This window comes from Populus nigra, chromosome 11 (genome assembly GCF_951802175.1).
Source record: "Populus nigra chromosome 11, ddPopNigr1.1, whole genome shotgun sequence".
NCBI lineage: Eukaryota > Viridiplantae > Streptophyta > Magnoliopsida > Malpighiales > Salicaceae > Populus > Populus nigra.
In genome coordinates, this window is record NC_084862.1 from 8,196,271 (window position 1) to 8,268,359 (window position 72,089).

General features: G+C 34.9%; 2 protein-coding genes across 5 annotated transcripts; one reads left to right on the top strand and one right to left on the bottom strand.

The window, feature by feature from the left end:
• Positions 1 to 2,071: 2,071 nt before the first annotated feature.
• Positions 2,072 to 3,304, bottom strand: LOC133667915 (inositol-tetrakisphosphate 1-kinase 1-like). The gene has a single exon (XM_062087627.1). The coding sequence runs from the start codon at positions 3,228 to 3,230 to the stop codon at positions 2,238 to 2,240; it is 993 nt and encodes a 330-aa protein (XP_061943611.1). The 5' UTR covers positions 3,231 to 3,304; the 3' UTR covers positions 2,072 to 2,237.
• A 19,812-nt stretch (positions 3,305 to 23,116) lies between these two features.
• Positions 23,117 to 31,065, top strand: LOC133668635 (protein TORMOZ EMBRYO DEFECTIVE-like). Of its 4 annotated transcripts, none has more exons than XR_009833765.1 (14): positions 23,117 to 23,583; positions 23,710 to 23,892; positions 24,892 to 25,041; positions 25,225 to 25,442; positions 25,588 to 25,873; positions 26,295 to 26,429; positions 26,625 to 26,743; positions 27,423 to 27,579; positions 27,664 to 27,910; positions 27,988 to 28,064; positions 29,184 to 29,303; positions 29,517 to 29,647; positions 29,729 to 29,900; positions 30,354 to 31,065. XR_009833765.1 is itself a non-coding variant. In XM_062088586.1 (14 exons), exons 1-13 carry the CDS (start codon positions 23,284 to 23,286, stop codon positions 29,763 to 29,765), a joined length of 2,160 nt encoding a protein of 719 aa, XP_061944570.1. In that variant the 5' UTR covers positions 23,117 to 23,283; the 3' UTR covers positions 29,766 to 29,808; positions 30,354 to 31,065. The 4 variants fall into 4 exon arrangements, 1 of the variants encoding a protein (XP_061944570.1); XM_062088586.1 differs by having other exon boundaries at positions 29,729 to 29,808; XR_009833766.1 differs by lacking the exons at positions 29,729 to 29,900; positions 30,354 to 31,065 and adding an exon at positions 28,375 to 28,436 and having other exon boundaries at positions 29,517 to 29,534.
• The last annotated feature ends 41,024 nt before the right edge of the window (positions 31,066 to 72,089 follow it).

Genomic DNA, 72,089 nt, shown 5'->3' on the forward strand with positions numbered 1-72,089 from the left:
TCTGTTACACATCAGCGAGTTAATGTTTCTGGTTTTTTTATCAAACAGTAATTCATATTGAGTTCTTCATGCATTAATGATAATAATTAATGAATTCATTTGCACATAATACCAGATAATTAATTTTCTACCTCATGTCTTGACCTTATCTTACTAAGTGGGAATTCCAAGTGCCTAGCTACCACTCCAATACAGCTCTTCTGGCTAAGGAACAATGGTTTATGTTTTGTTGTAAGGCAACAAAATCTATATAAAAAAAGAGAAATTCATGTACATGGCTCAAAAAAAATAAGAAAAACAACTCAAAAAAACAAAACAAAACAAATTTCATATATATATATATATATATACATGAACATAAATACTGAAAAATCCGAAACAAAATCAAAGCACAAAAACAACAAAAAACCTCTGTATATATGTAAGACTAGAAGAGCTGCAAGTGCATTAGCAGAGATCAACATGGACGTTTTTACTTTCATGACCAGAGCAAGTAACAGAATATATGGAAGGTGACAATTTGCATCAATTCTGCACACATTGACAAAGGCTTGTTTAGTACGGCAGCACATTCTGAAACCAAATATTCAAAAGTACCTCCATTTGCAGGTTTGCATTTATACAAAGCAAGCACAAATTTCAATGAAGACATTCCTCCAAAGATTGACAGTTGAACCAAACACTGCCAGTATTTGTCTCAAAACATTGAAACAATTCATCAAGAAAACTTGATAGTCCTTCCACCTTTCCCCACAAATATCGCTACCCTACTCGATGTTCCTGGGACTCATTTCTCAATTCTCCTTTCCCACAGCCTCTAATAACAAACCGTCTACGTCGACTCATAATTCAGCATCTTCTCATATCCCGAGAAAATTATTTATATTAATATACCTATTTGCACCTCTAGCAACATAAAAGTTAAACAATGGCCACAGAGAGAAAAGGAAACCGATGTAAATTAAATTAGTAAACAACACACCCTCTTAAAGAGATTCCAGATAATATATATGGTGATTTTGAATAACTTTTGAGCAAAAAGGTATTGGCTAAAGTTAAACTTCATGATCTCAAAAAAACATTTTTGTACCATTGTTTGGCATTAGGTGGCTTTTGCAACTGCGGTTTCAAAAAATAGATTGTAGCTTTTTTTAATCAAGGTTTTTTTAGGATCTGTTTGTTTACGCGGCTGCGGCTACGTTTTAATTAAAACGCAGCATGCAGCTGTTTGGTTAAAGAAAAGAAGAGGAGCCGTTTGATTAAAGAAAAGAAGAGGATACTGTTCACTGGGTCCCACCTATTTCTTTCAACGCAGCAATTAAAAAATAAGAATTCGTTGCTTTTTAATTGTACTGTTCAATGAACAGTGCAATTAACATGAATAGTGCATAGTGGTGCACTGTTCATGTGAACAGAGAATTGCACTGTTCACTTAAAAATAATGAACAGTGCAATTATCTTTCACTGTTCACTTGCACTGCGTGAGGGTTTTTTTTTAATTTTTTAACATTTAAAAAAATAGTTTAGAGTGAATTTTATACATGATAATATTTTATCTAATTTTATTATATGCTAAAAAAATTATAGAAACTATAGTTTTTGTCGGATATATTTCGTATGTAATAAAATTGTAGATGGTTTCATAGAATAATAAAAAAATATTTTATATAAAGTATGTTTTATTCCATGATGTAATTGCAATAGTTAAATCCACAATATTTAAATTTAAAATCATCAATATATATATATATATATATATATATATATATATATATATTAAATTATTTTTTATAACTTCAATTTTAAAAGCATTTTTAACCAAACACACTAAATTATTTTTTTTCAACCTCAATTTCAATCACAGTTTTAACCAAACACCTATTTTTTCAAACCAATCTCAATTAAAAGTATTTTTTATAAAACAATTTTTTTCAAACCACAACCACAATAGTTACCGCAATACCAAACGGGTATTGATTAACAAAACACTTCAAATCTATGGTTGAGGCAAAACGCATACCAAAACAAACAGACATACAAGTTTATCTAACTGGATATAAACGATGTGGCATATTTGCATTGTTTCTTGCATAATTGCAAGGCTTTTTATTATACTGAAACACCAAGTATTTGATAAAAAGTAGCTACATTTGGCAGGAGATAAAACAAAGTAAGCATGAAATCGCGAAGAAGAAGAAACGGACATACATCTGCTTACTTATAACGGTCCCATTAAGTCAATCATCATCATGCTCCCTCACCATGCTGACATCTCCGCTCTTGTTCTTTTCCATGGAATTTAATAAAAAATCTGTCAACACAGACTCATAATTGGGTATCTTCTCATACCCAGGAAAATAATTTATATCAATAATAAGATACCTATTAGCATCTCTAGCATCCCTAATCACGTCAAAGTTCAACAAACTGATCCCAGTTTCTTCCTTCATTGCCTTGGCTACTTCCTCAACAAAATCCACTGGCGGCATTTCCACTCTGTCAAACTCCCCACCACCACCACCACAATCAGTCTTCTCCTCCAGATTGGATATTTGCGAAAACGGCAGCAGACCCTTCAAAGTAACCAATCTGTCCTCTTTAATATCGGGCAACGATTTCCTCTTGACACATTTCACAAAATCACCAACCACATAGACTTTAAAAATAACCCCACCATGATTAACAAATTCTTGCATTATAATCATCCGTGACTCTAACTTGTCTAATCCTTCCTTATCAAAAACTAAATACATTTTATGAGAGGTCTCACTCCCATCAGCCATTAACGGTTTGGCGATCAGCGGAAACCCTAATTTCTCAATTAAATCATCGGAATTCTTCATCATGGTTTCTGAATCAGAAAAATAATGTTGTCGAGGCACATCTAAAACTTGATTTCTTTCAGAAATTTTTAAATTACTTACAACTTGAAGCATCGAAATCCGATCGTGGAGTCTCTGGATGGAATCAAGAGGATCAATGATGGGAGCATCAGGGTTCAGAGAGGAGAAGTGCAGGAGCTGGGACATCCAATCTGGGCCGTAGAGTTTATGGATGACGCAATCCAAGGGTCCTTGTTCGATAAGAGGTCTTGAAGGATCGATTGGGATGAGATCAATGTTGTGTTGGTCTGCGTGGTGGATGAAGGAGGGTTGGATGAAGGTTTGGGTTTTTTTGGGTGGCAGTGCGTAGCCTACGCGGTGGCGTTTTGAGTGGGTCAACGATGACATGGGTGTTGGGGGGGTGGTGGTGGTGGTGGTTAAGCCTTCAGTGTTGGGTTGTAATTCAAATACTAATAGAAAGACAAGGTGTGTGTGTGTATATATACTGAAATATGAAATTGAAAGAAGAGCAATGAGAATCAGATACTCCTCCATAATTGTAACGCGCCGCATGATTTTTTTGTATTTTAAAAATATTTTTAGAGATTTAATTTATTTTTTTAAATTAATTTTTTAGTATTTTTATATCATTTTGATATACTAATGTCAAAAAATTAAAAATATTATTTTAATATATTTTTAATTAAAAAAAATTTTAAAAAATAATCATTATTATAATATCAAATAAATTCTAATTTTTTTAACATAAAAAACATCTTGATGTTGCTAAAGTTTTTCTAGTAGGAAAAAAACATGATGTTACTTGTGTTAGAACATCTCTAATGAAAAATGTTATTTTAAAGAGCTAAATTGATAAAATAGCATTTTAAATAGTATAAATATAGCTTTTTTTATCATATCTACTCCAATAGAAAAAAAAAAAAAAAGGCTATTTGAAGAGCCAATTATATTGGAGTGAAAGAAACAAATGTTCTATTATTTGTTAATAAGTTTGATGTTATTTTTTTTCCGCTGGCTAGATTTAATTGGTTTATTTTTTTAGTGGCCCCACTTTGTTGGTTTTGGCTTTTTTGAGAGATATGTAGGAATAGCATTTGTGGGAGAAAAAAGACATTTTATCATTTTATTTAGCACTTCCTTTGGAGTGTGCAAAATAAACAAAAAGGAACCAAAATAATATTTTTTTTAATATTTAGCTTTCCATTTAGCACACTTGTTGGAGATACTCTTAATGTATATACTATATAGTCAAAATATTGTTTCTAAAATATTCCTAGTCTCTGTTAAAATTAGTTATTAATTAGAGTTGTTGATACTGATACATATTATGTTGAATTGATAATAAATTAATTTATCTAATTTATCTAATCCTATTTTATTTAAAATTATGATTTATATTTGAGCCAACTATTAGGAAACCTAATGAATCATACACATAAGAATCATTAAAATAAGTTGATTAATCTAGTATGACTTGATTTTAAATAAGTTTTAGAAATTAAGGACTAGAGTGTAAATTATACAATGAATTACAATTTTAGAACTAGAAAAATCGAGTAGTGACTTGGTTGAATAAATTTTTAAAAGTAGCCTAAAATAATATATGTGATATTATTTTAAGGGACAAATTGATATTTTACCATTTATAGGGTTTTTAAATTTCCCTACTAATAGAATATTATGCCTCTTATTTCTTGCGAGATTTAAGATGAGATAAGTACAATACAAAAATATCTAAACACAAATGAAAAGAGTTAAACATTATAAGGTATAACAATCCCTTTCTTTTAAAAGGATTTAGAAGATTTTTCACTAGTGGTTCGTGTAGATTATCATTAGAAATTGAACAATTAGATGGGTTGTGGTTTGCGATAACTCATCCTTTAAGCATATATTCAAAGCTGAAAAGAAGTTCAGATTTTCAAGTAATCTTCGCATAAACTCTAAACAATTCTAAATCTATACGGGATCCATGAGTCCCTGAAAATTTTTAAATTTATCGTTTCTGTTTCCGTTGCATACATGTGTTTCAGGAAACTCAACAACTTGGTCTCCTTGACAAATCTAAAAATAACTCGAATGACCAATAGAAATATAATTTGACTTAAAATAAATATTTAAAATGAGATTTTTTTAATAAAAATTAGGGCGATAATATACTAGATCGATTTAGGTCAACCCAAATTAACTTGTCAATATGCATATCAAGTCATGAAATTATGATAATCTCATAGAAAACAAATTACACAGCTCAATTTTCAATAAACCTAAAATTGAATGATGAAATTGAAAAACAAAATCAATAAATCCAAGTCAGATCGGGTTAACCTGATTAACTCGCAACCTAGATCATGAGATAAGGATAACTTAATATAAAATAAATCAAAACAAGTTATGAAGTTCCATTCTTAATCAACCTAATGTTAAATGATGAAATTGAAAAAATAATATAAAAAATGATTTGAATAATTAGGGTTAACTCGCTAAACTTGTAACTCAAGTAATGAGATATGGATAACCTCATAGAAAGCAGACAAAAATAAATCACAAAGTATAATTCTCTATTAAATCAATTTTTAAAGATGAAATTGAGAGAAAAATCAATTAGTAAAAGAAAAAACAAATTTGAATCAACTAAGTTAACTCATCAAAATTGCAGTCTAAATTATGAATTTATAACAACCTTATAAAATCTCTAATAAATCTAATAATAAAGTATGAAATTGAAATTATATATATATATATATATATATATATATATATTAGAAAAAACAAAAAAAATTACAATTTAATTAAATAGAAAAAAGACAATAAAACACGACATTTATCTTATCTTTTTCAGCTTACTTTTCTAAAGCATAATTGTTTATGATTTTTCAACCAACCTTTTAAAAGCAGGCTAAGAGCTCAATTGGTATTCTTATAGCAATTAATTTTTAAAGTTTTTTTTATTTATAAATATATTAAAAAAAAATTTAAAAAAATTTAAAATTTATTTTTAACATTAAAACATCAAGATAATAAAAAAATTATTTTAAAATAAAAATATAAAAAACTTTCAATTTTTTTTAAAATATTTTTAAAATATAAAAACAAACTACATATTACCTTAAAATAATCATGGATATATCAGACAGCCGCCGACACACCCCACACCCCAACAAACACATTTTGATATTACATACAAAGCTTTTTTTTTATATAAAGGTGTGTTGATTACATTTACAAGCTCCGAACACGTTTCATCCAATGATCTGTGGCTGTTTGAACTTTGAACCGCACAACATGTTTTAGAACATTACTTTCTTGAATGGTAATGGAACATCTGATCTGATGGAATCATTCCTTGCAAATTGCAAGATGCTGCCGGCAACCACTGTAAACTAACGCCACTCTCTCTGTTACTTTTTTTTTTTTATTATTATTATTTTATTAACATGAATATTCAGATTAATTTATATGTATCTCGACTAATTTTATAATTTTTAAAATTAACAACTATGTAAGCCTTTAGTGGCTATAAGGTCTATGAAACTCAAACTAATAATCTCTAAAAAATAAATTTAAAACCTGACTAATTAAATAATTTCTTATAAAAAAATTATTATGAACTTCTTATAATTTATAATTTAGTTGTTTTTTCATATTGCCTTTATTTATATATTATTTTGCATCTCGGAATTAATAAGTTAATAACACTTTTACATAATAAAAAAATCAATAAAAAAAATTAAATTATTTAATAGATTATTATTATATTTTATATAGTGACTAAAAAATCATTATATTAAATATTATAATTTTTCATTGACTTAAAAAATAAAAAAACATATATAGCCACTACCGTCCAAATCTAAACTTAGATCTCAAAAAACAAATATCCCGGATTAAATTTCTATCGAATCATGATCTCTCCACCGTTTATTTAAGAAAAAAATACAATGACTTTCCATCCATTTTAACTCTAAAACAGATACTCGCTCTAGCCCACAAAAGTAATATTATTCCTCATCTCGATCTTCACTTGGGGTTTAAGAAACCGTTTGGTTAATTTTTTAAAAAAATTTAATATGATTTATATGTTTTGAATTGTTTTGATATGTTAATATTAAAAATAACTTTTAAAAAATAAAAAAATATCATTGACATGCATTTCAGCATGAAAAATTATTTAAAAAATAATCGCTACCATCCTGTAAACATATTCAAAGCTTCTACATCAGTTCTTTGAGCTCAACATCCATTCACCTCTTTTCAACTTTATTTTACTTCAAAAATCTTTTGAATTTTTTAAAATATTTTTTGTTTAAAAATATATTAAAAAATTATTTTATACATAAATACATAAAAAATAAAAAAATAATAATTTAAAGTAAAAAAAAATAGTTTTTAAAATACAAAAACAGGACAAAATCTGTCTAAATCTTTCATCCAATTTATTCTCTCTCAGTTCAACAGGTTGATGCGTCTCAAATTTTTTTATGGCATTGACAATTCTTAAGCATGAGGTGGATACCTATCTAGGTTTTTCAATTCTCAGATTTAAACCTTACAAAACAGCTCACATCACTTAGCAAATCCCTATGAAGTTGGGGTTGAAGAAATAAACCCATTCAGAGCTCTTAATACAGGATTTGAAACAACCTCTCAAGATTATTAGCAATTCCTTTTTTTATTATGGATATTCAAAGAAAAACATAAGATCCATGTCCAAGACAAACTTCAACTGCCCAAGAATCAGAGGTGAAGGTTTCCCTAAAGAAGATTGCTTTTAGCGAAGGGTTAACAAGGGTTTCCTTCAAAGTCTTATATTTTATGGGAAGGAGGCTTCCAATGACTACAATTTTGGGTCTGCAACATGGTTTGATGGTCGACATTCTATCTGTCTATCATTTGCAGTAACGGTAGAAAAACACAACGTACTTATATTGAGCATATATAGGTACCATTCAATTTGAAGTTAACAAGCACATTGAGCAACGGCGGTTAGTTTTTGGGGAGCCTTAGGGTTTTCAAATCACACACTGATCAATGCACTGCGTTGGGAAGCAACACTAATTATAGAAAAGTTGAAAAACCACGACCACTCAATTATTTTTTTTTAATTATTATTATTAATATGGGTGTCTGAGTCAGTTTACGCGTATTTTGATTAATCTCATGAACCCTGAAATTAACAACCATGCATGTAAGCCTCTAATAACCTTGAGGTTTGTGGAACTCGAACTGATGATCTATAGAGAACAAACCTAGAGTCTAATCAATTGAGTTATACCCCCTCAAAGTTACACCCACCCACTTATTATTTTTTTTATTAATTTGGGTGTCCGGGCCAGCTTACGCGCACCTCGACTAATCACACGGGTCCTGAAGTTAACGATCATGTAAGTCTCCAGTGGCTCTGAGGTTTGTGAAACTCAAACTGGTGACTTCTAAGAAGCAAACTCAAAATCTGACCAGTTAAGCTACACACCTCAAGATTGCACCCACCCAATTATTCATCCTTATTCAAGATTGCATTAAAATCCATTTCGATTGCCCAAGGCTAGAAAATGACTTGGAAAGTTTGATAAGGACATCCCACAAAAATTGCGATATATCAGGGGCTTTTGGACCAGCATAAACCATAGTAGAAGTGAAGGACTTCTCTATAAAGAAAAACTTAATGTGCATGTATTCTCTATAATTCTCTAACACAAAAACAACCATGCAATCTTCATTTAAAAAAAAAAACACATGCCACCCGAAGATACTCAATGCCTTAATGCGATGAGACCTTAATAACATCAGAAGGTTGGACAACACTATATGGGCTATGCTAAAACAAGAGCAGTATGCTCATAAGAAAAAAAAAAGAAAAAATTACACGAGGTTAAGAAGAGCTTATAGCCAACTCCCTCGCAATTCCAAAGCATTATACTCATTACACTACCAGAAATTTGCTTAATACCAACAACCTTACCGACAGAATACTTCTGTAGGTAATTTGAGGTCGCCATTACCAACAGAATTTTATCCGTCCGTAATTCCATCGGTATATACCGACGAAAACATTCAGTATATACCGACGGAATTATGGATGGAATGTTCAGAATTTAAAAAAAAAGATGGTTCACTAATATGGAGGTTTTTGCGGGTGATTTTTACCGATGGAATCATCGAGGGATTCAAAACGACAACTCTGTACGGTGACGTGACCGATTCATCGACAGAATCACCGACAGAATCACCGAGGGATTCAAAACGACAACTCCGTACGGAGACGTAACCTGTTTACCGTCAGAATAGCCAACGGAATCACAGACGAAATAATTCTGTTGGTGAAGCCGTCGATAAAAGTTAATATATACCCACTCTGCTGACCCTCTCCTCCCCTATTTCACCTTCTTCTTCCCCATCCCAACTCTCCCCAACTGCAAACAACCAGCCCTCCCAAAAAAAAATCTCCCTCTTCTCAACACAACAAGTCATATTTCTTGAAGTTTTGTGGTCACAACATCCATGTTCTGATTTACCGACGGATTTTATCAGTTTTTGTAAGTAATTCTATCTTTTTAAATTTTAACATTTAAATGTCAATTTTATTGTTTTTTTAGCATATGTATTTTGTTAGTAGATGTACATGTTTTATTGTTATTTCTCAAACAAACTTGTAGTATATGAATGTATAATTTTATACTTGTTATGGTTTGTTTTGGATTTTGTAAGATTGTATTTGTTTGTAAATTGTTGAAACTTTATTGAATTACCGAATTACACTCTGTTTTAATTTTTATCAATGGTATTGCGGAGTTGTAATTTTCGTATATTTATATGTATTAATTTGTATGGACGTTGATAATTGATAATGAATGTTTAATATTTATGAGAAGTTGTAATTGGTTTGTTGGATAATCTCGAGGTAAACCAATATTTTTGCAAATTTATTTACCTAACATAGTTAATTAATACATATTGTCATCATAATTTTATAGAGGTTCGATAGAAGTCATGGATGATCGTTCATGGATGTATCGAGATTCACCCCAAAGATTACGAAGGATGGATTATTGTAACGAGTTCAGGGTTTTATTAATTTCGCAACGTCTAGTCCTAGAAATTTTACTGGATGCGGTATTAGGTGTCCATGCAGGAAGTGTCAAAATAAAAAGTATTTGCATCCAGATGTTGTAATGATGCATCTTCTACACAAAGAGTTTATGGAGAATTACCAGTGTTGGTATGCATACGGAGAAGTATTTGTTAGTAGGAGAATGAGAGAAAAGGTCGTTGGGTCACCTTCTAGTGCAAACAACATGCATGAAGCGACAAATAACAACACTAATCCTTACAGGAATATGGTTATGGATGCTATGAGAATGAATCAAGGTAATGTCAGTCAATATCCAATTGTAGAAGAAGAACCTAATACAGATACCGCTAGGTTTTTTTATTTGTTGAAAGATTCTGACAAACCATTATGGGATGGCTGCACGAACCACAGTAAATTATCGGTCGTAGCACAGGTTTTCACCATCAAGTTAGATCACGAGTTGAGTGAGGCCGGTATGACAAGATTATTGAATGAGCGAGAAGCATTTTACCTGAAGGAAACAAGCTGAAAGAGAACTTCTATGCTGTGAAGTCCATGATGAAACCCCTCGGTTTAGGATACCAAAAAATTGACATGGCCCTAACTTCTGCATGTTATACTACCTTGAAAATGCTGAGATGACCGAGTGCATGACATGCGGGCATTCCCGTTACAAACCCAGAACTGGTAGGGGAAAGACTCTAGTGGCATATAAAAAACTTAGATACTTCCCAATCACGCCTAGACTGCAGAGGTTATTCATGTCACGAAGAACTGCTGAGCACATAACATGGCACCAATCACATGATGCGATTGATGGAGTGATGATGCATCCTTTTGACGGCGAAGCGTGGAAACACTTTAACGGTGTGCATCATCACTTTTCAGCTGAATCAAGGAACATGCGTCTTGGGTTATGTATAGACGGATTCAACCCATTCGGGTCATTTGTTGGTCCTTATTTTTGTTAGCCGGTCATACTCACGGTTTATAACTTGCCACCAGGAATGTGTATGAGGCTGGAGTTCATGTTTTTATCTACTATCATACCTGGTCCAAGCAGTTCGGGCCGGAATATAGATGTTTGTCCTTGACTGTTGATTGATGAGTTGGCGCAGTTGTGGTCCTCTGGAGCTTTGACTTACGATATATCGAGGAAACAAAATTTCCTTATGAGGGTGGCTTTGATGTGGACTATCAATGATTTTCAGTTTATGGAATGCTTTCTGGTTGGAGCACGCATGGGAAACTAGCATGTCCATAATGCATCAAAAATAATAAGGCATTCACGCTAACATTCTGGTGAAGAATTACATGATGTTGTATCAGAGTACGGTGACATTGTGTTTGGTCTCCAATCAGGTAAGCAGAAGTTTTCTGGTTTTGGTTTGACCCATAATTGGGTAAAGTGAAGTATTTTTTGGGAGCTTTCTTATTGTAAGACCAATCTTCTCCGCCATAACTTTGACGTCATACACATTGAGAAGAACATGTTTGAGAACATTTTCAACACCGTCATAGATGTGAAGAGGAAGACAAAGGACAATATCAAGGCTAGATTGGATGTAGCTTTGTTCTGTAACCGTAAAAATATGGAGTTGATTTGTGATGAGTCACGGGTCGCAAAACCAAGAGCAAGCTTCGTGTTAGAGAAAAATACACAATTACTAGTCTATAAATGGCTTAAGAGTCTGCATTTTTTGGATGGACATGCCTCAAACATATCAAGGCTGGTTAATATGGAGGAATGCATATTGTATGGAATGAAGAGTCATAACTGTCACGTGTTTATGCAAACACTCATCCCATTAGTTTTTCGTGATTTGTTGCCAAAGGGGATATGGAATGCACTCACGGAGATCAGTCATTTCTTTAGAGATATATGCTCTAGCAAGTTGAATGTTGATCACATTGAGAGGCTTGAAACGAATATCGTCGAGACACTATGCAAACTTGAGATGATATTCCCTCCATCATTTTTTGACTCAATGGAGCATCTCCCCATACATCTACCGTTCGAGGTAAAAGTTGGAGGACCAGTCCAGTATAGATGGATGTACCCATTCAAATGGTTAGATATTACAGTTGCAATGTAATTCATATATAAAAGTATTTTCTTTGTTTTTCTTAATTGAAAATATTTGATTAATTCAATGCATGTACTTATTCAATCTCAAGAAAAAGGTTAAGAACAAGGCACATATTGAGAAGATCTCAACATTTATCTTGTACTATTTTGAACCTCATCTGAAAATGAAAATCAATTGCGTTCCACGGCATGATGATGGCGGTGAAGTGCCTTCCATGGGAACTTGTCAATATTCTCCAATTCTGGATGACCCACACCTAAAAATGTCGTAAGAGGAAGATATTTGTCGAAAATAGAGTTCAAACAAGCACACAATTATATTCTATTTAACTGTGATGAGTTGAGACCTTTTATTCAGTAAGTATATATATGTGCAATACTAATTAAACTTTATCAATAATATATTGTTAATTATGCATTGTAATATCATACACTCATTATCATATGCAGGCAACATCGATAATATTTGTTGTCCCATAACTCACAGCTGATCGAATCCCAGATCTTTCAATTACAAGATGAACAATTTACCACATGGTTCAGAACACATGTAAGCACTATCACAAACTCATTCTCACTTGTAAAATTATTATATGCATGTCACTATGCAATTCTCGTTTACTGTTCATTGATGTACATTACATACAAGGTTTATCAAATGAGAAGAAGTGTTGCTAAGTCATTGTCTTCACTAAGCTTGGGCCCTGAAAGAAAAGTTAAGTGCTACAACGGGTATTTTGTCAATGAATATGTTTTCCATACTGAAAAATACGGGCATGGAAGAAAGACATATAACAGCGGTGTCTGTGTCAAGGGATCGACTAATAGTGAGTTGGAAGTTGACTACTATGGTATATTAGAAGAGGTCGTCGAACTGCAATATCATAGCGAGAAGAATAGAGTGTTTTTATTCAAATGCTATTGGTATGACACAACTGGTAGAGGAATCAGAGTTGATCTGCATTATGGTCTGGTCGAAATCAACTCAAAAGCTAGACTCCGCAACATAAACGATGTCTTTGTTTTAGCAAAGCAATGTCAACAAGTTTATTACACATACACCCCTTCATTTAGAAAGGATCGATCAAGAGTGGATTGGTTGTCCGTTTTAAAAACGAAACCCAGGGGTCGTGTCGAGCTTGTACAGGATGAAAACGAAGACACAAGTGTGCGAGATGAAGTCTTTCAAGTTAGTGAGTTAGTTGAACCATATCGAGTTGCTCCTTCGATTGACTTAGAAGAAAATTCAAATTTTCATGTTTTCGATGATAATCTTGTTGATGTTGACGTAGAGAAGTTAAATGTTGTTTTGAGCATTATCACCGACGTCCATACAGACGGATTAAGGTCCATTGACATTTCACAGAGAGTTGAAAAATAATTACTTGAAATGTCACTATTACCGATGACTTTGCCGACGGACGGCAGTTCGTCAGCATTTCACAGAGAATTGAAAAATAATCACCGCAAATGCCACACTTACCGACAAATTTGCAAACGGATTCCAATCCGTCGGTATGTTGTCGGCGGGTCAATATTACCGACACAATCATCAACGGACTGTGCGAATTCCAAAGGGCGGTGCATTAAATGCATCTCTGACCGTGTCAGGTGCCGACGGAATTACTGACGGACTGCGAAAAATATGGAGGGTAATTAAAAACGTTGGTGCGAAATTCAAAAATTACCGATGGATTTTCGTCACTCCACCGACGGAATAAATTAAAATAATATTATTTTTTATTTTTGTCGGTGAATTCGTCGGTAAAACTGTGCTATAAATCTCAGCGACCGCCCCTTCAGTTCATTTTTTCATATGCTCTGTTCTTCACCTTTCAGTTTTGATTTTTTTCCTCTCATTTCTTCAAGACTTTTACCTGCAATCTCTAACTAGTTTTCTTCTGAATCTTCACCAAATTAAAAGGTATGTGTTTCCTCTATTTCATTTTACTTTAAGGATTTTTATTTTTGTTTTAGCTATTTTTATTTTTGTTATGTTTTTTGTTTTGGTGTATTTTTATAATGTAGATAAAGTCTTGAAATAAACACATTATTAAGGTAAGCATATTTCATTCCTAAAGTCTATAGTTTTTTTTTAATTTATTGAATATATTTTATTGTTGTATTGGCATAATAATTGAGTAATTTGTTGAATTGTAATTGTTAATGTTGAATTTACCTTAGAATTAGTAATTGGATATGTTGGAATAATTAGTAATTTTAATCTATTCTTGCATGATTTGTGTTTAATTATTTCCATTAATTTTAATTGTTAGTCTAGAGTTTTTTTTGAATTTATTGAATATATTTTATTGTTTGTATTTACATAATGATTGAATAATTTGTTGAATTATAATTGTTAATGTTGAATTTACCTTGTAATTAGTAATTGAATATGTTGGAATAATTAGTAATTTTAATCTATTCTTGCATGATTTGTGTTTAATTATTTCCATTGATTTTAATTGTTAGTCTAGAGTTTTTTTTAATTTATTGAATATATTTTATTGTTTGTATTACCATAATAATTGAATAATTTGTTGAATTGTAATTGTTAATATTGAATTTACCTTGTAATTAGTATGAATGTTATTTGTATAGATGTTATGTTATATACAATATTAGTATAGATGGGGTCAATTGGTTGTGGCTATTGTCAATATTTGCAAATTTGTGGATTTGGGTAGTATCCAGTATAGGAGAGGTGCTGTCAATTTTTTTTTAACATTCAAATTTAATTATATAATTATTCGTATAAAATTGTGTAGATGCATAGAACGAAATCCACAGCTCATCGCTCACGTATGGTCGCAGCTAGTTCTTCTAGCAGCAAGAATGATATATCCTTAGGTGTCTCTCAAGAAGAGGCAAATACGCCACCTGCACCATCAACCGATGCTCCCTCTTCCAGCACGGTTTCACAGAGCAGAGACGGCGTGCCTTCGCAGCGGAATCAATTCACCCACAAGTACAAGGCACAATGGAAGGATGACCTTTCAATGTAAGTTTGTTAAGGTTTTAGTTTTTTTAAAAAAAACATTATAACATAATTTATTAACAACTAATCAATATTTTATTAATTTAATTTATTTTCAGGTTCACAAACATTGAGCCGCCCGAGTAATATCATCGGCGTTTAAATCATCGATGAAGATTCTATTATTTCAATAGAGTCAGGTATCTAGACATCCTGAATAGATACCTCAAATCGATGCAAGATTTGACAGATTTGAGGTAGGTGTTAATTTCTAATTTCCAGCTTATTTCTAATAATTTATTAATATAATTACAAATAAATTATTATTTTTATTTACCTAATTATTTATACACAGGACAAATTCGCCTAGGACAATGCGTATGACAAAGTTGTGAGGAGGGTGTGGGAAAATCACGCAGCAACTAGGTAACATAAAAAACAATACAAGATTTTTTTAGAAAAATATTTATGTTTCAAAATCTAATTTCTGGCTATGGAAGTAGGTCGCGTAATTTTTGGTATGAAGTGCAAAAAAAGGCAAGAAAACCCGCGAGAGATAAGAGTCTCCAAGGCTGGAACGACGTGGCGATTTGGAGCGATTTCAAATCGATATACATCTCGGCAGATATATGGCCGCTCTATCTTAAGCATGTGATGTCTGAGCGGTTCACACGACGCTCACAATCCGGTGCTGGCAACCGGAATCGGCCAATTCATGGCTCGGTGACAACGCATATCAGCGGCTCCGTTCTGTTTGCTGCACATGCGAAACGGATGGTAAGATTAATTTAAATGAAATATATCGTTAAATTAATTTGTTGTTAATTAATTTTTTTAATTATAGGCTATGTCTTTTAGACGTGAGCCAAGCCTGATGGAGCTGTTTGTTGAGATGCACGTGTGGCGTCAAGACCGCCAAAAGGGGGCACAACAATTCGTTGACAACTGTGCTCAACACTTTGTGGTATGTGTGTTCAACCATTTTATTTTGTAAGTTATTATTTTTATTGAATTGAATATGATGATTACTTTTTTCATTTTCAAGAGACCTATAATAGCCGGTTGAGGGAGAGATATGGGGACGATCCTTTGACCCATCCGGAATTCAATCTGGAGTTGTGGATGGAGGTTGGATCGTCCGGTGGACCCGATAAAAATCAGATTTACGGGCTCTCCAATATTACGGTCGATAACTTGCAGGCGGCCCATAGTGTCTCAACCGTTGAGAGCTCCCAATCAGTATCGAGCACCCAACTAAGGAGTTTGTGGCCTTGAAGCAACACACGGCTCGGCTCACCGAAAAATACAACCATCTATCTGTGGAGCATACAGAACTCAAAGCGAATCATGAACAGCTTCGTCAAATAGTCATGAACATGGCATCACAGAGTGGTGATCCATGTGCGCCTCCTTTTTGGTCGTATAACAATCAGCCTCCTCCTCCTCCTCCAGCTCCACCATTATGTTAATTTGTAATGAATATTATTTAATTTAACATTTTTTTAAAAACACATTCAATTTGTAATGAATATTATTTAACTTCATTTTTTTTTTGTTTTTGATGTTTAATAAAAAATTTATTTGCACAATTGGTTTTTTTACTATTAATTTATATAATTTTTATATTATTTATTCTAAATAACTTTTTTAAAAAATATTTAAACATACTCACCGAGGGTTTTCAATTAATCCGTCGGCATTTAACAGAGAGCGGGGAAATTTCAATTTTAGCGACGACTTTACAGATGGAATTAATCCGTCGGCATTTGACAGAGAGTGGGGAAATTTCAATTTTAGCGACGACTTTACAGACGGAATTAATCCGTCGGCATTTCACAGTGTCTTGGTGCAAATTTCACAATCACCGACGATCTTACCGACGGAAATAATATGTCGGTATTTCACACACTCACTGACGGAATAAATCCGTCAGTATATTTCTAGCAGGAATTTTTTTTTACACGCAATTTCTGTCTATAAAACCATCGATAATTTTTTTTTACCAACTGATTTAGCGACGGAATGAGGTATTACCAACTAAAGGAACGCCGACGGAAGTTTTTTGTCGGTGATGTCGTCGGTAAAAATATTACCGACGAACTCTGAATCACAAATCGACGAAATATTTCCCTCAGTAAAACTATGAAATCTTGGTGTTAAAAATAAGGAGCTAAACAAGGGATTAGGGACGTATTAATTTAACATTAGTTACCAGTGGTAATATTATCGATATTAGTACTCTCCAAGTCATCAAAAATTCCATTTTCATCAATAATCTTGCTATCAGGATTTACCCGAGCATTTTTTAGATGACATAACAATGTCAGAAGGGATTTGATCATCCTTCTCTAAATTAAACCCCATTTTCATGAAGACATCATCTGCTTCACTTAAGTCGTTGAGAGACCCCATGTTAGCATTAACTTGAGCCTGAGAGGGAAGCTTTCCTTCCTCAATAATCACAACAATCTGCTTCTTATTAGTGGGGGACGATGATGTAGCATCCAAGGATGATTTAGAAGAACTAGGTTTTAAATCGGAAAACAGTAGAGGGTTTAGGTTGGTTTGTGGTTGGACTAGCACCAAGCACCATGGGCTTTTTTAGTCGGGGGTTTATTGGGTTTCACCCCATGTATCATATTTTAACGCGACATAATTATCACTGTTAATAAACGCTCTGTAACATGTCCGGTCCGTAATTTAAAGCAAAATGTTGCCATCCAAGTAAAAAAATTCGATATTAGAGGGTTAATTATCTTGTACATCCTATTGTATTTTCTATATGTTTAAAAGGTTTTTCTTTTCTATTTTTTCTGTTTTAATATCATCTTTATATATTATATTTTCAATATTTTTACACACATGCCTACATCAATTGGTGTTACTAATGCCATTAATAACTTACAAGTATTGTTTGCTCACGTCATGAAATTTTTCAATAATATATATTTTAGTCTCTAAATTTATTTGAAAATTTTATTTTTGTCCTTATATTTTATTTTTATTAAAAATAAGCCTATTCAAAGTTATTTTTTCCATCATAATTTACAATAAATAGGATTTTGCACTTGAATGAATTTTATTTTATCATAAATTCGATCAAAATTAATTAAATAATTTAAATGAGTGAATAAGTAAGGTAAAAGTTAATTAGAAAAACTGGAATATACTGAGGATAATGTATCAGCAAGGTGAACATAAAAAAGTTCTATATTATGGTCAAATTTTTTTATTTTTTTAAATATTTTTCTAATAAAAAAATGAGATAAAAAAAGAGAACAGTAATCAAATTCTCATAATACATATCATGTTATAGAAGAAATATATAAATCTATGATAATATGGCTAAATAAAAACAAAATCAAATAAAAACAATTCAATAATCTTATAAAAACAACAACAACGTGCTGCGCGCTTTTTTTCAAAGAATTAGAAAAATAAATTAAGAAAACAAAAAAAATAAATTTTAATAATAAATATATAATATTACAAAAAAACAATAGTATTTTTTTAGAAGCGTAGTTAACTCTTAGTAACTTTCATATAAACCCATTTAAATTATTTATCTAATATTGACCAACTTTAGGATTTAACATGTAGGGAATTTATTTTTAAAAACACCCCAATCTAGGGACTAAATTGCATTTAATATAATATGTGATGACCAAAAAAAATTTTATATTTATAGGTCAGCATTATAAGAGCCTATAGAAGATCCTAACATTGTCATAATTGGTCATTTATAAGATAAAAAAGAATGAATGAATCTTGTAGAATTTCTAATAAATTATTCGATTTCTTTCAAAAACATATGATTATTAATCTTCTTTATATCATTTTAAAATATCAAAAAATATCTAGAAAAATATTTAGAAAATCAGTCTGATTTTATTTTTGTTTGTTCTGTTTAAAGAAAGGAAGGATTCACGTAATCTTAAGAAGTTATAAAATAATAAAAGAAAAACAGTGTTAAATATAAAATAAAGAATACAAAAACATACAAAAGTAACTTTTCCACCCGTGGAGGGCATTGAATATAACAATGTGAAGATTCTCAAAAAATTCAAAATCTCTATTGTTTATAATTAACTTCGGATGATCAATAAACAAATTATAGAAGAAACTTCGTATGGATTAACAAGGACTAGTGAGTAACTTTCTTTACCATTTCTAAACAATATAGTTAAATATAACTTCATTATTGTAGTTTATCAAAAATAATTAATTAGTAATCATGATCTTAGAAATTAAATATGCTTTCTTGTAAATTTATAACTTAATTAATTTCACCCTCTTTATTTTTTTTATTTTTTAAATAAGCAGATTTTTTTGGAGCTATATATAATAGCAAAACACTAAAAACTATGACTCATTATCTCAGAAATTAAATATGTTTTCATGTAAATTTATAACTTAATCAATTTTATTTTTTTTATTTTTTTTATTTTTTAAAAATAAATAGATCATTTTTTCGAGCCTATATTAGCAAAATAATAAAAAGTATGATTAATTTGGAATAGTGTTTTTTTCACCATTCAAACACTCATTCTTCTTCTTCTTCTTTATTCTTTTTAATATTATATTATTTTGAGAGTTATGCTTCATAATATTTTTTATTTTCTTTGTATTAGATTGTATATCAGTCTCATGGATTTTTTTTATATATTTTAACCTACAACATTAGATTTGTTAGAAAAGAGCTTCATAATTTTTTAATTTGTTTTTTTATGAATTTGTCATGATTTTATTATCTAGATCACAGGTTTAGCAAGTTAACCTAAATTGACTCAAGTCGTCTTTTTTTACTACCTTTTCTAGTTGATTTTTTTTATTTCATTCTTTAACATTGATTTGGTTGGAAATGTGCTGCATAATTGTTTTTTATTTGCTTTCTATGAGGTTATCATAATCTCATGATCCAAGTCTCGAGTTTGATAGGTTGATCCAGGTTGACTTGATTTATTTTTTTGGATTCTTTTTTAATTGAATAATTGTTTTCCTCAATTTCACCCTCTAACAACTCATATTTTTTCAGTTTTTTTTAATTTCATCCTTCAATATTATGATATTTAAGAATTGAAATTCATGATTTTTCTTCAATTTTCTTTTTGTATAGTTATCCCAATCTCATAGGTTTATTTTTTTCTTTTTAATTCTAACCTTCCGTACTAGATATGTTGGAAATGGAACTTTGTAAATTGTTTTATTTGCTTTCGATGAAGTTATCTTAGTCTCATAACTCATTTCGTGAGTTTAACAGGTTAACCTAAATTGATTCAAATTATTTTTTTAAATTGATTTTTTTTTCAATTTCATCATTCAGCATGAGTTGATTGGAAACTAAGCTTTATATTTTTTTTAATTTTTTTTCTTTAGGATTATCCAAATCTCATGACCCAGGTCATGGATTTGGCAGATTGACTTGTGTTTACTCTGTTTATTTTTTATATCTTTCTAATTAAAAAAAATTTTGGGCTTCATAATTGTTTTTTTATTTGTATCTATAGATCCAAGTCACAAGTTTTGTAGGTTGGTCCGGGTTGACTTGATTTATTTTTCAGATATTTTTTTAATTAAATATATATATTTTTAATTTCACCCTTCAGCAACTTAATCTTTTATTTGAAGTTTTTTTTTTAATTTTATCTTTCAATATTAGGTTATTTAATAATTGAGCTTCATTATTTTTTTCAATTTACTTTTTGTGGAATTATCCTAGCCTCATGGAATTTTTTTTCCTTTTTAATTTCAATCTTAAATATTGGATATGTTGAAAATGGAGCATTGTAATTTTTTTATTTACTTTTTATGAAATTATCTCGGTCTCAAGACCCAACTCATAAGTTTAACAGCTTAACCCAAATTGACTTGGGTCATTTTTTGTTGCTTTTTCTAATTGTTTTTTTTTTCAATTTCATCATTCAATATGGGTTGGTTGGAAAATGAGCTTCATCATATTTTCTGATTTGCTTTTCATAAGGTTATTCTGATCTCATAACTCAGGTTGTAGGTTTGACAGGTTGACCTGAGTTTATTCCGTTCAATTTTTATACCTTTTTTTAATTGAATATTTTTTAATTGGATTTCATAATTTTTTTATTTGATTTTTATGAGGTTATCCTGATCTTATGACCTAGACGCAGGGTTAGTACATTGGTTTGGGCTGACTTTGTTTATTTTTTGGGCCCTTTTTAATTGAATATTCTTTTTTTCAATTTCATCATTCAATATTAGGTTGTTTGGGAATTAAGCTTCATAATTATTTTCAAATTTCTTTCTATAGAGTTATTCCGGTCTCATGGATTTAGTTATTTTTCTTGATTTTAACTTTCAACACTAGATTTGTTGGAAATGGAGCTTCATGATTTTATAATATGTTTTTTCATGAGTTTAATAGGTTAGTCAAGTTGACTTGTTTTTTTTCATCCTTTAAAGGGTTGATTGAAAATTGAGTTTTGTGATTTTTTTATTTGCTTTTTATGTAATTATCCCGATTTCATGACTCAGGTTGCAAGTTTGGTAAGTAAACTCAAGCTGACTTGAGCATGTGAACCTCATGGATATAAAGATCTAGAGATTCACAAGCAAGATTGACACAATCCTAGAAAGCTAAAAATCAATTTTAATAAAAGAGTGTGACACAACAATTACCTTTTACTGATGCGCCAACATTATTGGAATATGAACCCCCATCCAATAATTAGCAAAACACCAGAAAATCAGTTATACTTTGATAAGTTCGATTGTTCTTTGTTTAGATAAAGAAAAAAACGTGTTGCTCCAAGAAAAACACTAATTTTATTCATTAATCCATGGCTGAAAAGGCAAATCTAAATACACGCTAAATAATCCTATTTATACGAGATATAAACATCATAAACAAGTATGGAAAATAATAAAACAATACTAAGCCAAATAGAAAAAGAATCTTAAATCAATTAGTAAAAAGAATCCTAAATTGAAAAAAAATGCAATTTTCAAATCATATCATCTAGACCTTATTGCAAGGCCTTTACCATGTCTTATTGATCTGAATGTTTTACTTAATATAAAACAAGATCTCTAAAAACTTACGGTAAAATTTTAGCCCGATCGAATGGTTGGATAAAAAATTATGCTTATTAGCGTAAAACTATGCAATAAAAAAAATCAACCTAAAACCGATTTTAACTCTCCTAAATAAGCATGAAAATCCTTGTAATAGTTGCTGCCCGTTAGTTTCCTTGTAGAAGATGCAAGCTCTCAAAACATTTTACAATTAAATACCATTAACCCTTATTTTCTTGTCTACTAGGATAAATAAAGAATCATTTTAAAAAATAATTTTGAAACATTAAAGGAATCCTTAACACATCCGGTAATTAAATTGTTGCCCATCAAAAAATACCTATAGAACTAGAAAGCTCCAAAAAAATAAGCTGTTGAATATGTATCATTGGAAAAAAAATCTTTTCAAAATAAGAAGTTCACAAATAAAACAACAACATATAACAAAAATTCATACAACACCTTCTAAGTTGTATTGTGATGCTTTTCTAAATTCCGATTGACCTAAGATTTTAATCCAATATAAAACAATACTTATGGACGTTTTTGGTAAAATTTTTAGCTCAATCTAATAGTCAAATTAAGAGTTATGTTTGTTAGTATAAAACTAGACAATAGATAACATTACGCTAAACTTTGAACTCGATTTAAATGCTTGCATGAATCGTGTCACTCGAGTAGGTTTTTTTGTCCTTTGATTTAATATTTTTTTAATTTTATTTTTCAACATTGAGTTAATTAAAAATTCACCTTTATAATTTATTTTGATTTGCTTTTCATAGAGTTATTATGATCTCATAATTTAAATTGCTAATTTAATAGGTTATTTATTTAAAAAAAACATCATCTAATATATATCATTTGAGTTTATAAATTGACAACTCTTAAATATTTTTTTATATTAAAAAAATAATTATATCGGCAGCTGAGGGCGTTTCTATTAAATTGAGTATGATGAACACTAGTCAAGGGCCTATATAATTAATATTTGATATTATAGGGATTAATTTATTTATTGTGATAAACTACAGGAACTAAGTTATAAGTACCTCATGAAAATGGAAAATAGTTTTTGTGGGACCAACCAGACATGCAACTGCTCCTTAAACCCTAATCACCTCTCCTTGCTTTTACCATTACAAAACCTGCCCTCCCATTCTCCTTCACCAAAAAATTTCTCTTCCAATCTTTGTTTCTTTTATTTAACATTAAACCATCAATCTAATTCTGCTTGCTTTGAACTTAACAACTCCCCATGTCCTCCTTACAGATAAAGAAAAACTACAGGTGCGTCCCTTCGCTGCAGCAGTTCTACGGCGGGGGCCCTTTTGCTGTCTCATCTGACGGTTCCTTCATTGCTTGCTCAAACGGGGACGCCATCAAGATTGTGGATTCACCAAACGCATCGATAAAAGCCAGCATAGAGGTCGATACAGATGCGGGTGTCACCGCCTTAGCTCTTAGCCCCGATGATAAATTTCTTTTTTCTGCTGGCCATAGCAGGCTTATAAGGGTCTGGGACTTGTCCACTTTCAAATGCGTCCGCTCTTGGAAGGCATGTTCGAATTCTTCATTTTTATTTTAACTGAAGTTAGAAATTGAGTTTTCTTCGATTAATGAGAGATTAGTGGCTTTCTTTTGGTTGTTTTGTTTGGTTTGATGTTTTGTTGCAATTTGGCAGGGCCATGATGGTCCTGTGATGGCCATGGCTTGCCATGCTTCTGGAGGATTGCTTGCAACTGCAGGAGCTGATAGGAAAGTACTTGTTTGGGATGTTGATGGTGGCTTCTGTACTCATTACTTTAAAGGGCATAAAGATGTCGTAACTACTCTCATGTTCCATCCTGATACCAATAAAACTCTGGTAAGTTCCATGCAAGTTATGACAACACTTCTTACCCGGTTGTTTTTGTTTAGCTTTATTCTTGCAGATTTTTCACTTGTCCCAAGTCTGATGTTGATTTTGGAATAATTGGACAACATATAGATGGAATATAGGAGGTAATTAAAGACTAGAATTTATAGTTGATTTCAACCACTGCACAATACTTTTTTTTCTTTTATTGCTAACCTTAAAGCAAAGGGATTTTTCACGGAAATTAGATTCAGGGAATGTAGAGAAGCCATATGAGACTGTATAATTGTGTGTGCAGTAACTTGGTAGAGAAAGGGGACTGAAAGAATGAGGATTTACCAAAAATTATCTTGAAGCAGGGAGGTTTGCTGAAAGAGCCAGCTATGCTATTAAAAAACTCGCTACAAAACCCTATGAAAGAGGTTGGAGAGTTTAAGTTATATAAGCAATGCAAACTGGGTTATTGTGTCATGCCACTGTTAATTATAGGGATGTTTGTCATGAACCAAAAACAACAGAGCAAAGACCACAGAAAAGATAGGGATGTAACAATTCCTTGCTTGAAATCTTTACGAATGCCTACATCTTTTGACCAATTAATATACAAGTGTGAAGCGGAATTAGTTGGCTCCTGAGTAGAGTAATGTGATATTCTACCCTAATTAAATTGAATTTCTTTTCAGATTCTCCATAAGATTTATCTGGGCCTTTTTATTAAATTGGCTGGGCTGTATGTGTTTCAGTGGTTCTTGAATCCAAATTCTGGATGACCACAATATGAATGTGTCCTCTCAGCAATTTGCTGGCTAAAATAGTCTACACTTTTTCTTATATATATATTTTTAACATCAAATAGTCTATATAGTTGGAGCTTGAAATGGTTTATATTACTGAGTGATTTAATCTTTATGAAGAAAACATGATTTTCATCAACTCCTATGCCCTTAGTTATTGAGTCTATTTCTTACCTGTTGTATTAGCCGTTCTTTTTTGGCTGTTTTCTTACAGCTTTTCTCTGGAAGTGCTGATGCAACTGTAAGAGTTTGGGATCTTTTAGCAAAGAAGTGTTTCGCCACATTGGAAAGACATTTCTCATCCCTGACCTCTATGGCAGTGTCTGAAGATGGATGGACATTGCTTACTGCTGGAAGAGATAAGGTACAACTCAACTAATCTTGATAACATCATCTGAAACATGTAAAATTACTTAAGTGCTGGATGTGCTCTAGTTTGCATCATGTTGAATTAGGTTTGCTTATTATGTTGTAGAGGTCCCTACTTGCATGTGGCATTATTGGCATATGCAAGCCGTTAACCAAAAACCTGTCTTTGTGGCTTTAGGTTGTAAACCTGTGGGATCTTCATGACTATGTCTTCAAGATGACAGTACCAACTTATGAAGTGCTGGAAGGTTTGTGTGTAGTTAAATCTGGGACCGAGTTAGCTTCATTTCTGGGTTCATGCAATCTGCAAAGTGGGAAGAGGAGAGACAGATCATCATCAATTTATTTTATCACAGTTGGTGAACGTGGAATTGTGCGAATGTGGGATTCTGAACGGTAATATAGGAATGCTTTTTAGTTAATTTATGTAAAATCAATCTACTGGGTGCTTTAGGCGCCTTGCATAAATTCTCTTTAATTGTGCTTTTGAGATTGAAGTGCATGAATTTAATTCATTTTTGTTATTTGTTTGATTTGACAGTGCAGTTTGCTTGTATGAGCAAAAGTCCTCGGATGTTACTGTCTCCTCTGACACAGATGATTCACCGAGAGGCTTCACTGCTGCTGTTATCCTTCCCTTAGATCAAGGGTTGCTTTGTGTGACTGTTGATCATCAGTTTCTGTTCTACTCACTAGTTGTACACCTGGAAGAGAAATTCAAGTTAATGCTGAGCAAGAGGCTTGTTGGGTATAACGAAGAGATTCTTGACATGAGGTTTCTGGGCGAGGAGGAAAAGTTTCTCGCTGTTGCTACAAATCTTGAACAGGTAAGTTGCTAGTTAATTTCTGTTACCTGATCATTTTATGTGCTGATATCCAGAGACTAGCAATTAATGTAGTTTACTTGGGAGTATGGTTTGGTTAGTTCGAGTAGTATATAACATTTTGTAGTTAACAGCTACTGTATGCAGATGCTAAATACCTAGGATGATCACTGGATAAGTTATTGGCCAGAAAGAAATAGATGTTTCTTGATACATTGATCTTGTAAGTATCTCTTGTATATTTCTCGTCCCACCCTCTCCTTTCCTTTAACATTCCCATGTCCATGAATCTGTCTGGTTTTTGATATTCTATGCATACTAAACTTGGTTAAATTAGAGTGCTTGTTTGTCTATAATGCTGTCAATTCGAAATTCTATTTTGAAGTGTTGGCTCCTAATATGTGTCTCAATTTGCACAATGCAGGTTCAAGTGTATGAATTGGAATCCATGTCATGCTCCTATGTACTGGCAGGCCATACTGAAATTGTTTTGTGCCTCGACACCTGTGTATCAAGCTCAGGAAGGCCACTTCTTGTAACTGGAAGCAAGGATAACAGTGTAAGTTTCTTACCCCTCAACAAAATGTTGTTGTAGATGACATGTTTGTAGTTTTCCCTTCGCTTTGATTCATTAAAATAGTTGATAGGTATCTATTTAGGTGGTTGATCTTAACAACATGCTAGCTAGTTATTAGGTGTAGTCTCTATTTTCATTTGAATTTAGGCTAAATCTCTGATTCTGTTCTTTAAATAGGTAAGATTGTGGAATTCAGAGAGCATAAATTGCATTGGTGTTGGCATGGGACACATGGGAGGTGTTGGAGCTGTTGCTTTTTCAAAGAAGTGGAAGAATTTCTTTGTTAGTGGTAGTAGGTTAGCTCTTACCCAGGCCATTCTATTGATTCAATATTTGGATTTCACATGATGATGCACCAGTTCCACAATGAACCACTCTGTGCTGGCCACATCGGAGAATGAGAAACTGTTATTGTTGAGAAATCATGTTACCCTATTTGATATGTATCTTTTTGTCTGAGAAATCAATCTCGTGTAATGATAGAGGTCTTGAGCCTCAGCCACATGTCACAACAGTCAGGCTTGAGTTTAAGGAACAGCCATTTCATATAAAAATACTGAAGGGTAGGGCTGTCTCCAACAGATCACCATTTCATTGGGACTTAAATGGATACTGGCCTTTTTTTCTTTCCTTAGACTGATGCACATAGGAGTTTGGTTTGGTTCTCAATGTTGGCATATTTGTCATGTTTCTTGTTTTCTTCCTTGCCTAAATTTCTCCATCTTCTTATTGTTTTACAGGCACTGTTTGATTTAAACCAATCTGAGATTTTTCTTTTTTAAAACACTCATGCTGACATTTAGATTAACTCATAAATGACTGAATGTGACAACAACTCTATATGCTTTTCTGTTATTTTTTTTGGTTAGTATGAAACTAGTTTCATTATAGAATTGGATAATATCTCTCTTTTTCTTAGACCTGATAATATCTCTTATTTTGGATGTCATGAAATATCCCTATACCTTTGGTTAGCGATCGTACCATCAAGGTGTGGAGTACAGATGGTCTCTCAGATGATGCTGACCAGCCTATAAATTTGAAAGCAAAAGCTGTGGTGGCAGCCCATGACAAGGATATAAATTCTCTGGCTATTGCACCAAATGATACTCTAGTTTGTAGCGGTTCACAGGTTAGGAACCTTCAAACCATTGCTTCTCTACACAGTTTATATAACTTATTTCTGGTTAAATGATGAGTGGTGATTTGTTTTCAGGACCGGACAGCTTGTGTATGGAGGCTGCCAGATCTGGTATCTGTAGTTATACTTAAAGGGCATAAAAGAGGAATATGGTCAGTAGAGTTTTCACCAGTTGATCAGTGTGTCATAACAGCATCTGGTGATAAAACAATAAAGATGTGGGCTATAGCTAATGGTTCATGCTTGAAAACATTTGAAGGACACACATCAAGTGTGTTAAGAGCATCATTTCTTACTCGTGGCACTCAATTTGTTTCGTGTGGTATGAGATTTATCCTGCTTTAGGGTGTTGTTTTTTTTTTTATCTTATTTTTAATCGGCTTGAATACATATTATTAGGTGCTGATGGTTTGGTAAAGCTGTGGACAGTCAAAACAAATGAATGCATTGTTACATATGATCAACATGAGGACAAGGTAATGGATCAGTTTTTATTTTTTTGAACCAGTTGTCTCTCACTGAAGTTCTTTGTGGCTACATTTATGATTCTGGATATTGATGTGCAAAGAAACTGAAATATTATAGCTTAGATTTTTCTAGAATTTTACAACAGCACAACTGTTAAAAAATTCTTGTGTTGGCTATCTGCATGCAAGTGGGAAGTAAGTTGGAAAACTGCATCAGTATTTACTTTATCGCATGTGCTGCTTGGGTGATGATCAATTTGTTGGGCCACAGATGATTAAAGTTATCATACTAACCTTCATTTCATTTGTTTTCATACAGTATTTCCTTAGAATGCAGAAGTATATCTAAGTAGGACTGCAAAATGATCATCAATGTCGGAGGTCAGGTTTTACCATTTTACTAGAAATCATTAAAGGTCAGGTTTGCACTGATGCATTCAACCTTTAGAGGTTTGCACTGATGCATTCAACCTTTAGCGCTTTCAAAAGTAGAGATATGGGAGGATATGAATGAAAAGGGTACTCTTGTAACTTACTCAACTTGCCTTGACCTGGTTAGAGTTCGAGGGGAGCATGGCGGTTTAGGAAAGGGTATGGATCTGAAAATAAATCTTATACTTTGATAATTCTTGGGGATTATTCAAGAAATATTTATTCCCTTAGGCTTTGATATTCCTTTTAGATAATTGAAACTAACAAAAAAGTGTATTGATACGGGCTGAGTTAGATGTGTGAATGGGGAAAATACCAAGTCCATTTCTTAGATTTTGAGTTTTTATCTTAAAATAGTACCTGGTCCTTGAAAATCTAAGTTAGATGGGCTAGGAAGGTTGGTTAGCAAACTCAGCTAATTCATGATGAATCTCTTTTGCAAGAGTGCTTAAACCATTGCCACTTCGTAGTTATGTTTATAATAAATGAATTTCATTGATTGATTTATAAACATCCATGAACTCAGAAAAGAAAAGGTATAGGAATAGGATTTTTGACGGAACAGCACTAGATTTACAACCATCTCTTTCCAAAAACATTCATTTATAAATTTATCTTTCACTTTTCTGCTTAGATACCTAGAAGATTCTGTTTTCTGGTGCTCGTCATCTGCTCATATGAGATTTTAATTTGCAGGTTTGGGCCTTGGCTATTGGAAGAAAGACAGAAATGTTTGCAACTGGTGGTGGTGATGCTGTTGTTAATCTGTGGTATGATTCAACTGCTTCAGATAAAGCGGAAGCTTTCCGTAAAGAGGTAAGCATGTCCAACTGTTTTGGTGTGCACTTTTTGTTTGTACTTGGCAAATTAGAACGAATTGTTATCAGTTGTAAAGTTTTATTTTCTTGGTCATACAATGCCTAATGTAGTAACTGTGTTGGATGTTTGCTAAAAGACAGATCGCTTGAATTTTTTTTTATAGTTTAATAATACTACTTGTTGGATATATCTAACTTGATATTTATGCAGGAGGAAGGGGTATTGAGATGTCAAGAATTGGAAAATGCTGTGTTAGATGCTGACTACAATAAATCTATCCAAATAGCTTTTGAACTTCGCAGGCCTCATAAACTTTTCGAGTTGTTTGCTGAACTCTGCAGGTTAGCAATGATTTTACATAAATATGTGCCTGTACTTATTGTCTTCATGCTATCTCATTGTCTTATTCAAATATCCTGCAGGAAGGATGGCGGCAAACAGATAGAGACAGCCCTCTGAGCTCTTGGCAAGGAAGAAATTCATCTACTTTTTGAGTATATTCGTGAGTGGAATACAAAGCCAAAATTTTGTCATGTTGCACAATATGTTTTGTTTGGAGTTTTCAACATCTTTCCTCCCACTGAGATTCTTGAGGTGATTATCTGACTTGTCCTTATTTCAATTTTTGGTGCAAGCATGCACCCACATGCATAACAAGCAATTCACTGGATTCAGTAATAAGCTCTCATGGCTCAACCATTTCAGTTGAACTAGTGATGGTTAACAGCAAGCTTAACATCATAGGCTTCTAGTTACTACTAGTTAAGTATGAGGCCACCCATTGTGTAGATACTCATATACACCAGATTTTGAAAGTAGAACAATCCAAATATTGAAGTCTGTTTAAAAGCATTTAGTTTTTTCTTTGGTTTAGTGAAAAGTGTAATAAGGTGTGCCACAATTTGCTTTGGGAACATAATTAAGTGGTAGCTGCAAGGGATAATTCTACTGCTCAAAACTTCACGGGGTGACATTTTTCTGTTTTGCCTTATTTTTGCATAAAAATGAAATCAATAGAAAATCACTTAATCTTTTTACAATGTTTAGATAAGAGGCATTGGGGAACTTCTTGAAGGTCTTATCCCATATTCCCAGAGGCATTTCAGCAGGATTGACAGGCTTGTGAGAAGCACCTTTTTGCTCGACTACACCCTACATGGAATGTCAGTTATTGAACCAGATACTAATGCAACAGAAATGAATGATGCTGATAATAAGCTTTTAGTAGAAAAAGGTGATCAAGAGCAAGAGTTGACTTCAGAAATGTTGAAAGAGAAGGCTCTCTCAAAGAAACGGAAACCAAACAAATCTAAAGATACTTCACGTAAGAAAGTCAAGGGTGCTGCTTACACAAGTCTAGCTCCAATTCCGTTGAAGGTATAGATGCATAGCACAATTCATATGGCTGCAGCACTTTGATCTATTTGTTTTGGCTTACAAATTGGGGTTTTGCTTTTACTGAAGATAATATTTTTGACCAAAGATAATTGAAGAGAATGTGTTCCATATTTCCTCAAAAAATTTAAAATAGGTTTTAAATTCCACACTAGCTTAATTCAATTTTGTAGATGACATGCACTCATTGTAACATAGACGTGTGCAAAATCAAGTTTCTACGAGAGCATGTTGACTCATTGCTTTTTGACCAGTCCAAAACTGAAGATTTATTTCCCTCGTCTATGTAAGGGTGGTACAAGAAAGTGTTTTTTTGTTTCTTTTTCCTTTCATGGGGATGAGTTTAAAGGAGTATTGGAGAGTATGATAGCAATTGTTTTTAAAATTATTTTTTGTTTAGAAAGGTATTAAAATAATATTTTTTTTATTGTTTTATACTAGTATGGGATCTAAAAAATTTAATTTTTTTTAATAGAAAGCAGGTTGAACTGCCAGCCTAACACATCCTAAACTGATGGAATGCTAATATTATTGCTGTAGTGAACGTTATTATCTGGAGCCTGGAAGTCGACATTGATTTTTGTTTCTGTTAATTTTAATTGCACACAATGTCTGTTCTTATAGCTATATGAAAATAGTCAGCCAAATTCATGTTTGTTGTCACAAGTTTGACAAGTTATGGATGTGACTTAGTTTTATGTCATGGAAAAATGAAGTGTTAACACTTTCATTTACGCAACTCGTTTCTAGAGAATGAGTATACTGAAGTTATGGGTAGAGATAGATGTTTGTGGAAGGTTTTCTGCTCAGTGTTTCTGGGCATTCACTAAAGACAAAAAGCTTAAGAGACAGAGTTAATGTTTTTCAAGGAGGGTTATGTATGACTATAATTACATTCAAGATTTTCTCAGGAAAGAATTTGAGATGCTGAGGTGGCTTTTGTTAGTGGGGTATCTGTGTTCTTAATTTTTTTTTATAAGAAAAAGAAAAATAAAGAAAACAACTTTAATTGAAAATGTTGTTTTTCAAATTTCTTTATTATAAAAATAAGGTATCATTTGATTATTTAATTTCTTTATATCCATTTCTATTATTTTAAAAATTAGCAAAACAACGTTCTTTCTTGTTTTATATTTTATAATATTTTTATTCATTAAGTATTTCCCTTAATTTCCATAGAGATTTTTTTCATTGAATAATTAAGAAAACTATATATGGAAATTAAAAAAATAATTTCTGAAAGACCTAGGCAAGCATCCTTGCGTTTTGTAAGCTAGGAATCTCAAATTTTTAGAAATTCTTGCATGTTTTGGGAATTTAAATAGTTCACAAGGCTAGGAATCCGATTCTTATCTAAAATAAAAGGAACTTAAGATGGCATGCCATAATATCTTTCTATTCTTCTTTAAACTTAAATGCTCTCAAATGTTATATTAAGTTTAGTAGACCCCACTATATATATATATATATATAATGTTTATTATACTGTCAAAACTATCATAAGCCAATTCGTGTTTCAACCAATATTAAATCTTATTTTTAATTTATTTTAAGGATACACTACATGACGCCAATTTCTTAAAATCTGTTTTAAGTAAATAATATATTTGTGAAATTAGATATTTTAAGTTCTCATTAATTTTCAATGATGAACCAAACATAATAAGTATATATTATTAAAAAATTTCACTTTCCACTAAACACAAATATCACATTTACAACAGTATCTAAAAATATGCATAATAAACGCTCCCTTAGAATAAAATAAAAGAACTTAAACAAATATTATTTTATTGTTTTAAACTACAAAAATTAAAAATTATGTACGCTTGCAATCCAATTTTATTTTTTTGCAGGGTTGTATTTCACTGGAATCCGACGAGTAGAGGAAACCATTGGACGCATCGTACGAAGCCTTCCCTTCTCATTTTTTATTTTTTTTCCTTATGTGGCCGAGCTTGGTGCCACCGTGCATGTACGGGCCTGTGTACAAGGCCTACATGTGTGAGCCCGGCGTCATGGTTCATTTCCTAGAGTAACTCTTTTCCATAATATATTTTTTAAAAATAATTTTAGAAATGAAAAATATTAAAATATTTATAAATTTCTCTAACTTCTGTTCCCTTTCTTTTATCTTTTACATGGCCCTTAAAACTAGATATAATAGATAAAAAAAAGTAAAAATAAAAATAAATATTTATTTTCATTTGAATAAAAAATAATATTAATAAATGTTATATATTTTTAATAAAACATTACAAATATCCAACTAGTTAAGTGACCAATGTTTCACTGTAGGTTAGATAATTTATTTATTTTTTAAAAGGAATATATAGGTTTTTTAATTGTTTTTGAATATAAAAGATTCTTAATCCCAAATCAAAATGCTTATATACGTATATAAATTGATATTTGATCAAGAGATAACTAAGATTAAAATATTTTTTCTTGTCAAATGGGTTGCACACTTAATTGTGTCAAGTAACTTCGTTTCTCAAGATAAGATTTTTGTTCAATTAAATGATTATCCATACCAATTAAAAGAAAAAAAAATCATCAACGAAAACAAATTGAATAAAACTATGAAACTTAACTATCAAACAACCTACTATTGAATGACAGAATTAAAAAAAAATATTTTTTAAATAATGAAAACAAATGGGTCAACTCGCTAACCTTGCTATTATGGGCACATGATTAGGACAAACCTATATAGAGGAAAGTGAAAAAAAGAAGCAAGAAAATCGATTCCTAATAAAATATATGTTGTAGGGTGAATTTTTTGTTTTTTGAAAAGGATAAAAAAAAGACCAAAGTCTACTAGCACTAACCTTTGAAACCCTTAACCATGATTATAAGACCGAGATTAACCGCATAGAAGGCAAACCTAGAATACAAAGAAGCAAGATTCTCAAAAAAAAAAAAGCTTACCGATGAAACTAAATTAAAACAAACAATTAAAAAAATCCGAGTCAACCCGGGATTGAGATAACCCCCCGCATATAAGAAAGTGAAAAAAGTACAATTAAAAAAATCAAATTTTGAAGGACGAAATTGAAAATAAATAAATTTTATAAAAGGACCTGAAAAAACCAAATTTAACATGTGTTAACTTTTGAAACTCATAACAACACTAACCCTACAAAAGGGGAAAAAAACAATGAAGAAAATCTCTCTAAAAAAAGCCAGGGGATTAAATTGAAAAAAATGCAATAAAACAAGACGAAAAACAATAAAAAGAATGAGAATTAAATTCGATAAAAAATAAATTAAAATTAAATTTTTAGAGATGAAATTGAAAACAAAATTTAATTAGTAAAAGGGCAAAAAAATATCAAAAGAATAAGAACCAAATTTGACATGAAAAATCAAATTAAACTAAATGACAAGAATGAAATTGAAGGAAAAAATCAATCAAAATAAGATGAAAAAACAAAACACACAATAATAAAAAAAAATATGGACTAAATTAGATATAAAAAATAAATGATATGACACACCTATACTTTGGTAGGGAGAAAAGAGAACAGATGGAGTCACTAGGGCCCAACCAGAGATTTGCCCCACACACGCACCACACCACTATGTAAAGAACATCAAGGCACTTCCAACACCACCTTTGAAGGTGGAATTTGATCTTTGCATGTTATTGCTTAAAGGGCACAGACAACGTCCACTCGCCGCGTGTGCTATTCATGTGCCATCATTTTTTTCTTTAGCTTTATTGAGAATAAAAAAAACCAAGATCAAAAGATGAAAAAGTGATGTGAACCTCTTGAACACGTGGTCAAGCAATTCATATACAAAAAAACCAATTCCCGGAAAAACCAAGTAGACCAGGTTTGATAGGAGAGTGACACAAAGATAACTTGTACCTAGGTACCAACACTAATGGAAAAGGAAACCCCCACTCAACGAATATCAATTCACGAACGAGAAGTATAGAATGACGCCACGGAGTCAGTTTTTTATTGACAAGTTGTTTCAATTATTTAAAGAACCAAGAAAGGGAGAATATTTCACTAACTCATATAACAATGTGCGACAAAAAACTCTTATTAATCTCAAGATTACGTAACCTTACATGTCTGATTATGGCTTTATTTTTACTGACTCTATACTGAAATAAACCCTAATGGGCCTTGTGGACTAATATGAGGTCCATTTACAATCAAACGCAAATATAACCCAAAACATAAAGAAATAAAAATAACACAAAGCCTAGTATTGTTGCCGCATATAAGAAAGAAAATAGAAGTTAAATAATCTAATTTCCCTAGTTTATAAGTTGTTATAGCTGAATAACCCTTCCTTGCATTCATATGAGTAGTTGCCGCCATTATAAGTCCTTTATAGACTAGGAAAATTCTAACCTGATTTGTTGCCCCTTTAGTTCCTTGTTTAGCTTGGATTTCCTTGTATAACTTGGACAAATAATAAAGCTAATTCCCCCCTTGTTGCTAATTTAATTACTTTTCTTACTTGTTTAGGAGAATAAATTGTTGACTTTCTATCATTGTAACATTAGGAAAAATAAGCCTAACAAGGCTGTTATGGAGTCGGACAAATCACCCCCTTGATCCACATGAATTGGTCCCATCTTGGACCTAGATTAGATGAGTTAGAGGCTATCTTTCATGCTCCCTAGGCATCCTAAGCTCCTCTAGGTTCATCTTACCCTATATGTTCTAAACAAGTCTATACCACCTTTTTAAGCTTCTTTGCCTTAGCTATTGTAATTGGCCGACTTGGAAACTTCAATGGGTCTTTGGCATGATAAAACTTCGTGTTGGGTTGATCCTCATCAAAAAGCCCTGTAAGGAAGCTTTAGATTTTTTTTTTATCCCGAAGGTAGTAGTGTAATTTTACTATCATTAAAAATCAAAATTTCACCAAAGCCCGCCCACCAACATATTACTATAAAAAACCATAATGAAAAAAAAATCAAAATACCCCTAACCATTAGTAAATAAGAATTAACCTTTTAGAGGTAATTTAGATATTTTGTTGTGTATTTGAAATAAAAAGACATAAGCGCCCCTTAACACCAATTTAAAATTTTTTGATTCCAAAAGCAATTAAGTAATTTTTGTAACACCCCCACTTCTCGGGGGAGAAATCTAAATTTTTTTGAGTTGATTATCCTTATAATTCACTGATTAATGGTTCATTAATTTAGATTTTCGTGAATAATTTTTTTTTTTAAATCTTCAGTAGAGTCTCCCTTGCATCTTTGCCTTCTCATGTTATCGATAATGTCTAGGGGTGAGCAAAAAAACCGAGAAACCGATTAAACCGAGAAAACCGAGAAAAAAATAACCAAAAAAACCGAACCGAAAAAAAAAACCGATTAAACCAATTGATTTTTTTCAAAAAAAGTTCGGTTCGGTTCGGTTTCGGTTTCAGAAACCTGAAACCGAAAAAACCTCAACCGAACCGAACCGGTTCAGTTAAAGGGGTACTATAAATACAAAAAAAAAGCTCTATAATTTTCTTAACCCTAGCACGTCCAGCCGTCCTGAGCAAACAAGCCGGTCCCTCAACCCTCGCTCCCTCAACCCTCACAATTCACACTTTCACAGATCTCATCTCATTCTCAAGTCTAACAAAATCAAATTAATCCGTCTTCATCTACGTTCTCCTGACTTCAGCCACATCCCTCTCCCACACAGGCATGACAAACACCATGCCGACACACCTAACCTCCAGAGTCCAGATCTAGCAAACCAGTCACCTCCCTCTCTCACACCCGACCTTGAATCTTGTCACAACTCACACCAGGTATGATTTCTTTTTTCTATCAATCTCTGTTTTTTTTTTAATATATGCTCTTTGATCTTTTTATTTGTTGGTATATCCTTACAAAAAATCAGTGTTTGAGCTTAAAGTCGTATTTTGGTTTATTTGGGATTCTGGGAATATCTCACTATCGTTTTTTTTTTAAATGTGAGACTAACTTATATCTCTGTTTCGTATTCGATTAGGTTGTTGCACAGAAAGTGAAAGAAGCTGAGATCACACATGGCCAGCAGGACTCGCTTCTTCTGGTATACATATCTCAACAACTCACAATCCAGTTTTCACTTTTTTTGAGCTCTTAATAAGTTGTTTTTATAACTTCTATTATTATTATTTGTAGTAGAGTGTACTTGTTTGAGGTTTTATTCCGCTAAATTTCATGTGATTTAGCCTTTTGAAAGCATATTTTGCACTACTTTTTTCTTCCATTAAATACTGTGTTAAAGTTGCTGTTTGTATAAAATTTAAAAAATTTGTTTCTGTATGTGTATCTGTATGCATGTGTTGTACTGTCTTTTGATTTATATTTAGTAGATTTTTCTTGTGATTTTGCAAATGGGTTTTTGAGATTTGTGGTAATTAATGATCTTTTGAGTTTTTTTGTGTATAACAAACCTTGGAAGGTTATTCCGTTTCCTAGAAACCTTGTCCTTAAAAGAAGTTTTGATTTTCAGCTGTATGGATAGGAGAACAGAACTTAGATTTGAGTTGTTGTAGTTAACTAAAGTGAGAATTTGGATCTGGGTTTTACTTATTTTAGTGGGAAAAATTATTGTCGAGAAATATTATTGATTAAAGGTCCTTATCAGTAAGCAATTAAGCATTAAACAATAGCCATCATGTATATTCCAGCTCCTTGTTTTTCTTTCAGGGAAATGAACTATTGGACATAATATGACAAATTCAAACAAATTTGCAAATGAAAAATGAAGACCAAAGAAACCTTAATTCTTACCTGGATTGTTTTTACTTTCATTGGCATGTGTATGATGGCTTAGTGTGTTGTTGAACTATGTTATTAGACCAGCGCTGTTATTGGAAACATGGTGATTTTCTTGAAATCACTTGCTTGATTTTCTTCGGTGTTTAGAATGTAGTGTAAAAGTATATGCTTTCACAATTACTGCATCGATATCTAATTATCATTTAGAAACTTGATAAATGATCTTGAAACTTATGAAAACCTTAAGTGAGTCAAAAAAAAAATTATAAACTTGCACCTTTTATTTTGTGATTTATTAATTAAAGCGTTTGCAATTATCTAACATGTTTGATTTTTTATTTTGTAGAATTCGGTGGAAAGTTACATCTAGCAACGGATGATAATTAGGCAGTGCTTTATATTTTTCATTTATATTTTTTGCATGAAGTGTTATTTGTTGTTTTTTTTAAGTTCTTTTGAAGGCAATGCTTTGTAATTTAGATTTTAACTTGTGTGTGTTATTTAAATTCTGATGCAGGAGTCCAAAACAAAAATATTAGAAAGACTTGCAATATATGAACACAATATTAGCACTAATAATTTAATATAAATGGATATTCAGTGACAAAAAAAGTTAAATATATTATAGAATCTTGTAATAAAATTAGATAATATTAACATTAATTACAAGCTCATTAGAAAGCCCAAAAAAAAGCCCAAAAAAAGCCCAAATAAAAAATAAAGGTTTTTCCGGTTTTTATAGTAAAAAAACCGAACCGGACCGAACCAAAACCGGCCGGTTTGAACCGGTTCCGGTTTGATTTTTTTAATTTTTGAAAATTTTATTTTGGTTACTTTTTTAGATAAAAACTGAACCGAACCGAAAATGATCGCCCCTAATAATGTCTCTTAAGTTCGCAACTCAATTATCATCAAAAGTCTAGTCATCCAGAACTTTTTATCAATCCACTCCTCAGATTAATTCTTTTTTTTTTTTGCTAATTAATATGACTTAAAATTCACAAACAATAAGAGTTTATACATACTATGCAAAACATACATGTGTCTTTCATACAATACTACTTTCATACATTGATTAAAAGTCGTTAACATGCATCTTACATACAAAAGTGTGAATTGTCCACCACAACAAAAGGAAAATCTATTTTTGTTTTCATACATATGACTACGGTCTAGTGCATGTACAATACCCACTTAGATGGGAAAACAAATATAGTTATGGAAGACTATCCTTGTTGAGATTGTGAAGTACCTAAAATAATTAAGCAAAATAATAAGAATTAACCTTAAGATAAATATTTCAATCATATTGGCCCATGTAGAAATCTAGTCATAGTAGCTTCCTTATCCTCAATCATATTGACCCGAATCATTGCCATCTCCATCTCTTTGAAATACTCATCCACTGACCTAGAACCTTGATTCAAACCTTGCAATTTCATATACAAATCTCTATAATAGTGGTTAGGCACAAATTGTCTTCTCATCAACACTTTCATCTCCTCTCACGACGCTACCAGCCTCTCTCAACTCCTCCTTCTACTAATCACATTCTGATCCCACCAAATCAGTGCATAATCTGTGAATTCGATGACTACCAATTTTACTTTCTTCTCACTGAAATATGCAATAGGTCTTCGAACCTGCATCAAAACACAACCTATTCTCATTCCAGACGCATCACATTCTATTTCAAATGCTTTCATAAAGTCAGGTAAAGCCAAAACATGTGCAGAACATAATTTCTCTTTCAAGAGAACAAAAGCCAATTCTTGTTCCTCCCCCCGTTTAAACCTAACTGACTTTTTAACAACTTCATTCAAGGGTGCAGCTATTGTACTGAAATCTTTGACAAAACACCTATAAAAATTAGTTAACCCATGAAAACTCCTTACGTCACTTAACGATTTGGGTGTAGGCCAATCCTGGATGGCCTTAACTTTCTCCTCATCCATCTCAATACCCTATGCAATTACAACATAGCCAAGAAACACAATTTTCTCCATGCAAAAGACACACTTTTTAAGATTAGCATACAATTTCTCACTATGCAACACACTAAGTACATTACGCAAATGATCAAGATGCTCAGTTAAGTTCTTACTATAGATCAGAATGTCATCAAAATACACAACCACAAACTTGCTGATGAATGCACGTAACACATGATTCATTAAACGCATAAACGTACTAGGTGCATTTGTAAGTCCAAACGACATTACTAACCATTCATACAAACCATGCTTCGTCTTAAATGTTGTTTTCCACTCATCACCTTCTTTTATCCTAATTTGATGGTACCCACTTTTCAAGTCAATTTTGAAGGAAATACATGATCCATGTAACTCATCTAGCATGTCATCAAACCTAGGAATGGGGTGTCTATACTTTACCGTTATGTTGTTGATGGCTCAGCAATCAACACACATCCTCATGCTCACTCTTTAGCTTTATTTGATCATTATACATCTGTTTGGGTGTAAGAGGTACAAGAGTGATGGTTTTACCATCTTTTACAATGGTATACCTATTTTTAACCCCATCATGAATTGCCTTCCTATCATATTGTCATGGTCTCCCCAACAAAACATGACTTGCTTGCATTGGTACCATGTCGCACAGAACTTCATCAATATATTTCCCAATCAAAAATGGAACCACAACCTGTTTAGTCACTTTCACTTCACCACAATCATTCAGCCATTGCAATCTATATGGTTTAGCATGCTTAACAGTACACAAATTCAGTTTACTAACAAGGGTGGTACTACAAACATTAACACAACTTCCACTATCTATAATTAAACCACACACCTTGCTTTGTACATAACAACGCATATGGAAGATGTTCTTCCTTTGTTGATCAGTTTCATCTTCCTTGACCTGAACCTGAAGTGCTCGCCTTATAACCAATGACTCCTCAACCAGTAATGCTAACTCATCCACATCACTATCCTCCAATGGTGGCATGCCTTCAAAATCAGTTTTTTCACTTTCAGATTCCATATCACCATTATCTCTAATTATCATCATTCTTTTGTTTAGACACTCTGAAGCATAACATGTCCCTGACACCTGAAAAATGTAACATCACGAGTACATTTAGGTTGAGTTTCAGATTTACCTTTGGCTTTAGTAGGGACATTAACTTTAGCTTTTAGTGTTTCGGTTCTGGAAGGAACAAAGGCCCTCAGCTGGACAATACCCTCTCTTTTTAGATTTGGCTTCCAAGATGATGAACCTAAATTAAACGATGGTCGAACATGTCCCTTCCTAAGTTGTCTCTCCACCTTCGTAGCCATGTGAACCGACACTCTAGCTCTACATAGTGCTAGAGCTCAACAACATTGGCAATGTCTCGATTCAACCCATTAAGACATCCAACCATGGTGGCTTCTCAATCCTCAACAACATTTGTCCAAATCATTGTTATCTCTATCTCTTTATGATATTCATCTATTGTCTTATAACCTTGATTAGACCTTGTAGCTTCAGATATAAGTCTTTATAATAGTGGTTTGGCACAAATCATCTCCTCATTAAGACTTTCATCTCCCCCTAAGTCTTAACAAGTCGCTCCCCATTCCTCCTCTTACTGATTACAATTTGATCCCACCAAATCAATTCTTACTTTGTAAACTCAATTATCACCAAATTTACCTTGAAAGCTAGAAATTTTCAGTTTAACGGTGACCAAGTGCCTATCCATTTCCTCATAATTACCCATGCCATGGAAATTCACATTCCTCCTAGCCCTGTTTGGTCCAGACCTGATCTTTTTTTTGGGTAAGTTGACGTATGTATTAAAAGAAGAAGATACAAACATTATAAGGGGCATACCCCAGATTTACAATGAGAACAGAACCATAAAATAACAGATGGCTACAGGCGGTCCAGACCTGATCCTTTGGCCAACAGATGCAAAATCATAGTCCTTTTCACCCGCATCTACGTTTTCATCAACAAACTCTTCAAAATTAGATCTGACATTTCATACGGCCATACAAACCGTATTTCCTCAGCGATCAACCCCATTATTCTATTAAGATCCTTGTACGTCCTAGACAACAGCTCGAGTTGCTGGCCTATGGCTCGCAATTGGAAAGCTACGTCAGCGTTTTGTGTCGCTGACTCGTTGTTTTCAAACATTCCTTAAATCTGCAAAATTTGGTTAGTAGCACAAAATATATCCCCACACCTCTTATGTATCACGTAAAAAAATCAAGGCTTTTCACTTTAATAAGCTCACCACACCTTTTATCTCACACCTTGCTTTCTTTTAGTTCTTTAGGAATTGAAATCAACAAATCAAAGTCAGTGGCCTTTGCAGCTAATTTTTAGACTCAAGAATCAATAAATATACTTAAACAAAGCAAAACAAAACTAAGAATCAATGCAAATTCATACAAATTATGGACGAAACAAAGACATGAAATAAAACAGAAGTGAATATTAGTGAAAACAATTACTTGACTCCTAGATAACCCAAATATAATTGAAACAAAAAGATTTGGACAAAAATAAACAGTAAGGATCATGTTTTGAAACTTGATGCAAATCTAACCTGTTACGCAATTTTTATGTAACAAAATTGAAACCTAGACCAAACGATCTTGAAATGATGTCAAATTCAAAATTTAGTATTCTAATACTAAACAAACACTAAAACTCAATTTATAGATCATTATCTTATGTATAGGTACCCAAACCCCTTATATGATCAGTTTCAGCAGAATTGAATCTCCAATAAAATCTCCAGAAGCCGATATCAAAATAAGAACACAATTTAGTATATGGTATTGCATCCCCAATAAACATAATATGAAGTTTCAATTGATTTTAAGGTGGTTTGCTTATGGTTCAATAAGAATAGTGTTTCTACGGCAGAATTGAACATCAAATTAAAACCTTAAGAAAACGATATTAAAAAAAGCCAAAATTTAATATATGGTGCGATCTCACCCCCGGTAGATAGAATATGAAGTTTAATTTGGTTCTAAGGGGGTTGACTTATGGTTCACTAAGAGTAGTGTTTCTACAGCAGAATTGAAGCTCAAATTAAAACCTTAAGCGAACGATATCAAAATAAACCCAACTTTATTATATAGTGCGATATCATCCCCAATACATAGAATATGAAGTTTGAAATGATTTTAAGATGGTTTTCTTATGGTTCACTAAGAGTAGTGTTTCTGCAGCATAATTAAACCTCAACTTAAAACCTCAGGCAAACAATATCAGAATAAGCCCAAATTTGACATACGATGTGATCTCATCACCAATACATAGAATATGAAGTTTCAACCTATTACTAAGTGGTTTGCTTATGGTTCACCAAGAGTTGTGTTTCTGCGACAAAAATTAAATGATCCTTCAAATTTCAACTAATCCCCCCCGCTCTCTCTTTCTTTTTAATATACTGATATAATTAGAGATAGTAACAAGAAGAAATATAATGTTTTTTGTTGTTTTTTTTTTCTTAGATGACGAAGACAGGAAGAACAAGAAGATGGACGCAAACACTGAAAAACTTAAAGGAACACTAAGAAAACCAAAAATAATAGAAGGATATGACCTTGTTTCAGAGCCTAGCTCTGATAATAACTGATACGAACCTTGTGATCACATGATCACGCAACCCACATGCAAAGATACCAATTCCCGAAAAGCCGAGTAAATCAAGTTTGATAGGAGTGTGACACAAAGATAACTTGTACCTAGGCATCAAGACTATTGGAAACGAAAAAACCCCACCCAACAAATATTGATTTGCGAACAAGAAGTATAAGGATGATACCACGAAACCAGTGGTTCTTTGATAAGTCGTTTTCAATTCTTTAGAGAATCAAGGAAAAGAGATTATCCCACCAACACACAACAAGTGCGGCAAAGAAGTTTATTGATCTGAAAATTATGTAATGGAGCCCCCTTAACTGGACATATATGAAGCCCACTTATAATTGACCTAAATAAGTAATAATAACCCAAAAAACTAAGAAGAAAATAATACAAATAATAAAAATAAAAAATTACCATTCTAAATATGCTAGGAGAAATCTGATTTGGAAAATTTAAGAAGTCCCAAATAAATTAGGAGAAATCTGATTTGGAAAATTTATGTTCCTGCCACCTTTAATGTCCTTGATTAGCTTGGATTTCCTTGTTTAACTTGGACAAATAGAAAAACAAATTTTCTCCTTTGTTGTTGATTTAATTACTTTCCTTCCTAGGTTATGAAAATCATTAAATAATCCTCCCTTTTTTAGGAACAAGATCTGGCCAACTTCCTTACTTAATTTGGAGAATAAATTGCTGACTCTCTATCCTTGTAGCATTAGGAAAAAGCAAGCCTAACAAGGCTGGTATGGGGCCGGACACAGCAGCCCCTTTTTCCATATGAATTGGGGTCTTCTTGGACTTGGATTAGATGAATTAAAGGTTGTCCTTCACGCTCCTAAAATGTCTTGAGTCCCTCTAGGTCCATCTTGCTCCATATATTCTGTAACAAACTCATTCGATGCTTCTTTAAGCTTTTTTGCCCTGGCTCTTGTAATTGGTCGTTGGCATGATTACATTTGATGTTGGGCTGATCCTCATCAAAAGGCAAACATTCTTCCCAAATTTTCAAATTCTTTTGAATAACAACACGTAAAAGTTGGGATAATGTTCTATATTCACTATCGTGGGAGGAGATGAAAGTGTTGATGAGAAGGCGAGTTGTGCCTAACCACTATTATAGAGATTTGTATCTGAATTTGCAGGGTTTGAATCAGGGTTCTAGGTCTGTGGATGAGTATTTCAAGGAGATAGAGATTGCCATGATTCAGGCCAATGTGATTGAGGATCGGGAAGCTACTATGGCTAGATTTCTAAATGGGCTGAATAGGGATATTGCGAATGTTGTAGAATTACAACATTGTGTGGAATTGGAGGGACATGGTCCATATGGCAACGAAGGTGGAGAGGCAAATAAAAAGAAGGGGCAGTACACGTTTTCAGACCAATTCGACTTCATCTTCCTCAACATGGAGGCCGAATTTGAAGAGAGAGGGGGCTATCCAACCAAAGCCTTATGCAAAGGCCGAATCACCTAAGGCCAGAAAGGATACTCATACGGATGGGAAAGGTAAATCTGAATCTCAACCTACTCATGATAGAGATATTAAATGCTTTAAATGTTTAGGGAAGGGGCACATTACTTACAAAAGACAATGGGGAGGTTGAATCTGAAAGTGACAAATCTGAAAGTGAAGAGATGCCACCTTTGGTGGATTGTAGTGATGAGGAGATTGCATATCCTGTTGAGGGAGAGACCTTGGTTATAAGGCGTGCGCTGAACATGCAAATCAAGGAAGATGATGTAGATCAGCAACGAGAAAATATATTTCACACTCGATGTCATATGCAAAACAAGGTATGTAGCATGATAATTGATGGAGGTAGTTGTGCTAATGTTGCTAGTGATACCCTTGTGAAGAAATTGAATATGAGTTGTATTAAGCATCCTAGGCTTTATAGATTGCAATGGTTGAATGAATGTGGTGAAGTGAGGGTTACTAAGCAGGTTTTGATTGCGTTTGCTATTGGAAGTATTCTAATGAGATTTTGTGTGATGTAGTCCCAATGCATGCTAGTCACTTACTTTTGGGGCGTCCATGGCAGTTTGATCGGAAAACGACTCATGATGGGTTTAGAAATAGGTTCACTATTGTAAAGGATGGTAAAACCATCACTCTTGTTCCTCTTTGTCCAAAACAAGTGTATGATGATAAAATGAAATTAAAAAAAGAATGTGAGGATGGGAAGAGTGAAAATTCACGTGAGGACAATGGTGAGAGAAAACCATCAGATTCATTAAACCGGTTGAGAGTAGAGGTAAAAATAGAGGAGTGAAGAAAGTAAGCTCGTGTGATGATAGTAGTGTGGAAAAATTAAAGAAACAACCTAATTTTTATGCAAAAGGATCTCAAATCATATCTGCATTTTTCACTAATAAGCCAATGATCTTACTTGTGTATAAGGAGGCTTATTTTAACACTAACGATCTTGATTCTACTATTCCTAGTGTGGCTGTTTCTTTGATGCAGGAGTTTGATGATGTTATTCCTTGAAGACATTCCTAATGGATTACCACCATTAAGGGGGATTGAATATCAAATTGACCTTGTGCCTGGAGCTTCGATTCCTAACCGTCTAGCCTATAGAAGCAACCCCGAGAAGGGGTACATTCATGAGAGTATGAGTCCTTGTGCTGTGCTAGTGCTACTTGTGCCTAAAAAGGATGGAACATGGAGGATGTGTGTTGATTGTCGTGCCGTCAATAACATAACGGCAAAGTATTGACATCCTATTCCTAGGCTTAATGAGTTGCATGGATCATGTATTCTCTAAGATTGACCTAAAAAATGGGTACCATCAGATTAGGATGAAAGAGGGTGATGAGTGGAAAACTGCATTTAAGACTAAGTAAGTGATATGCCGTGAATGATTAAAAAATCGGCAACAATGAATCTGACGAAAATGGATGAAGGATGGGTCTGGTTGTGTTGTCTTTCTTTTGGTGTTTAGGCTGGATTATAGTGATTTCATGGTAAGTAAGATGGAGGATAGATTAGAATGATACTTTGATAAGTCGATCTGGACGCCACAAAGATCAATCTAGGATTTCGACGCCACACTCTTTGTCATTGAAGAGTGATAAGTCAGGTAGGGTTCTTCACAAAATTAATCTGGAAGAACAACTCTTAATTCTGTGAATTAAGTTTCAAATCTTGGCCAAAAGTGCTTTATTACATATTCTGATATTGTATTTATAATTGGAACATCCCTCCAAAGTTAGGAAAAATTCAACATGAAAGAAGTCAAGCCTAAAAAACAGACTTTGACAAAATAACCTAGACAAATTAACTAGCACATGTTTTTTGACCTTTCTAACATAAACAGACCAAATTTAAAACAACAACATAGCAGAAGTCAAGTCTAAAAAAACAGACTTTGACAAAATAACCTAGACAAATTGACTAGCACACGTTTTTTGACCTTGCTAACATAAACAGACCAAATTTAAAGCAACTATAACTTCTTACACAAAAGTCCAATACAATCATAGTTGGACAATCTAGAAAGAACACGTTCTGAACTTGAAATCCACCTAAATTAGTCTTATTTTCACATGCAATGGATGACTTTAAATTCGGGTTCAAATTCATTTGTTGTTCTGACCATAAACAACATCAATTCCTTCACTTATTTATATATCAATCCAAATTCAAGTAGCTCAGCATCAAAAGAACCATTAAGGGCTTTTCCCATCTCCAAGTTTTAATTGTAGGCAAATAAACATCATTGAACCAATTTCAACTAATTGCTAATTTTTAACTCCGATGCAGCTTCAATCATTCCAATTTGACTCGTCAAGGCCTTTTGTAGTTGTTTCACTCTCGCTCTTGTCATTGGACCATCTGAATCCTCTTGCATATTAGATCTAGCTTTATAAGATGGATTATAATTCCCATGATGCACATCATCAGCCCAGGTTGAAAATGATTTGTCCTCATCATCATCCACGTATGGAGTCAAGTCTTTCACATTAAAAGTAGCTCATACGTTGTAATCACCAGGAAGATCTACCTTATACGCATAGTCATTCACCTTCTCTATAATCCGAAATGGACCATCAGCTTTTGGCATCAACTTGGACTTACGTTTGCTTGGGAATCTGCCTTTACTAATATGAATCCAAATAAGATCTCCAGGTTCAAACCTAACCATTTTCCGCCCCTTGTTAGCTTGTTTAACATACTTTGTCGTTTTCTCAATATGTAATCGAACCTGCTCATGTTGTTTCTTCATCAATTCTGCCTTTCTAATTCCATCCATAGATGTCCTCTCATTAATTGGAATATGAACAAGATCAATAGGAACACAAGGATTAAAGCCATACAAAACCTCAAATGGTGAAAATCTTGTAGCTCTATGCACACTACGATTATATGCAAACTCCACAATAGGCAAACAAGTATCCCAACTCTTCAAATTCTTATGTATAACAGCTCATAACAAAGAAGATAAAGTTCGGTTTACTACCTCAGTTTGTCCATCAGTTTGTAGATGATATGCCATACTGAAAAGTAACTTTGTTCCAAGCTTCATCCAAAGAGTCTTCCAAAAGTGGCTTAGAAACTTTGTATCACGATCAGAGACAATGCTTTTAGGAACTCCATGCAAAGGAACAATCTCTTGAAAGAACAAATCAGCAACATGTACTGCATCGTCAGTTTTGTTGCAAGGAATGAAATGAGACATTTTGGAGAATCGATCAATCATAACCATTATTTTTTTTTGGTAAGTTGACGTATGTAATAAAAGAAGAAGATACAAACAATATAAGGGGCATACCCCAGATTTACAATGACAACAGAAACATAAAACAACAGATGGCTACAGGCTAGCCACCGACCATAAAACTGAAACCTCACTAGATTCGTTAGGGAAACCAATACAACCAGCTATGTAACAAATTAAGAATCTATGTTATTCACCCTCCAAGCTCGTTGGATCCTTTTGTTTTTATTTGTTGGTGCGACATTCCTCATCAAATCAAGCTTATCATGAATGATACATTCGATTTGATTAAAGACCAAATTCGAAGTTCTAGACATTCCAGCAAAGATCCTTGCATTCCGTTCTTTCCATACTTGATACGCTGTAGCTGCAAAACTCAGTTTACGAGAAAAATTGACGAAACTCTTGCCATGCCAAGAGACAGTGGCCCATCGAATCCATTCATCCCAGCCTTTTATCATTATTGGAATGTCGCATCTGTCACAAACATCCCACCAGATCGCTTTAGTATAGGAGCATTCAAAGAACAAGTGGTTGCGATCCTCATTGTTGCGGAGACAGAGCGAGCATCTATTGGGACCATGTATACCAAACCGATGAAGTTTATCTTGAGTTGTGAGTTTCTGTTGGACAGCCAGCCATAGAAGAAATGAATGTCTTAGAACACCATTCTTGAACCACACAATGTCATGCCATTCAACCACCTGACGATGACGTCTTAGTTGTTCCCAAGCTACTTTGATCGAGAATCTGTGATAATGGAAAGTTCATATTCCACTTCTCATTAACAAGCACTCTATCTAGTTTCCGCATAATCAGATTCTCGGGACATTGGTTCGACAAAGTATAATGCATACCTGAATACCAAAGATCATCTACTTTCGCTTCTTGAATACATGTATCCAATCTGTCCATAGTACCAGCCCACGTAGTAGACCCTCCTAACCTGTCCGACTGGTTGCGGGTAGCATTAAAGTCACCCATAAGAATCCACGGGGTTGACTCCCATCCATCACTACGACTCACTATATCAGACCATAATGCCTCACGTAAGGAAGCATTCTTGTCTCCATAAATAATTGAAGTATTGAAACTGATATTGGTAGCTAAGATAGTGACAGAAACATGAATAGCCTGGTCTGACATTCCAACAACATCCACCTTCACTGTATCACCATTCCAACAAACCCAAATACGACCACGACAAGAGAAATCATAATTATACAAGAAGGACCAAGAACGCAGAAGAAGTTTAGAAACATTATCTTTATTCTTGTCTTTAACTCGAGTTTCAACCAAACCAAAAAAAGCTATCCTCTCTTGATGGATGAGTCGACGCAATTCTGAATGCTTTATAGGATCATTCAAACCTCTAATATTCCATTTTTTTTTTGGTAAGTTGACGTATGTATTAAAGGAAGAAGATACAAACATTATAAGGGGCATACCCCAGATTTACAATGATAACAGAAACATAAAACAACAGATGGCTACAGGCTAGCCACCGACCATAAAACTGAAACCTCACTAGATTCGTTAGGGAAACCAGCTAACCAACAAATTAAGAATCTATGGTATTCACCCTCCAAGCTCGTTGGATCCTTTTGTTTTCATTTGTTGGTGCGACATTCCTCATCAAATCAAGCTTATCACGAATGATACATTCGATTTGATTAAAGACCAAATTCGAAGTTCTAGACATTCCAGCAAAGATCCTTGCATTCCGTTCTTGCCATACATGATACGCTGTAGCTGCAAAACTCAGTTTACGAGAAAAATTGACGAAACTCTTGCCATGCCAAGAGACAGTGGCCCATCGAATCCATTCATCCCAGCCTTTTGTCATTCTTGGAATGTCGCATCTGTCACAAATATCCCACCAGATCGCTTTAGTATAGGAGCATTCAAAGAACAAGTGGTTGCGATCCTCATTGTTGCGGAGACAGAGCGAGCATCTATTGGGACCATGTATACCAAATCGATGAAGTTTATCTTGAGTTGTGAGTTTCTGTTGGACAGCCAGCCATAGAAGAAATGAATGTCTTGGAACACCATTCTTGAACCACACAATGTCATGCCATTCAACCACCTGACGATGACGTCTTAGTTGTTCCCAAGCTACTTTGATCGAGAATCTGTGATAATGGAAAGTTCATATTCCACTTCTCATTAACAAGCACTCTATCTAGTTTCCGCATAATCAGATTCTCGGGACATTGGTTCGACAAAGTATAATGCATACCTGAATACCAAAGATCATCTACTTTCGCTTCTGGAATACATGTATCCAATCTGTCCATAGTACCAGCCCACGTAGTAGACCCTCCTAACCTGTCCGACTGGTTGCGGGTAGCATTAAAGTCACCCATAAGAATCCACGGGGTTGACTCCCATCCATCACTACGACTCACTATATCAGACCATAATGCCTCACGTAAGGAAGCATTCTTGTCTCCATAAATAATTGAAGTATTGAAACTGATATTGGTAGCTAAGATAGTGACAGAAACATGAATAGCCTGATCTGACATTCCAACAACATCCACCTTCACTGTATCAGCATTCCAACAAACCCAAATACGACCACGACAAGAGAAATCATAATTATACAAGAAGGACCAAGAACGCAGAAGAAGTTTAGAAACATTATCTTTATTCTTGTCTTTAACTCGAGTTTCAACCAAACCAAAAAAAGCTATCCTCTCTTGATGGATGAGTCGACGCAATTCTGAATGCTTTATAGGATCATTCAAACCTCTAATATTCCATTTTTTTTTTGGTAAGTTGACGTATGTATTAAAGGAAGAAGATACAAACATTATAAGGGGCATACCCCAGATTTACAATGATAACAGAAACATAAAACAACAGATGGCTACAGGCTAGCCACCGACCATAAAACTGAAACCTCACTAGATTCGTTAGGGAAACCAGCTAACCAACAAATTAAGAATCTATGGTATTCACCCTCCAAGCTCGTTGGATCCTTTTGTTTTCATTTGTTGGTGCGACATTCCTCATCAAATCAAGCTTATCACGAATGATACATTCGATTTGATTAAAGACCAAATTCGAAGTTCTAGACATTCCAACAAAGATCCTTGCTTTCCGTTCTTGCCATACATGATACGCTGTAGCTGCAAAACTCAGTTTACGAGAAAAATTGACGAAACTCTTGCCATGCCAAGAGACAGTGGCCCATCGAATCCATTCATCCCAGCCTTTTGTCATTCTTGGAATGTCGCATCTGTCACAAATATCCCACCAGATCGCTTTAGTATAGGAGCATTCAAAGAACAAGTGGTTGCGATCCTCATTGTTGCGGAGACAGAGCGAGCATCTATTGGGACCATGTATACCAAATCGATGAAGTTTATCTTGAGTTGTGAGTTTCTGTTGGACAGCCAGCCATAGAAGAAATGAATGTCTTGGAACACCATTCTTGAACCACACAATGTCATGCCATTCAACCACCTGACGATGACGTCTTAGTTGTTCCCAAGCTACTTTGATCGAGAATCTGTGATAATGGAAAGTTCATATTCCACTTCTCATTGACAAGCACTCTATCTAGTTTCCGCATAATCAGATTCTCGGGACATTGGTTCGACAAAGTATAATGCATACCTGAATACCAAAGATCATCTACTTTCGCTTCTCGAACACATGTATCCAATCTGTCCATAGTAGCAGCCCACGTAGTAGACCCTCTTAACCTGTCCGACTGGTTGCGGGTAGCATTAAAGTCACCCATAAGAATCCACGGGGTTGCTTCCCATCCATCACTACGACTCACTATATCAGACCATAATGCCTCACGTAAGGAAGCATTGTTGTCTCCATAAATAATTGAAGTATTGAAACTGATATTGGTAGCAAGATAGTGCAGAAACATGAATAGCCTGGTCTGACATTCCAACAACATCCACCTTCACTGTATCAGCATTCCAACAAACCCAAATACGACCACGACAAGAGAAATCATAATTATACAAGAAGGACCAAGAACGCAGAAGAAGTTTAGAAACATTATCTTTATTCTTGTCTTTAACTCGAGTTTCAACCAAACCAAAAAAAGCTATCCTCTCTTGATGGATGAGTCGACGCAATTATGAATGCTTTATAGGATCATTCAAACCTCTAATATTCTTTTTTTTTTTGGTAAGTTGACGTATGTATTAAAAGAAAAAGATACAAACATTATAAGGGGCATACCCCAGATTTACAATGATAACAGAAACATAAAACAACAGATGGCTACAGGCTAGCCACCGACCATAAAACTGAAACCTCACTAGATTCGTTAGGAAAACCAGCTAACCAACAAATTAAGAATCTATGGTATTCACCCTCCAAGCTCGTTGGATCCTTTTGTTTTCATTTGTTGGTGCGACATTCCTCATCAAATCAAGCTTATCATGAATGATACATTCGATTTGATTAAAGACCAAATTCGAAGTTCTAGACATTCCAGCAAAGATCCTTGCATTCCGTTCTTGCCATACATGATACGTTGTAGCTGCAAAACTCAGTTTACGAGAAAAATTGACGAAACTCTTGCCATGCCAAGAGACAGTGGCCCATCGAATCCATTCATCCCAGCCTTTTGTTATTCTTGGAATGTCGCATCTGTCACAAACATCCTACCAGATCTCTTTAGTATAGGAGCATTCAAAGAACAAGTGGTTGCGATCCTCATTGTTGCGGAGACAGAGCGAACATCTATTGGGACCATGTATACCAAATAAACATCCTTGAACCAATTTCAAACTGATTGTTAATTTTGAACTCCGACACAGCTTCAATTATTCCAATTTGACTTGTCAAGGCCCTTTGCAGTTGTTTTGCTCTCGCTCTTGTCATTGGACCATCTGAATCCTCTTGCGTATTAGATTTAGCTTTACAAGATGGATTATAATTCCCATGATGCACATCATCAGCCCCGGGTTGAAAATGATTTGTCCTCAAATCAGAATCGTCATCGTCATCGTCATCCAAGTATGGAGTCAAGTCTTTCACATTAAAAGTAGCTGATACGTTGTAATCACCAGGAAGATCTACCTTATATGCATTGTCATTCACTTTCTCTATAATCCGAAATGGACCATCAGCTCTTGGCATCAACTTGGACTTACGTTTACTTAGGAATCTGCCCTTGCTAATATGAATCCAAACAAGATCTCCAGTTTCAAACCTAACCATTTTCCGCCCCTTGTTAGCTTGTTTAGCATACTTTGTCGTTTTCTCCTCAATATGTAATCGAACCTGCTCATGTAGTTTCTTCATCAATTCTGCCTTTCTAATTCCATCCATAGATGTCCCCTCATCAATTGGAATATGAACAAGATCAATAGGAACACAAGGATTAAAGCCATACACAACCTCAAATGGTGAAAATTTTGTAGCCCCATGCACACTACGATTATATGCAAACTCCACAATAGGCAAACAAATATCCCAACTCTTCAAATTCTTATGTATAACAGCTCATAACAAAGAAGATAAAGTTTGGTTTACTACCTCAGTTTGTCCATCAGTTTGTGGATGACATGTCGTACTAAAAAGTAACTTCGTTCCAAGCTTCCTCCAAAGAGTCTTCCAAAAGTGGCTTAAGAACTTTGTATCACGATCAGAGACAATGCTTTTAGGAACTCCATGTAAACGAACAATCTCTTGAAAGAACAAATCAGCAACATGTACTGCATCGTCAGTTTTGTTGTAAGGAATGAAATGAGACATTTTGGAGAATCGATCAACCACGACCATTATTGAATCCTTTCCACGTTGTGTTCTTGGTAACCCAAGTACAAAGTCCATGCTAACATCCATCCATGGTTGCTCTGGAATAGGCAATGACATATACAGTCCATATGCATTCTCTTTACCCTTAGCTTTCTTGCAAACAACACATCTCTCAATCACCTTGTGCACATCTCGTAACATGCTAGGCCAAAGAAATGTTCTTTCAGCAGCTCATAAGTCTTCTTCTCCCCAAAATGACCACTAAGACCACCACCATGAGCCTCTCGCACAAGCAACTCCCGTAACGATCCTAAAGGAATACACATTCTGCCCATTTTGAACAAGTAACCTTCATGCATAAAGAACCCATCACAAGCTCCCTTTGCACATTCGGCAACCACATTAGCAAAGTAAGAATCATTAGCATACTGTTCCTTCGCTTGTTCAAAACCCATCAGCTTTGCATTCAACATAGAGATCAGTGCAAACCTCCTAGAAAGAGCATCAGCAACCACATTAACTTGCCCTTTCTTGTACTTTATGACATAAGGAAATGACTCCACATTAACAAGTAGTGTTGCCATACCTCTAGAGCCCGAATCAAAGCATAGAACTCCTTGTCGTAAATAGAGTAGTTCAAACGAGCTCCATTTAACTTTTCACTGAAGAATGCAATCGGCCTCTTTTCTTGCAGCAAGACAGCCCCAATTCCAACTCCGGAAGCATCGCACTCTATTTCGAATGTTTTAGCAAAGTCTGGCAGTGCTAAAACTGGAGCAGTACACAACTTTTCCTTAATTAACTCAAAAGCTTTCTGGGCATCTTCACTCCATCTAAAGTCGTTCCCTTTTTTCAAGCATTCTGTCATAGGAGCAACAATAGAGCTGAAGTCTTTCACAAATCGCCTGTAGAAAGAATCTAGACCATAGAAACTCCTCACATCAGCAATACTAGCAGGTTTTGGCCAGTCCCGAATTGCCTCAATTTTCTCGTCATCAACCTTAACTCCCCTGCTAGAGATAATATATCCAAGAAACACGACACTTTCTTTACATAAGTAACACTTTGTGAGTTTCCCATACAACTTAGAATCTCGCAAAGTTTCAAACACAACTCTAAGATGCGTCATATGATCATCAAAGGTCTTGCTATACACCAGGATATCATCAAAATATACTACAACAAACAGCCCAATATACTTCCTCAAAACATGATTCATAAGTCTCATAAATGTACTAGGCGCTTTAGATAACCCAAATGGCATTACCATCCATTCATATAACCCCTGTTTAGTTTTAAATGTTGTTTTCCATTCATCTCCTTCTTTCATTCTAATTGGGTGATAACCACTCATCAAATCAACTTTAGAAAACAATGCAGCACCATGCAACTCATCAAGCAAATCATCAAGTCTGGGTATAGGAAATCGATACTTAACTGTTATTTTGTTGATAGCACGACTGTCCATACACATCCTCATGGTACCATCTTTCTTCGGTACAAGCAAAGTAGGTACGGAACATGGACTAAGTGATTCTCGCACATAGCCCTTCTCTAAGAGCTCACCAACCTGCCTTTGAATCTCTTTTGCTTCCTCTGGATTACATCTGTATGCTGGTCTGTTAGGAAGTGAAGCTCCCGGCACCAAATCAATTTGATGCTCAATTCCACGAATAGGTGGTAACCCTTTAGGTAATTCATCTGGAAACACATCTTTAAATTCTTCAAGCAATTCCTTAACCTGTATTGGTAAGTCCAATCCTTCTACTTGTAGTAATTGCTTTGCCCAGATCATGAAAACAGCCCCCGCCGAAGCTAATGCTTGTTTGATGTCTCCTTTTTTGGCTAACAACAGCCCCTTGCGTGATTTCACCTCCTTTTGTTGGCTTCGTATCTGATCCTCTCTAACCTGTTGAGAACTCAATGGTAACAAGCTCACCTTCTTTCCATTCAGCATAAAAGAATAAGTGTTTTTTCGTCCATTGTAGGTCACATCCTTATCAAACTGCCATGGACAACCCAACAACAAATGGCTAGCTGACATTGGCGCAACGTCACACAAAACCTCGTCATGATAGGTTTTAATGGAAAAAGGTACACGGACTTGCTGTGTCACCCGAATCTCCCCATTCTCATTCAGCCATCGCAAACTGTATGGCCTGGGATGTGGAAGGGTAGTTAAACCCAATTTCTCCACCAAGGTAGTTGACGCAACATTAGTGCAACTTCCATTGTCAATAATCATCCCACACACCTTATCTCGAATCTGACATCGAGTATGAAAGATGTTCTCGCGTTGCTCATCACTAACGTCAATTTGTGCATTCAGAACCCGTTGTACAACCAACAAATCTCCCTTCACTGGTTCAAAATCCTCGTCTTGTTCAGCCACTTGTCCCTCATCTTCATCTTTAGTTTCAACCTCATCTCCACTGATAAGCTCTCCATGATCTACATGCAAAATCATCACCCTTTTATTTGGACATTCTGAAGCAATGTGCCCATGTCCTAAGCACTTGAAGCACTTGATGTCCCGAGACCTCCTATGATGTTGAGGTTCTGTCACCTTCTCCTTGCCCTTCAAAGAATCAGAACTGGTATTCCCCTTAGTAAACTCCACCTTCTCATCTCGTTTAGGTGTGCTCCATGTTCGTGTAGGTGTAGAAACAGCTCTTGTTGTGCTTGATATAGTTACACCAGTTTGGACACCTCCTCGTTTCTGCTGCCTCTCTACTCGAGTTGCAAGCTTTATAACTTCCTCAAGGAAGATGTATGGCTGTAGTTCAACAACATTAGCTATATCCTTTCTCAACCCTCCAAGAAATCTAGCTATTGTTTGCTCTTGGGGTTCCATCAATTCACATTGAATCAGCAGCAACTCAAACTCTTTCACATACTCTTCCACGCTTAAAGATCCTTGTCGCATAGTTTGAAGTCTGATGTATAGCTCCTGTTTATAGTAATCAGGAATAAATCTCTTCTTCATCACTCTTTTCATAGTTGCCCACGTTGTAATCTCCTCTTCTCCATCCCTTCTCCTCTAAATCTTTAAATTTTCCCACCACAAAAGAGCATAATCTGTAAACTCAAGTGCTGCCACCTTGCACTTCCTTTCTTCAGAATATTCATACCATTCAAACACCTTTTCAACCTTCTAAATCCACTCCAAGTATTCCTCGGGTGAACTACTTCCTCTAAACTGTGGAATATTAAGTTTGAGACCATTAGGAGGATTATAATTCTACCTTCTTGGTCTGCCCCTATCGTCGGCCTTATCATCCCCATTTGGATCTTCATCAGCTCCTATAATATCATTTCGTGGCACCCTAAGTGCTTGCCTCTGTTGGGTTGCAAATTATTTCTTTGCATCATTTGCATAAGGGTATTCCAGCATAAGGGTTGTAGCCCATAACCTGTGCCTGTTCCAAACTTAACTCTCTTGGCAAATCTTCTTTATCTCCAGCCATAATTAAGTTTATCAACCTTAATTCCAGCAAGCCTTTCTTCTGTTTTTGCTCCTGCCTTAAATCACAACTGATGCTCTGATACCAGATGATGTGCCGTGAATGATTCAAAAATCGGCAACAATGAATCTGACGAAAATGGATGAAGGATGGGTCTGGTTGTGTTGTCTTTCTTTTGGTGTTTAGGCTGGATTATAGTGATTTCATGGTAAGTAAGATGGAGGATAGATTAGAATGATACTTCGATAAGTCGATCTGGACGCCACAAAGATCAATCTAGGATTTCGACGCCACACTCTTTGTCATTGAAGAGTGAGAACAACTCTTAATTCTGTGAATTAAGTTTCAAATCTTGGCCAAAAGTGCTTTATTACATATTCTGATATTGTATTTATAATTGGAACATCCCTCCAAAGTTAGGAAAAATTCAACATGACAGAAGTCAAAGCCCAAAAAACAGACTTTGACAAAATAACCTAGACAAATTAACTAGCACATGTTTTTTGACCTTTCTAACATAAACAGACTAAATTTAAAACAACAACATGGCAGAAGTCAAGTCTAAAAAAACAGACTTTGAGAAAATAACCTAGAGAAATTGACTAGCACACGTTTTTTGACCTTTCTAACATAAACAGACCAAATTTAAAACAACCATATCTTCTTACACAAAAGTCCAATGCAGTCATGGTTGGACAATCTAGAAAGAGCACGTTCTGAGTGCCAACCAAGAATTCAAGTTCCACTGGAGATGCAAGAAGGATAAAATTTCTCATCTTTGTTTTGCTGACGACTTGATGATTTTTAGCAACGGGGATGTAAACTCAATTCGTATGATCAGAACTGTGCTCACAAAGTTTCAAGACTTATCAGGTTTGTATCCAAATCCAAACAAAAATGACATCTTCTTGAGCGGTGTGTTAAATGCTGAGAGGGAACAAATTATTCATATTCTTGGGTTTAGAGAGGGGGAGCTACCTATTAAATATTTGAGAGTACCTCTTCTCTCGTCCAGACTAAAGGCTGTTTATTGTAAGAGCCTCGTGGATCGAATCACCTCTAAAGTTCGACATTGGACTTGTAGAACACTCTCGTATGCAGGACGCGTACAACTGATTAATTCAGTCTTATTTTCCATACAGGTCTATTGGGCATCTCTCTTTCTCTTACCTGGGCAAGTAATTAAAAATGTGGAGCAAATTATGAAATCCTTTCTCTGGTCAGGTTCATATATGAGAACTATTGGGGCTAAAGTGGCTTGGTATCAGGTATGTCTTCCAACAAAGGAGGGGGGGCTAGGAATAAAAAGGATAATAGAATGGAACAAGATTGCTTTGTTGAAACACATTTGGAACCTGTGCAATGACTTAGATGGCTCAATATAGTCTACTTGGATCAGATCCAATCTGTTGGATGTAAGTGTGTGTAAGAAAAAACTCCAAAGGCTTCAAAGAGAGGCTAATGAATTGTCGATTAAAACTATTGATGATTCGAGGACAAATCATCTTGAAGAAAGAGGGGAATAATACGATCCAAGCAAGGTTAGATTCAGATTTTGGCATAAAATTTCCTACCATCCAGTTTTATTCTATTGAGATAAATTCAAATTTAACCATTAAATTGAGCTGCAACTTTACTAGAAGATTTCAGAGGTATTTTTCTATGTTTGGGTAAATTTTCAGGTGAATCAAAGTTCAAAAAACACATGCAATATGAGTTAGAATAGGCTATATGAATTTTGTTATTTTTTTTTGACTTATGTACTTTCTATTTAGTAAGGATCTTTTTCCTACAAGTATATGGCAGGTTCTTTTAGAAATCTCCTAGTTCTACAAGGATCTTTAACAAGGATTCATTAATGTTTCATATTTTTTTTTTCTTATAAGGATTCTTTATTCATCCTAGTTACACAATTAAAAGGGCTGATGATATTTAATGACATCTCAGTTTTTAGGATCATTGGGTAGATAAAGATTTAGGACATATGAGCTTTATCTTTATTTTTGTTAGCTACATCCCAAGGCTTGTTTGGGCTTAATTAATACTTTATTTTCAGATAGGATCCAAGGCTTGTTTGGATTAGGTTATGGGCTTTTCAATTTAGGGTTTTTGGGTCAGTTTTGATTATAATTACTTCTGAATTTTTCAGTTTTAACGTGTGAGAGTGATTCTTGCATTCTTCAATTATTGAACGAACTGAATCTGACTTATCAAAGATTAACTGGCTTCGTGGCGTCATTCCACTCAATCCAATAGTGTTGGTGCCTTGGGGCAGGTTTCCATTGTGTCACACTCCTATCATACCTATTTCGGTTTTTCAGGAACAGATCTCAATCTTGATTGTGGGTTGCGTGATCACGAGGTTGCATCAGTTGGTATCAAAGTTAGGCTCCGAAACAAGGTCATATCCTTCTTTTATTTTTTTTTCTTAGTGTTACTTTAAGTTTTTCAATGTTTGCGTCCATCTTCTTGTTCTTCGTATCTGCATCATCTAAGCAAAAAAAAAAAGGTTATATTTCATCTTGTTACTATCTATAATCATATTTGTATATTAAAAAGAAAGAGAGATAGGGATTAGTTGAAATTTGAAGGATCATTCAATTTTTGCCGTAAAAATACTACTCTTTTTTGAACCATAAGTAAACAACATAGGAATCAATTGAAACTTCATATTCAGTCTATTGGGGGTGAGATCGCAACATATGTCAAATTTGGGCTTATTCTGATATTGTTTGCTTGAGGTTTTAATTCGAGGCTCAATTATGCGTCTTAGTGATGATATCACACCATAAATTAAATTTGGAATTATTTTGATATCGGCTTCTGGAGGTTTTAATTGGGGGTTCAATTCTGCCGCAAACTGATCATATGGGGTTTGGGTACCTAGACATAAAAGAACGACCTATAAATTGTTTTTTGTTGTTTTTTTTAGTATTATAATACTAAATATTGAATTTGAGATTATTTCGGGATCGTTTGGTTTGGGTTTCAATTCTGTTATGTAAAAATTTCATAACATGTTAGATTTTCGTCCAGTTTCAAAACGTGATTCTTACTGTTTAGTTTTGTTAAAATCTTTTTGTTTCTATTATATTTGGGTTATCTAGGAGACAAATAATTGTTTTCGCTAATATTCGCTTCTGTTTTATTTCATGTCTTCGTTTCGTCCACAGTTCGTACGAATTTGCATTGCTACTCACAAAATCGTAATTGTAGTTTTGTTTTGCTTTGTTTTCAGTATATTTATTGATTCTTGAGTCTGAAAATTATAATTAGAGCGCGTTGCGAAGGCGACTGACTTTGGTTTATTGATTTCAGTTCCTAAAGAATCAAAAGAAAGCAAGTTGTGAGGTAAAAGGCGTAGTGAGCTTATTAGAGTGAAAAGCCTTGATTTTTTTTGTGTGATACATGAGAGGTATGAGGATATATTTTGTGCTACTAACCAAATTTTGCAGATTCAAAAAATGTTTGAAAACAACGAATCAGCTACACAAAACGCTGACGTAGCTTTCCAATTGCGAGCCATAGGCCAACAACTTGGGTTGTTGTCTAGAACGTATAAGGATCTGAAAGATGAGGTGAATTCGATAAAGCAACAGAATAGTGGGGCTGATCGCCGAGGAAATACGATCCGTATGGCCGTATGGAATGTCAGATCTGATTTTGAAGAGTTTGTTGATGAAAACGCAGATGCGGGTGAAGATGACTATGATTTTGTATCTGCTGGCCAAGGAATCAGGTCTGGACCGAACAGGGTTAGGAGGAATGTGAATTTCCGTGGCATGGGCACTTATAAAGATATGGATGGGGACTTGGACACCGTTAAACTGAAAATTCCTAACTTTCAAGGTAAAAACGATCCCGGGGCTTATTTGGAGTGGGAGAAAAAGGTAGATTGGATTTTTGATTGTCATAGCTATTCTGAACAAAAGAAGGTGAAATTGGTGATAATTGAGTTTACGAAGTATGCATTGATTTGGTGGGATCAAATTGTAATCAGTAAGAGGAGGAATGAGGAGCAACCCGTTCAGACTTGGGGGGAGATGAAAGTCTTAATGAGGAGATGATTTGTGCCAAACCACTATTTCAGAGACTTATATCTGAAGCTCCAAGGTCTGAATCAAGGTTATAAGATAGTAGATGAATATCACAAAGAGATGGAGATAGCAATGATTCAGGCCAATGTTGTTGAGGATAGAGAAGCCACCATAGCTAGATTTCTTGATGGGTTGAATCGAGACAATGCCAATGTGGTTGAGCTACAACACTATGTGGAGCTAGAGGACATGGTTCACATGGCTACGAATCTAAAGAGAGAGGGTATTGTCCGACCAAGATCCTTTGTTCCTTCTAGAACTGAACCACCAATGGCTAAAGTTGATGTTCCTACTGATGCCAAAGGTAAATCTGAAACTCAACCTAAACGTACTCGTGATGTTAAATGTTTTAGGTATCAAGGACATGGACATTATTATGCTTTAGAGTGTACAAACAAGAGAATCATGATGATTAGAGATAATGGTGATATGGAATCTGAAAGTGACAGATCTGATTGTGAAGGCATGCCACCATTGGAGGATAGTGATGGGGATGAGTTAGCATTACCGGTTGGGGAGTCCTTGGTTATAAGACGAATACTTCAGGTTCAAGTAAAGGAAGATGAAATTAATCAACAAAGGGAGAACACCTTCCATACGCGTTGTTATGTACAAAGCAAGGTGTGTGGTTTAATTATAGATAGTGGAAGTTGTGTTAATGTTTGTAGTACCACCCTTGTTAGTAAACTGAATTTGTGTATTGTTAAGCATGCTAAACCATATAGATTGCAATGGCTGAATGATAGTGGTGAAGTGAAAGTGACTAAACAGGTTATGGTTCCATTTTCGATTGGGAAATATGTTGATGAAGTTTTGTGCGACGTGGTACCAAGTAAGTAAGTCACATCTTGTTGGGAAGACCATGGCAGTATGATAGGAAGGCAATTCATGATGGGGGTTAAAAATAGGTATACCATTGTAAAAGATGGTAAAACCATCACTCTTGTACCTCTTACACTCTGGAATGGGAATAGGTACTGTTTTGATGCAGGATTGGAAACCTATTGCATATTTTAGTGAGAAGTTAAGTGGAGCGGCCTTGAACTATCCCACTTATGACAAAGAACTCTATGCATTGGTAAGAGCACTTAAGACATGGCACCATTACTTGTGGCCAAAAGAGTTCGTAATCCATTCGGATCATGAGTTTTTGAAACATCTGAAAGGACAAGGTAAGTTGAATAGGAGGCATGCAAAATGGGTTGAATTCATTGAAACTTTTCCTTATGTAATCAAGAGTAAGGAAGGCAAAGAGAAGACCGTAGCTAATGCACTTTCACGCAGGTATGTTCTTTTACACACAATGAATACTAGATTGCTAGGCTTTGAATATGTGAAGGAATTGTACGATAATGATTTTGACTTTGCCGAGATTTATAATGCATGTGAACATTCGGCTTTTGGTAAGTTTTATTTGATGGATGGTTATTTGTTCAAAGAGAATAGATTATGTGTTCCTACTAGTTCTTTGCGTGAATTGCTTGTTCGTGAAGCACATGGGGGTGGTTTAATGGGTGACTTTAGGGTTGCGAAAACCTTGGATGTATTGTATGAGCATTTTTATTGGCCAAAGATGAAAAGAGATGTGCAACGAATTTGTGAGCAGTGCATTGCTTGTAGAAAGGCAAAATCTAGAGTACAACCGCATGGACTATATACACCATTACCTGTGCCTACTGAACCTTGGGTCGATATCTCCATGGACTTTGTTTTAGGTTTACCTAGGTCAAAGAAATGTAGAGACTCTATTTTTGTTGTGGTTGATAGGTTTTCTAAAATGGCACATTTCATTGCATGCAATAAAACGGATGATCATCTAATATCACAGACTTGTTTTTTAGGGAGGCTGTACATTTGCATGGCATTCCTAAGAGTATAGTGTCAAATCATGATGTTAAGTTCCTTAGCTCTTTTTGGAAGACCTTATGGGAAAAGTTGGGAACTAAACTCTTATTTTCGACAACATGTCATCCTCAAACAGATGGACAAACTAAGGTAGTGAATATAACATTATCCCAACTTTTGCGTGCTATAATTCAAAAGAATTTAAAGAGTTAGGAAGAATGTTTGCCTTTTGTTGAGTTTGCTTATAATAGAACTGTGCATTCGACCATTGGTTTTTCTCTATTTGAAATTGTTTATGGTTTTAATCCACTGACGCCTATGGACTTAATTCCTTTGCCTTTTAAAGAAAAGGTAAGAAAAGGCTATTTATTGTAAGGGCCTCGTGGATCGAATCACCTCTAAAGTTCGACGTTGGACTTGTAGAACACTCTCGTATGCAGGACGGGTAGAACTGATTAACTCAGTTTTATTTTCCATCCAGTTCTATTAGCCATCTCTCTTCCTCTTACTTGGGCAAGTAATTAAAAATATGGAGCAAATTATAAGATCCTTTCTTTGGTCAGGTTCATATATGAGAACTACTGGGGCTAAAGTGGCTTGGGATTAGGTATGTCTTCCAAAAAAGGAGGGGGGGCTAAGAATAAAAAGGATAACAGAATGGAACAAGATTGCCTTATTGAAACATATTTGGAACCTGTGCAATGACTCAGACGGCTCAATTTGATCTCCTTGGATCAGATCCAATCTGCTGCGAGGTAGGAATTTCTGGACAATCAAGATGCCAGAGAATTGCTCTTGGAACAAGATTGCCTTGTTGAAACATATTTGGAACCTGTGCAGATGGCTCAATTTGGTCTACTTGGATTAGATCCAATCTGCTGCGAGGTAGGAATTTCTGGACAATCAAGATGCTAAAGAATTGCTCTTGGGCTTGGGGAAAGATTCTAAAGCTCAGATCCTTAGCATGGCATGACAACCTCTCTATGGTTTGACAATAGGCATCCTCACAACCCACTCGCTGATTCTTACGGTGAAAGATTCATCTATGATTCAGGTATGGAAAAGAACGCGAAGGTGAATGTGCTGATTCATAACTTAGAACGGAAAATTCCTACCACCCAAGCTAATGGCTGGCACCCTATTGTAGAAGCTATTCCTTCCAATTCTAATCCTAAGAAGGGGCAAAAGGATAAGATTGTTTGGTTGGCTTCGCCAAATCATATATTCTTGGTCAAAGTAGCTTGGGAGTAGCTAAGAATTCATCATCAGATGGTTGCATGGCATGCCATTGTGTGGTTCAAGAATGTTGTTCCTTGACATTCGTTTCTTCTATGTTGTTCCTCATATTTTGGGTGCTTGTACCAACCTCGTTACCACGTTTCTCTACCCTATCAAGTCTGTCACACACATTTCCCATCACAAAATTCATCCTCTCCATCATCTGCGTCATGGCTTGCATTTGGAACGTAAGTTCTCCCTCAGGATGGGGTGGTGTGTTGTTTTGATCTGACATGATAGTACTTGCAAAAATTGGTTAGTGGTAAAAAAAAATTATCCTCACGTCGCTTGTATTTCGCTCAAACACTCTTAATATCCTCACACGTTCACACCTCTCGTCTCACCTTCCACGCTTCTTGCAAAACTGAAACCAACACCAAATAGAACCAACTTGGCAGCGCAATCCAAATATATATATGACTCAAGAAGCAACAAAAACTAGAAAACAAGCAAAATGAAATTGCGATGATATTCTCGCGAGTAGCAAGCGAGTCTATCCGAAATATGAATGAAACTAAAGACTCGAATAAAAAACAGAAACAAAAAATAAGCAAAATGATGAAACAACACCCAAATATGTTGTATATGATGAAGATAAACTGCAAGAAATGAAAACAACAGAAAGCAAGCGAATTTCAAAAGTTGACGCAAAACAGACTCGTTTACAAAGAGTTAAGTCCGAATTTGGAACCTAAAGTAAATGACGTCCAATTGAGTTAAAATTTCAGATATAGTGTGATATCAATCCAACAGACAGAATATAAAGTTTGAGCAATTTACAATAAGGTTTGATATACTGACGCAAAAACGTTATGAATCAGACCTGATTAGACCCGAATTTGAAACCCAAATCAAACGATATCCAATTGACCCCAAATTTGATATGTGGTGCGATTAGGAGCCCGATAATTAGAGTATAAAATTTGAGCTAATTCCGAGTTGATTTGATCCAATTTTCTCTTGTTTAGTTTTCTGCGGCAAAATCCAATAACATCTTTTTTTGAATGATTTTTTTTTCTTTTCTCTTTTATCTTTTTTTTTTTGTTTTTGATGCAACTGATATATTTTGAACAATAACAGAATGAAATAACAATTTTTTTTTATATGCCGCAAATTAAAGGAGAAGAAGAAAAAAAAAATTTAGAAGGATATAACCTGATTAATGGAGCCAAACTCTGATACCAAATGAAGTGAACCTCGTGATCACGTGGTCACGCAACCCACACGCAAAGACACCAATTCCCGGAAAGCCAAGTAAATCCTGTGATAGGAGTGTGACACAAAGATAACTTGTACCTAGGCACCAGCACTATTGAAAACGGAGACCCCCACCCAACGAATATTGATTTGCGAACGAGAAGTATAAGGATGACGCCACGAAGACAGTTGTTCTTCGATAAGTTGTTTTCAGTTCTTTAGAGAACCAAGGAAGGGAGATTATCCCACCAACACACAATAAGTGCAGCAAAGAAGTTTATTGATCTGAAAATTACGTAACCTTACATGTTTGGTTATGCCTTTATTTATTTATTTTTGGTAAGTTGACGTATGTATTAAAAGAAGAAGATACAAACATTATAAGGGGCATACCCCAGATTTACAATGATAACAGAAACATGAAACAACAGATGGCTGCAGGCTAGCCACCGACCATAAAACTGAAACCTCACTAGATTCGTTAGGGAAACCAATACAACCAGCTAACTAACAAATTAAGAATCTATGGTATTCACCCTCCAAGCTCGTTGGATCCTTTTGTTTTCATTTGTTGGTGCGACATTCCTCATCAAATCAAGCTTATCACGAATGATACATTCGATTTGATTAAAGACCAAATTCGAAGTTCTAGACATTCCAACAAAGATCCTTGCATTCCGTTCTTGCCATACATGATACGCTGTAGCTGCAAAACTCAGTTTACGAGAAAAATTGACGAAACTCTTGCCATGCCAAGAGACAGTGGCCCATCGAATCCATTCATCCCAGCCTTTTGTCATTCTTGGAATGTCGCATTTGTCACAAACATCCCACCAGATCGCTTTAGTATAGGAGCATTCAAAGAACAAGTGGTTGCCTTTATTTATACTGACTCTAGACTTAAGAAAACCCTAATGGACCCCCCTTAGGTGGACTTATATGAAGCCCACTTACAATTGACCCAAATAAGTAATAATAACCCAAAAACTAAGAAGAAAATAATAAAAATCTGAAAATTATCATGCTAAATATGCTAGAATCAGATTTGTCACCCTTAAGAAGTCCCAAATAAACAAGGACAAATCTGATTTGGAAAATTTGTGTTGCTGCCCCCCCTTGATGTCCTTGATTAGCTTGGATTTCCTTGTTTAACTTTGACAAATAAGAAAACAAATTTTCTCCTTTGTTGCTGATTTAATTACTTTCCTTCCTAAGTTTGAAAAATAACATTACATAACTTTGGAGAGAGAGAGAGAAAAGAGAGAAAGAGAGAGAGAGTGGTGCTGTCGGAGCTACATCTACTCCTTCCACCGTTGGATTGTTCTCATTTTTGACTATGTTGTTCCTTCCAACCTTCTCTCAACATTGACCGAACGGATTTGGTATCCAATCAACGAGGTAAGAGATATTAATCTCGCAATATTTCTACTATTCTGCATTTTCAGTTCTGGAACTATAGAGAAGTGGTGAAATTGCAGCATATTGAATGGATTTTCTTCATGATTTCTCTTATTGCTGTCATAGACATGAAGGCCTTTGCCATATGTGAAGATTAAATCACAGTTCTTTGGAAAAGTTTCATTTTTCTTGCTAGTTTCAGAGTGGTTTGTCGTAGCTTGAGCTCCTTTGTTCACCGTTGGATCATTACCATATTTGAGCATATTGTTCTTCAGAACCTATTCTACCTCTTGACCGAACGGATTATTGTTACAATCAGTGTGCTGGGAGATATTGGCCTCGTAATTCTGTTATTTCTGAGCTTAGGTTGCTTCTTGGACTCAGTTTATCTTATTAGAATTTTGCTCTCTCTAGTATTTGTATGCTACCATAATGTCTCTATGTTCTTCTATGGAAAATGTTCCAATGGTTAGCTCTCACATTGAACAACACAATCAAGTTAAGTCTGGACATACATTAAGATTAGAACTGCAAGATATGTTGAATAGCCATGGGATGAGGATTTCTCAGTTTCAAGCTGATTCTGATGTTAGTACAGAGAAACACTCTACTGTCCAAGCTTCTAATGTTGTTCCATAAATGAACCATGTGTTGGGTTCTAAAGTTGATGAGGTGAAGGTAGGGTCTCATCAACAAGAACAACTAAAACTTAGACCCAACTTGAACTTTTTAAATGCTTTGAAGGGTTCTGATGTTGATGACAATGAGGGTAGCAAGACCCTTGGCATTAGTTCAGTTCGAAATCTGCACTTTGCTCCCCCTACTATAACTGATGGTCGTGTGACAGTAGCTCCTCCACTTGATGTGTTTGAAGATGGTTGCGAATTTTGAAAATCCACCCTAGTTGGTCATTTTGTGGGGCAGAAATTACCGTATCCCGTGGTTAATTCTATTGCCAAAAGAATATGGAGCTCCTACGGTCTATCAGAAGTTTTGTCTTCGGATAATGGTTTCTTCATCTTCACCTTTGATTCTGTCGATCATGCCACTAATGTGCTGGAAAGAGCCCCATGGCACATGGCAAACAGGCCTTTGGTGCTTAAAAGTTGGCAACCGAACATGCAATTTTTGAAAGATAATTTGGCCAGAGTTCTGGTATGGGTTAGGCTGTATAATGTCCCTCTCGAGTATTGGACTATTAAGGGGTTGAGCTGTGTAGCGAGTGCTATTGGAATCCCCCTTCATGCGGATCATACGACATTGTTGCGTAAAAGGCTTAGTTACGCAAGAGTTTGCGTTGAGATAGATGCTTCGAAGACGTTGGTTAAGGAATATGATCTTCGCTGTCCATATGGGTTATTCATAACAATTTCAGCTGAATACGGATGGATACCGTCGAAGTGCAGTAATTGCAATGTCTTTGGACACACTACAACACTACGTGCTACTAATAACATTGATAATCTTAAAGTGGTGGCAGAGGGTAAGAGGAATCTAGGAGCTATGAACTCTAAATCTGCGGATAACAAGCAGAATCAGTTTCGGTGGCAGGTAATTGGTAAACGAAACAAGGGTTCTGTGAGTGGGGAGAATGCTCCCTTGGCATCTAAAGTGGGTAATTGTAATGAGAATGGTTGTTCAACATCTGGTATACATATGCCTGATTGTAATATGAATGATCATGCGACATCAGATGTGCGCAATGCTGGTTGTCATGAAGATGAAAATCCTTCCTCTCCTCTTGTCTTGAAGAGTTTACGAGAAGACATGAAACAGGAGCAAGGGGCTGCAAGTACTGCTTTAGATCAAGATATGGACGCAATGAGAGGTGATACATATGGGGAACAAACCGATAAGGAGTTAACGTCAACGATCCTGACAACCCCTCAAACCCTGAATTCCACCGAAAGGGAAACTGTTAATCAGTTAGCTATTAAGGCTAGAGACTCTCTAGAGAAAAAGAAAAGGGGTTCAAAAGCCTCTTCAAAGAAGAATCAGAAATCTGGCTCCTCTCCAGGAGGCACGTCAAGGTAATCTTTGTGTTGCTGTTTGTACTCCTCTCTATTTTCCTATGATTATTGGATGTTGGAATATTAGAGGTTTGAATGATCCTATAAAGCATTCAGAATTGCGTCGACTCATCCATCAAGAGAGGATAGCTTTTTTTGGTTTGGTTGAAACTCGAGTTAAAGACAAGAATAAAGATAATGTTTCTAAACTTTTTTTGGTTTGGGTTTGTTGGAATGCTGATACGGTGAAGGTGGATGTTGTTGGAATGTCAGACCAGGCTATTCATGTTTCTGTCACTATATTAGCTACCAAAATCAGTTTCAATACTTCAATTATTTATGGAGACAATAATGCTTCCTTACGTGAGGCATTATGGTCTGATATAGTGAGTCGTAGTGATGGATGGGAGTCAATCCTGTGGATTCTTATGGGTGACTTTAATGCTATCCGCAACCAGTCGGACAGGTTAGGAGGGTCTACTACGTGGGCTGGTACTATGGATAGATTGGATACATGTATTCGAGAAGCGAAAGTAGATGATCTTCGGTATTCAGGTATGCATTATACTTGGTCGAACCAATGTCCCGAGAATCTGATTAAGCGGAAACTAGATAGAGTGCTTGTCAATGAGAAGTGGAATCTGAACTTTCCATTATCGGAAGCGAGGATTTGCCTTCGGGTATGTCAGACCATTCTCCTATGGTGATAAAGGTTATTGGCAATGATCAGAACATAAAGAAACCATTCAGATTCTTTGATATGTGGATGGATCATGACGAGTTCATGCCCTTGGTGAAGAAGGTATGGGATCAGAATTCGGGGGGTTGTCCAATGTATCAGCTGTGTTGCAAACTAAGAAAGCTAAAGCAGGAATTGAAACTTTTCAATATGGCTCACTTCTCCAACATTTCAGATAGAGTTAAAGATGCAAAAAACGAAATGGATAAGGCTCAACAGGCTCTGCATACAGCGCATGACAATCCAATTTTGTGCATGCGAGAAAGGGATGCTGTTCGTAAATACGCTTCTACCGTCAGGGCTGAAGAGAGTTTTTTCAAACAGAAGGCAAGGATACAATGGCTTAGCTTGGGGGATCAGAATACTAGCTACTTTCACAAATCAGTAAATGGAAGACAGAATAGAAATAAGCTTCTATCACTTACAAGGGAGGATGGAGAGGTTGTCGAAGGACACGAGGCAGTCAAATATCAGACTGCTTTTATCTCAGGACGAAGAATCAGTGACAACATTCTTTTGTCTCAGGAACTAATGAAAGGCTATCATAAATCTACGGGACCTGCTCGTTGTGCTATGAAAGTTGATCTGATGAAGGCTTATGACTCGGTGCGGTGGGATTTCGTTAACGCCATGTTAATAAAAATGGGATTCCCTAGAACAGTCATTGATTGGATCATGGTTTGTGTTACATCATGTCAATTCTCTATCAACGTCAATGGTGAGCTTGCAGGTTACTTTCAAGGGGGAAGAGGGCTGAGACAAGGGGATCCATTGTCCCCATATTTGTTTGTCCTATGTATGGAAATCCTTTCGGGGCTATTCTGCAAGATGAGTACCAACCAAGAATTCAAGTTCCACTGGAGATGTAAGAAGGACAAAATTTTTCATCTTTGTTTTGCTGACGACTTGATGATTTTTAGTAACGGGGATGTAAACTCAATTCGTATGATCAGAACTGTGCTCACAAAGTTTCAAGACCTATCAGGTCTGTATCCAAATCCAAACAAAAGTGACATCTTCTTGAGTGGTGTGTTAAATGCTGAGAGGGAGCAAATTATTCATATTCTTGGGTTTATAGAGGGGGAGCTCCCTATGAAATATTTGGGAGTACCTCTTCTCTCATCCAGACTAAAGGCTGTTTATTGTAAGGGCCTCGTGGATCGAATCACCTCTAAAGTTCGACATTGGACTTGTAGAACACTCTCGTATGCAGGACGGGTACAACTGATTAATTCAGTTTTATTTTCCATACAGATCTATTGGGCATCTCTCTTTCTCTTACCTGGGTAAGTAATTAAAAATGTGGAGCAAATTATGAAATCCTTTCTTTGGTCAGGTTCAGATATGAGAACTACTGGGGCTAAAGTGGCTTGGGATCAGATATGTCTTCCAAAAAAGGGGGGCTTGGAATAAAAAGGATAACAGAATGGAACAAGATTGCTTTGTTGAAACACATTTGGAACCTGTGCAATGACTCAGATGGCTCAATATAGTCTACTTGGATCAGATCCAATCTGTTGCGAGGTAGGAATTTCTGGACAATCAAGACGCTACAGAATTGCTCTTGGGCTTGGGGAAAGATTCTAAAGCTCAGATCCTTAGCATGGCCGAAGATGAAGTACATCATAGGAGATGGAATGACAACCTCTCTATGGTTTGACAATTGGCATCCTCACAGCCCACTCGCGGATTCTTACGGGGAAAGATTCATCTATGATTCAGGTATGGCCAAGAACGCGAAGGTGAATGTGCTAATTCACAACTCAGAATGGAAAATTCCTCCCACCCAAGCTATTGGCTGGCACCCCATTATAGAAGCTATTCCTTCCAATTCTAATCCTAAGATGGGGCAAAAGGATGAGATAGTTTGGTTGGATTCGCCACGATCAAAGTAGCTTGGGAACAACTAAGACGTAATCGTCAGATGGTTGAATGGCATGACATTGTGTGGTTCAAGAATGCTGTTCCAAGACATTCATTTCTTCTATGGATGGCTGTCCAACAGAAACTCACAACTCAAGATAAACTTCATCTGTTTGGTATACATGGTTCCAATAGATGCTCGCTCTGTCTCCGCAACAATGAGGATCACAACCACTTGTTCTTTGAATGCTCCTATACTAAAGCGATCTGGTAGGATGTTTGTGACAGATGCGACATTCCAAGAATGACAAAAGGCTGGGATGAATGGATTCGATGGGCCAGTGTCTCTTGGCATGGCAAGAGTTTTGTCAATTTTTCTCGTAAACTGAGTTTTGCAGCTACAGTGTATCATGTATGGCAAGAACGGAATGCAAGGATCTTTGCTGGAATGTCTAGAACTTCGAATTTGGTTTTTAATCAAATCAAATGTATCATTCGTGATAAGCTTGATTTGATGAGGAATGTCGCACCAACAAATGAAAACAAAAGGATCCAACAAGCTTGGAGGGTGAATACCATAGATTCTTAATTTGTTAGTTAGCTGGTTGTATTGGTTTCCCTAACCAATCTAGTGAGGTTTCAGTTTTATGGTCGGTGGCTAGCTTGTAGC

What these genes read in the sequence shown, in the direction of transcription:
- LOC133667915 (XM_062087627.1), bottom strand. Translation starts at nt 3,230, where the DNA reads ATGTCATCGTTGACCCACTCAAAACGCCACCGCGTAGGCTACGCACTG.
- LOC133668635 (XM_062088586.1), top strand. Translation starts at nt 23,284, where the DNA reads ATGTCCTCCTTACAGATAAAGAAAAACTACAGGTGCGTCCCTTCGCTG. An exon ending in CTGGAAGCAAGGATAACAGT is followed by an intron (nt 26,430 to 26,624) that starts GTAAGTTTCTTA and finishes TTCTTTAAATAG; the next exon opens with GTAAGATTGTGGAATTCAGA. An exon ending in TTCTTTGTTAGTGGTAGTAG is followed by an intron (nt 26,744 to 27,422) that starts GTTAGCTCTTAC and finishes ACCTTTGGTTAG; the next exon opens with CGATCGTACCATCAAGGTGT.